The sequence below is a fragment of the Bidens hawaiensis genome, unplaced genomic scaffold (assembly GCF_021521415.1).
Source record: "Bidens hawaiensis isolate Kalapana, Puna unplaced genomic scaffold, B.hawaiensis_p1.1 tig00015447_1, whole genome shotgun sequence".
NCBI classification, from domain to species: domain Eukaryota; kingdom Viridiplantae; phylum Streptophyta; class Magnoliopsida; order Asterales; family Asteraceae; genus Bidens; species Bidens hawaiensis.
Window position 1 is genome coordinate 6796 of NW_027492379.1, and position 71751 is coordinate 78546.

A 71751-nucleotide genomic window follows, 5' to 3' on the forward strand; every position below is an offset into this window, starting at 1 on the left:
TATCTGCTAACTTTATCAACTTCCCATATTCCATATTTATTAGACACATGAAGAAATCTAAGTTCCTTCATCTTTCTAAGACCCTTTATGATAGTTTCTAGATAGAGATCTGAATACACCAGTCTTATACTTCTTGTTTCGTTAGCACCCTGTAAGTACAAGAAAAGGTCATAACAAATAAAAAAAATTTAGTTCCACCATTATATATATAAACTTGAAACTCACTGATTCATTAACCAATATATCTTCAATTTCCTTTTTAATCCATAATCGGCTATGTTCGCTAGGCTCGTTAGGGTGAAAACGTCGAACAATATTCTTGCCCATTTCTTCGATATGGCCATGGAAGCCCAAAGTGTGATAATTAGAAACAATTATCAAAGACTTCTGCTCAAGAATTCTTAAACCAATTTGAGCATGAAATCCACAACTTTCCAGTATTTTGATTGCGTCGTCTTTCTTTTCACCTTTTAGCATGCATACAACATCTAGGAATATTTCTTTCTGATCACTCTCAAGACCATTATAGCTTAGTTCAAGTTTTTCCAAAGTTTCCTTCAACGGAATATGTTCTAGTCTCTTTATAGCATCTACCCATTCACACTTGTTTCTACCATAAAGATGTGAACCCAAAACTTTGATTGTTAAGGGCAGACCAGAAGCATAATGTACAACTTTTACTGAAAGCTCTACATACCCTTAAATTGGAATGTCTCTCCCAAATGCATACCTACTGAAGAGGCGAATTGCTTCCTGATTTGATAACAAATTGACATCATAAATAAAGTTAGCTTTGTGTGCTATTAATACTTGTTCATCTCTTGTTGTGATGATGATTCTACTTCCTGGCTTAAACCAATTAGGATTACCTGCTAATGCCTCAAGTTGTTCTATATGATCCACATCATCTAGCACAACAACAACCTTTCTACCAGACATTATTTTCTTCATCATACTTTTCCCATCATAAACGCTCTTTACATCAACGCTAAGATCATTTAACACGTCTTGGAGGACCTGCTTTTGCAATTGCTTCAAACCAGAGCCTTTTGAACCTTCTCGTACATTCAACAAAGCTTTTGCATTCAAACCAAACGGATATATGATCAAAGACAGATCTTGCTAAAGTCGTCTTTCCACCACCTCCCATCCCTTTGATCCCTATTACATGAACATCATTGGAATCAATTTCTAAAGATGACACTACACTCTTTACTCGGGTTCTCATGCCTACTAAGTTCTCGTCAATATTTAAACCGATGAAATGTAGCTTTGGTGAAATCTCTTTAACAATTGTCTCAACTAGCTTAGCTTCATGCCTTTATTGTATAGAATATTTAGAGGATGTTTGACTGAGCTTATTTATTTTTTTTTTGCTTTTTGAAGGGGTAAAATGTTCAAAATGCTCCTCTAAAAGCACCTAAAAGCATTAAATTGAAGTTTTTTTTGCTTTTTGGAGGGGCATTTTGGACATTTTGCCCCTCAAAAAAAAAAACAACCACCCAGCCAAACACCCTCTTAATCTATTGAGTCAATATCCCACATGTACAGTAAATTCCAAATCTACAACATAATTAGTGGATCCACCTTACAAGGAAGGCTCACTATTATCCTTAAGAGGGGCCCACCTAAATGGAAATAAGACACTCTTGGAGTTTTGTCGGTAATTGATATTAATAATAATAATAATAATAATAATAGAAATAATTTTGAGGGCCTCATGATCGATTAACAGCACGATTAACATGTAAATAACAAGTGACCAAGAACGAATTTGTATCATTATTAATTTTGTATTAAAACGGGATGATTAAAATGGTCAGGGCCGGCTCTAAAAATTCATGCGCCCCACCGAGCATAAAAAAATATGCCCCTTAAATCCTAACATACTGAATAATGTAAACACGTTTTTATACGCCGATTAAAGTTATAACGATAAACATAACGATTAGCAAAATCATGGTATTATGAGTTTATGACATACTAAATAGGCTAATTGAGGATTTGTGAAGCTCTTCTAACATTCTTAATAGCAAATTGGTGAATCAACTTTTCGCAGTTTATGCTATCTAATGTTCCGTTCTTGATAGCTATCATCGCCAACCTGCTAAGTCTTTCTTGGAGCATTGTTGATCGTAAATAAAATTTCAATAACTATAATTTCGAAAAACTTCTTTCTGCATATGCTACCATGACCGTTGGTGTTCGGAGTTGACTTTGTTGTTATCCCACTTAGTCATTCCTTTTATTTATTTAGCTAACATATATTGATTAATTAAAGTACTTGGTCTTTTTCAAATTTTAGTGGGCCTATAAGCCATTGGGTAATCTAAAAATAATAGGTTTAAAATGTGTTTGAGTATTAATAAAATAGTTGGATTATAAATGTTAAGGTATTCTACATATATAACATCGGAAATATTTAAAAAAATTTGTGCCCCTGGAAAAAAAATGTGCCCCGGCTGGGGCGCCCACATTGCACACCCTAAGAGCCGCCCCTGAAAATAGTGGTAGTTGGCATATTTATAGGTCACCGGAAATCTGGTTACTACCGCCGTGACATTCCACAAACGAACGCAACACATTGGTTTATTTCTTACTACTTACAACATTTACTCAAACGTTTAACTAATTACGCTTTGCACTCTAACTTTACTAACTGAACTTTCTAACAAAGTTTAACCATTCTTTAATAAACTAACAGGATCTTTAACGAGATCGGAATTATTTCCAACTTTTTTGTAGTTAATATTAAACTTGTAATCTTATTTATCATCATTTGTTATTTTTTATTTTTTTAACCCGATTCATTCATATTTTACCCGTAAACAAGTGCATAGTGATTACTCATGTTTCAGGTTAAAGTTTTGAGTTGGGATTTGACGATAAAAATGAGATGAAGGATTTAATTACCCATCAGCGGTGCTTTTCAAATCCCACCCAGCTAGACTAGCTGCTCCTTTCATAGCATCTCTCCATCTGCTAGCAGCCTTTTTCTCAACTTGTTTTGCAAAGGCTTCTCCAACTCCCCCACTTTGGTTGCGGTAGGATCCACGTCAAAGAAAACAGGGTAAGCAGTATGATCAGTCATCTTCTGGCACTCCATAATTTTTACGAGCTCGTCTAAGCACCAAGATGAAGATGCATAGTTCTTGAAGAAAATAATGATGTGAAATCTCGAGTCTTCAATGGCTTTGATGAGCTCATCACTCATCCTTTTCCCTTTCCCTATTCTTTCATCATCTTTGTATGTGGTAACGCCTTTCTGCTGAAGAGCATGGTAGAGGTGATCAACAAAGTTTTTACGAGTATCTTCACCCCTAAAACTTAAAAAGACATCATACTTAAAATTTTTTCGAATGGAAGAAGCTGAAGTAGATGCCATTGCTAGAAGGATCAAATAAAATGAAATCCTGATGTGGGGGGAGAGGGGAGGGGGGGGGGGGGGGTTATTTATAAAAATGAGAAATGTTTAGAAAACTTGTATGATGGGTTGGGGATATAATTAAGATTGTTATTTGGCTTATATATAAAAAGACTTATGCCTAACTTTTCTTTAAAATTATCGATTGCGTGTAATTAACGTTATTGTTAAGTTTTAAATCCAAAATAAAAATTATTTAATTATAAATGCCCGGGAGAGAAGAGAGACAGAGACGAAGTCAAAATAGAGAGCATAGAAAAACACGTAAATTTTTAAGAGTAAAGTGCCAAAATCATCCCTAAGGTATGCTTAATAATGCGAATTTCGTCCAAAAAGTTTATTTTGCACATAAAGACCGACGAGGTTTCCCACTTCTGGCTAATTACGTCCAAATCGTTAATTCCGTTCATTTTACATTGTTAAATGAGGGGTATCTTTGTCTTTTTAGTTTATTTCTTATTTTATTCACTTTTAATCATTTATACCCAAATAAATAAAACATAAAAAGAATATTAAAATTATACCCATATACTAAGATCTACATCTTCATCAACATCAACTTTTTTTTCAAAGTTCAAACACCCAAGTCAACACCTTTGAAGAAACGTGGATCGACTCACTGGTAGACGATCTACTTTCCTCGGGTGTGATTATGCTATTTCACCGATGGATCTCTGGGATCTGGATTCTTCCACCTACAAAATGAACAGCACCGTAAACTTACCCCTCAGAAAGGGACAGAGCGGTCCTCTTTGGGGTAACCCTCCGGTGTGAGAATAAGTGTTTGTAGGAGAAGATAATAATATGAGAGTAAGGAAATTGGAGTGTATTGCTTAATATAGCTGAATACTGTGTAATTGGGTGTGTCTCTCCTTGTGGAGTTGATGTGGTATTTATAGTGCTAGGGTTTCCAATGATTGGGCTCAGACCCAATTAGGGCCTTGTTGGCCTCCTCCAATTGCTTTGCGCCACGTGTCCTTGGGGACACCTAGTGCTTTTTCATTGGTTATAATCACGTGGTAGCACATGGGTTATGCTGAGTTGTCCACCTTTCATTGGCAGTTGTCAACATCAGCATATTCTTATTCCTTAAAAAGATACCTTCTGGAAGGTTGTCTGACGTGCACAATCAAGGTTGCCCTAATCCTGATTTGGATAAGGACGAGGTTGATTATGTGCATGTGTGATATGCGCCTATCCTGAGGATGCGCGAGGTCTTCTCTTTATTCTCACGCGCAGATGTTTCATGCGCAGATGTGATATGCACGAGCATGTGATATGCGCCACGCGCGGATGCGTCACGCGCATATGTGATATGCGTGAGCATATGTGATGCGTGAGCATATGTGATGCCTGAGCATCTGTGGTGACTGAGCATATGTGATGCCTGAGCATGTGATGCATGAGCATATGTGATATGCGTGAGCATATGTGATATGCGCCATGCGCATAGGTTTTGGCTTTGTGCCTTCATAATGTCTTGACTTCAAGCCTCTTGTCTATATCTTGTGGGTTGACCCGCCTTGCTCGGTGTTGAGGCGGGTACATACCTCTTCAAGCCCCCCCAGTCTAATGTGTGTCTTGTCTCGCGCGAGCGAGATAAGATAAATATTAGACTTAATAGTTTGCTCTTTTAGCAGGGGTTTGTCTTTTTCTTCTTATTAATCATCGTTGCGCGAAATTCTATCCTTTTGGTTGAAAACGAATCGTCCCTGTACGTGGTTGGTCGTTGCTGACATGCGTCAGTGATGGAGACGTGTCAGACCTTTCGTGTGCTCGAGGTGCTACAGTTGCCTTTCATGTCCCCTCACATAGTGTCAGGAACACGTGTCGCGCTCGCGTTGGTCCGTACCTGCGAGTGGTGGCGCGTGAACTCTGGCAGCACCTGTATCGTTTCTTTTCGTGTCCCCTCACACAGTGTCAGGGACACGTGTCGCGCTCGCGTTGGCTTACACCTGCGAGTGGGGGCGCGTGAAGTTCGATTAGTACCAAATTTTCTCTCTCCTGAGCCTATAAAAGCATGCCCTTAGAGTTTTTATTCTTCATCTTCTTTGTTGTTTATTCGAAGCTTTCCTTTCTTTCATTCTATTCCGATTAGCTGTCTTCTGCTTCCAGATCTCTGTTCTTCAGATCATCCTTTGTTCGTTTTTACAGTTGTATGTCTGATAGTTCAGACAACACAATCTCCCCTATCCATCGCCGTGTTAAATTGTTAGTAATGTCTACGTTGAAGAAGACCGGCAAGGGGAAGAGGGCTGCTGAGGCCTCCTCGGAGGAGGTAGGGAGGACCAAGGCAGTGAAGAAGTGGGATGAGATCCCCTGAAAACTGAGCCAGGCCGATTTTGACAGCCTTATCGCCTCTCAGGGTTTTCTCCCTGAGTATGGCTGCATGCTGTCGGCGGCCGGGCAAACGGCGGCGGACCCGCCTACCGGCTATATATCCCTTTACTGCCATTTTTTCACCCACTGCAACCTTCGTCTCCCGATGACAAGGTTTGTGGGTGCGGTGCTTAGGTTTTATGGGATTCATATATCCCAAGTCCATCCGTTTGGACTCGTGCGCATGACTCATTTTGAGTTCATGTGCAAATCTCAGCGCGAGGAGCCCACCCCTCGGCGCTTTCAGTTTTTTTATAAGCCCAAGATCCAAGATTCTTGGTTCTCATTTATTCCTCGCAGTCAGAAGGTCAAGTGCTGCACTGTTTCATTCAAAAGCCTTCATGACTGGTCCAAGAGATTTTTCTATATCAGGGCTGGTGTGATCCCCATGCGCATGACCATGCGCGCGATCTCTTCTGCGCCTGCGGATGTGGGTGTCTTCAAGAACCCAACTGGCGCCTGGGTTAAAAAGTTGACTGCGGAACCATCCCCCGCCAAGAACATTTGCGAGGAGGCGCTGGTGGGGGTTGGTATGAGCAGGAGGTGGGCCGACAGCGCGACTGAGCCCGTTATCCAAGTTGACGGCTTGTATAAGTTAATCTCATTGCATTACTTCTGCGCGAATATAATTCTTTTTGCTGATATCATTTGACTTGTTTTGTGCAGTCAGCAAGGAGTATGTCCACGCCGCCTATGATGAGCATATGGAGGGTGGCTCTGTCGCGCTGGGCGCTGGGGAGGTTGGCTTCCCCGATCGCTTCGATGACATGTTCATCCCTGTTGATCTGGGATTTCTCTTTGACAGCGATGCGCCTGGTAAGCCCTTGTACTTATGCATTTGCCTTTATAATACCAAATTTTGCTAACACTTCTGTTGCGTGTATTGTAGACGCGCTTGAGAACTATGAGCTGGAGCTCGCGGAAGAGGAGGAGGAAGAGGAGGCGCCCCAACTAAAGCGTAAGGCTAAAGGGAAAACTGGCGCAGGGGCCAGTAAGAAGCAGAAGAAAGATGATGCCCCTGTTGTTCAGGATCCTCCTACTCAGGCGAAGGGACTTGAGAAGACCCAGGTGTTTACCACCAAGTTTTCCTTGTCTTCCCTGCCTCAAAAAGTGGGCAGACCTCCTGTCCACACGAGGTATGGTGCCACTACCTCCTCCCTTCGCGCGGCGGAAAAGGGAAGCGGCGTTGCGCCTGCCGTTTCCTCTCCGACAGGTATACTTTGCTTATCCTTTATGGTTCTATGAGCGCGATTCTGATAGAATTACTAATGAATCCTTGCTCACTTAAATGTTTGTAGAGCCGGCGACCTTGGTGGACCAACCTCAGGCGCAACAAGGTGCCGAGCCTGCGCCGGAGGTCGCTTCGAAGTCCCCTGTTTTACCCTCAAAAAAGGGGAGAATGGACTTCATGGCGATGTTTGCCTCGCGAACGGAGTTGCGCCAAGGTATGTATTGCGCTTTTATTTTCTGACTTTTTTCTTTTAGATTTAGTCATGAACCATTTCTTTTTGTTGATTTTTTCATAGGAGTCATTGCTGGCGCACAAGCTGCTGGCGGCACTCCTGGCGCCGGTGCCAGCGCCGTTGGTTCTGCTCCTGCTCCTGCAAGCACTGAATCTCCCCTCATCGGGATTACTAAGGAGCAGGAGGCCGTTTTACGCGCCGACCTGGCGGCGTCGAGACCTCCCTCACCTCCTCCTGCGCACAGCCCTCCTCGCGAGACTGATTTTGGTTCTAGGTCGCAGGAGAAAAGGCCTGTTTCAGAGGAGGATGAGGAGTTTGAAGTTGAAGACTCCGACGGCGGCCGCGCCAGCCCTGCAGCGCCACGAGATTTTCCGGCGCAGCCTTCTCGTGGGGCTGGCGCTGACTTTTCTGCTTCATCCCCACAGGTATAGGTTCGTTTTTGCTCCGCTGCGCGGACTTCCATATTAGTGTTTTGATGACTTAGATCATTACTTTGTTTTTGCAGGAAGCCGATCACATTTACCGCCCGAGATGGAATATTACTGAGGACAGCTCATTTCAGTCCATGGGTGTGTGTGCGGACTTCTGGGCTCATTCTGTGCCTCCAGCTGAAAGGAGGTTTCAGGAGGACCGCGCTCGCGATGACTTGCTCAACGATCATCTGTTTGCTGGGTCGGCCTTCTTTGCTGCCTCCCAAGAGCTTCGCTATGATTACGTAAAGGTACGTGATGCTCTTGCGGAAGCCAAGCAAGAGGCTAAAGTTTCTGCTTGTCATCTTTCTAATGCTCGAGAGAGAGCTGAGAAACTCCAAGCAGAGCTCAGCGAGAACAGAGCAAGTGCCAACACCGCCTTCGTGAAGCGCGGGCATGAGCTACAGGCTGCGCGGGAGAAGCTACAGGCGGCCGAGGTGGACGCGGCCAAGTACGCGCGTAGAGTGCGCGACTTGGAGTTGGACGCGGAGGCGCGTGACCAAGCTCTTGTTCAGTCTATAACTGACAAATCATCATTGGAGAGTGAGGTTGCGCGCCTGAAGAAGGAGCTGGCGGCCGCGCGGGCCGAGAAAGATGAAGCCTTGGCGACGGCAGCGTCTAGCCAGGAAGCACTCGAGCTTGCGCGAGCGGAAAAGGAAGAATCCTTGGCGGCAGCAGCGTCCGACAAAGAGGAGCTAAAACAGACTAAGGAAACTGTTGAGTTGTTAAACTCTCAGATTCCTGCTCTTGAGACGTCTGTTGCTTCCCTCGTGCAGGATCGCCAATGGCTAATCTCACAGGGTATGACTCGTTGCGCTTACGCGATGAAATACTCAGACGAGTTTCAGGCCCTTGTGATGGATTGCAACGCTGCCGCGCGCTTGGTGGGTCGAGCTGAAGGGTTTAAGGATGGCTATGAATATGGCATGCTGAAGAAGAACCCATCCGACTACCCTTATCAGAGCGACGTTGCCTGCGTGGACATGGCCCAGATGGGGGAGAAGTATTTGAATACTCCCATTCCCATCCTTGCGCAGGTATTTTAACCTTAATGAGATTACCTTGACTTATTTTCCAATGTCTTTTTGTACTCATATTTTTCCTTATGATTTGCAGATATCCGCGCTTGCTGACCAGCCCGATCTCGGCGCGCTAAAGAAATTACTTGACGAGTGCGAAGGGGCTGGTGGCGGCGATGATGGCGCGGGGAATGCTGCCTCTGCTAGCGGCTCTGGCGTGGCCAAAGGATCCGCTCCTGACACTATTGTGATAGAAGACTCCATTCAGGATGAACAACTTGACTATGGTCAGTTTGGAGATGACGAGGAGCGGGCTGTGCCAGATGCTGAGGGCGGTGATGAGGACTATGAAGAGGCTGACGTCGACGTGGAGACTTGAGAAGCCCTTCATGTTTTTTATTTTTATTTGTAGTTTGTATCTCATCATCTTGTAAACTTGTAAATTTCAATGCTTTGGAATGAAATTTTGTTTTTCCCTTCTTCGCATCTTGCGCATTCCCCATTCATCTTTTTATATTGCATGTTTGCTTGTTGAATATAAGATATGCTTGCACGTTGAAATAAGAACAAGGTTGTAAGGAAATTATTATACTTAATCCTTGTCATATTGTAAGTGATTTTGCCATATCTTGATTATGTTGACACGTGCCTTGGCGTTTTCATTATTCCTCTTTTGCGCGACGTTATCTCGCATTTATTATATGGAATTATGAGTTTTTTTAGCCTTTACGTGTCAGTATGTGTTACTCAGATATCCATTACAATTTCATGCGCTACCTCGACCTGAGACCTTAACAACTATGTTTTGGCATTTGCTTTGCCTTAGTTGTGCTTAGGTATTTTTATGGTCAGGCTGCGCAGTATGTAGGATGGATGTTGAGTGATTTGAGCTAAGGCTCACATTATTGGGCTAAGGCCCTGAGCTAAGGCTCATATTATTGGGCTAAGGCCCTGACGTTTTAGAGTTAAGACTCGTTAACGCGTTTGAGCTTGAAGCTCGCGCATGTATGTTTTACTTCGTTTAATTTCGTTTTGATGTCAATACAATGTTATCATATTGCTCAAAATTAATAAAGGGAAGTGTGAAACATGTATGCAAAAGGTAATAGAATCCACATTAAGAGAAGATAGCGCGTATCATTATTCATAATGGCTTAAAAAGCCTTGATTACAAACTTGACAATTTTTACATGAAACATTTTCTAAGCTGTGCCGCGTTCCATGCGCGCGGGATCTTCTTTCCATTCAAATCTTTTAAAGCGTATGCGCCTTTTCCCAATTCTTCCGAGACTTGATAAGGTCCCTCCCAATTGGGGGACATCTTTCCCGGGGGTATCGCGCAGCTAGCTTCATTGTTTCGAAGGACAAAATCATTCTTCTTGAAGTGGCATTCTTTCACGCGCTGATTGTAATATTTTTCCAGTTTTTTCTTGTACTTGGCTTCACTGATGATAGCCGCCTCTCTGCGCCCTTCAAGTAAGTTGAGATCCAACCTCCTTTCGCGCTCGTTATCAATCTTGTTCATCATGAGCACTCTATGGGATGGGCATCCAATTTCTGCTGGAATCATAGCCTCCGTTCCATAGGTTAGGCTAAACGGGGATTCGCCATTGCTGGTTTTGCTTAATGTCCTGTGTGCCCACAGGACATTAGGTAGCTCTTCGACCCAAGAATGGGATTCTCCCTCCAACCTTTTCTTCAGCCCATTTAACAAGCTTTGATTCGCGCGCTCCACTTGGCCATTCCCCTGAGGGTGGTATACCGAAGTGAAGATTTGGTTGATGCGCAATTCCTTGAGCCAGTTGGATATCTTCCTGTCAGTGAATTGTTTGCCATTATCGCTCACAATTTCCATGGGCAAGCCAAAACGGCATATGATGTGGCTCCAGATAAACTGCTTCATCGCTTCGGCTGTGATTTTTGCTAGTGGCTTGGCTTCAACCCATTTTGTAAAATAGTCTACTGCCACTACCAAAAATTTTACTCGCCCTTGCGCTTGCGGTAGGGGACCCACAATATCGATTGCCCATTTGTGGAAAGGCCATGCGGAGGTCACCAGAATCAAGTTGTTCTTTGGCCGCATGGTGTTTGGCGCATAGCTCTGACATGCTTTGCATTTTTGGATCTCTTTTAAAGCGTCCAAGTACATGCCTGGCCAATAGTAACCTGCGCTCATTGCCTTGGTAACAACCATGCGCGGGCCAGCATGTATTCCACAGATTCCTTCGTGTATCTCTCTGATCACATAGCTTGCTTCCTCAGCATCAAGGCATTTCATGAGCGGTCCAAGATAAGAGCGTAGATATAATGTACCATCAAGTAGTTCATAGTTCTGCGACTTGTGTCTTATCTTCCTCGCCTGTGCGCGATCGTCCGGTACTTTTCCCTCCTTCAAGAATTCCATTACTGGAGTTATCCATGATGAAGGGGTTGTATGAGTTACAAGGACAGACTTCGCTCCCACCGACGGGTTGCTCATTACTTCTACCCTGACATCTTTGCCAAAGTGATCGAAGCTGGTTGATGCCATCTTGCTCAGCGCGTCAGCAGATTTGTTTTCACTGCGCGGAATATGAATGATTCTGAAGCAGTCAAATTGCTCGATGAGCTTTTTCGCCTGCTCTAGATACAGAGGCATGGTGTTCTCCTTGGCATCATAAAGGCCATTGACCTGTGCTGCTACCAAGTATGAATCAACATGGGCCTCTAGCTTTTTAACTCCGAATTTGTGCGCGATGCGTAGGCCAGCCAGCAGGGCTTCATACTCAGCTTCATTGTTGGTGCTCTTTAAGTCCAACCTGATGGCGTAAGTATATTCCTGATTCTCTGGATCCACCAGCTTGAGGCCTGCGCCGGATCCTTCGTTGTTTGAAGCTCCGTTAGTGAATAATCTCCAAACATTTTCTTCATCATTGGCTCGCGGAGGGTCTACCTCGCGCTGAGCCTCTTCAATTTTTCCTTCGGGGACTTCTGCAATGAAATCAGCCAAGACTTGTCCCTTTATCGCTGGACGGGGCTTATAGGCGATCGTGTGCTCTCCTAATTCCAGCGCCCACTTTGTCAGCCTTCCTGAGAGCGCGGGACGCCGCAAGACTTGCTGGATGTTGTAACCAGTCAGAACTTCAATGGGATGACCATTGAAATATCTATGAAGCTTGCGCGACGCGTGTGTTAGTGACAAAACTAACTTTTCCATGATGGAGTAGCGCGTCTCAGGATCTGTCAGCACCCGACTCACATAGTATATTGGCGTTTGGATTCCCTTGCGATCCACCAACAATACTGCGCCGATGGCGCGCTCTCCTGCCGATAGGTACAATGTCAAGATTTCACCAGGAAGTGGAGCTGTGAGCGCGGGCAGATTTATCAAACACTCTTTTATCTCACTGAAAGCTTGCTCGGCCTCAGGAGTCCATTTGAATTGGCTTTTCTTTAAGCAATTTCTCAATGTGTTGACAAATGGGGTAGATTTGCTTGCGTGGTTCGCTAGGAACCTGTTGATTGAAACCAATCTACCATTCAGCTTCTGGACTTCTTTCATGGTGGATGGCGAGGGCATGTCAAGTATGGCCTCCACTTTCTCAGGGTTCACCTTGAAACCATCCTTGGTGACCATTACACCTAGAAATTTTCCCTCCTGTACGCCGAAAGTGCATTTGCTCGGATTGAGCTTCATGTTAACTTCCTTTAGGCGCCCAAGGGTTTCTTCGATGTCTTTGAGCATTTGTTTTTCCTCCCTGCTTTTGATCACCAAATCATCCACGTAGACTTCTAAGTTTCTTCCAATTTGCTCGTTGAAAACAGCATCCATAAGTCTTTGGTAGGTGGCTCCCGCATTCTTCAAACCAAAGGGCATTTTTGTGTAACAAAAAACACCCTTGTCGGTTCTGAAGGCGGTCTTGTCCTCGTCTTGTGGTGCCATTTGAATCTGGTGATAGCCCTTGTAGGCATCCAGGAAACATTTGAGCTTGAATGGCGCCACGGAGTCCACCTTTGCGTCGATGTTTGGGAGGGGGTAACAATCTTTTGGACATGCTTTGTTGAGGTCCTTGAAGTCAATGCACATCCTCCACGACCCGTTATTTTCTTTACCATCACAGGATTGGCTACCCATGTCTGGTATCGTATCGGGCGGATGATGTTTGCGCGCAATAGATCCTCATCCTGCTCATTCATGGCCCTCGCCTTCTCATCCCCCATGACTCTCTTCTTTTGAGCAATTGGCTCTACAGACTTGAACGTGTTGAGAGAATGTTGCGCCAGGTCTAGCGGAACCCCAGTCATATCAGAGTGTTGCCACGCGAAGACCGACATATATGCTGTGAGCAATCTTTTCATTCTCAACCTCGTGTCGTCTGATATCGTAGCGCCAATTGTGATTGTTTGCTCCGGGAATTTTGGGTTGAGAATCCATTCCTCTGGCGCGTTGTCTGCCATTGGAAGTTTCATTCTCCCTTCCCGCGGAGTACTTGTCACTGCACACAAATGATCTCGGTATACAAAAGTTACACATGTTGGTGTTGGGAACCCCAACGCGTCGTGCGCTGGCGACGGTATGGCGTTGAATTGGGCAATCGTTCCCCTACCCAAGATCATATTGTGGCATGAAGTGGTGGGCAAGACCAAGAAGTTGACAACTTCGGCTCGCTTGTGTTTTTCATCCCCCATGGTTAGTTCAAATTGTATTTGACCTAGGGGATGAATGATTTCATTTGAAACACCAGAGATTGGTGCATTCACAATTTCAAGCCTTGCTTGGTCTGCCGGATCCAGTTTCCTGAAACATTGCTCATACATGATGTCCGATTCGCTGCCAGTGTCCACCAGGACTTTTGACACTTCATAATGAGCAATGTGTGTAGTGATGACAAGAGGACTGCTGATAGAAGGGCCTCCCCTGATTCTTGGGAAGATTACTTGTTGCTCGCGCCAATCTCCTTGGATTTGCGCGCTTCTCTTTCTTGATATTTGCCCTTGCCTTCCTCCCTCGGCTACACAGATTCTTTTGTACTTTTTGCTGGCTGAGGCTCCTTCTGGTTGTTCATTTTCTGGTCTTGAGTTTTTCACCAGGTGAGCCAGCTTGCCTGATTTCACATCTTTTTCAATTGCATCCTTCAAGTGGTGGCATGCATCAGTGTTGTGTCCTGTGGACTTGTGAAACTCACAGTACTTGCCACTGCTTGATGGTCCCTTGTAGTGTAGTGGCTTGGGGCTTTTGAACTGGACATTCTCAGTGCTTAACACTTGTGAAGGTGTTTTAGTGAGGGGAGTCCATATTCTTGGCAGAGGTCTGTTAGGATCTCTGCCGCCTTCCCTCTTGTCACCCTCCCCGCGATTACGAACGTCTTTTTGGGGCTGGGGTGAGCTTGGTTGCGCCTGCTTTTCTGTGGAAGAAAAACTGGTTGGTTGCAACCTGGACCATACAGAGTTCTGTTTGCCCCTTCTTTCGTTGCTGCGCGGTGTCTCAGCTTGATGCCCTCTTTCTCTTGCCCTATCTTGGGCAATTTGTTTTTCATTTCTCGCGAAGACTCGCGATGCTTCCATTAGCTTGGCCCAAGTGGTTGGCATGCCATCTCTGCTTACGAGAGCTCTGCGGAGTTGATCACTGCGCGCGCCTTGTATAAAGGCCACGCGCAAGAGTTGCTCAGTGATACCTCCGATTGCCAGAGACTCCTGATTGAAACGAGTTATGTAGTCTTCAATCGTTTCATCATTCCTGCGCACGCAGTGCATGATGTCGTCAGGGTCGCGCGTGTGTCTGCGCTGCTGTACGAAGTGGGCTTGGAACTTTTCCAATAGTTCCTCGAACCCATCGATTTGCCCAGTCGGTAAGCTCTCGAACCAGACACGCGCCGCGCCCGTGAGGCAGCGAGCAAACATGTGACACCATGTTGGCATCGTCCAGCTTTCTAGGTTTCCAGTGTTGTAAAAACCTTGTAAGAAATCGTCTGGATCTGTTGTGCCGTCATATTTGCCCAAACCACTTGGCATCTTGGTTTTGTGCTGAATGGGGGCCTTCGCGATGCGCTCAGTGAATTTTGAATGTTTCACTAAGATGGCTGGCTTGTACGGTGTGGTTACGTCCACTTGCCCTCTCACTGGTGGGCTGTACGGTGTGTGCAGATCTAGATCGGCTCTGGGTCCAGGCGCCATGTTCATGTGCGTGCGGAGCTGTGAGCCTCCTGCATGAGTATCTCGCGTCTTCCTCATGCTGTGCACTTCTTCATCACTAAACTCAGCGTTTGCAGTGTGAACAGAATGACCATCTTCCGGCGCGCGCGCCCTTTTTGTTCCATGAACGTTTTGCTTGTCAAACGCTAGCCTTTGTGTTAAGTCGGCTGACTTTTTGTGTTTGACCAGCTCATTGTACTTGTCCATTAGACGCCGTTGCTCGTTTATGAGCTATTCTTTAGGGTCATTGGTTTCATCTTCTGGACCCATTGGTCCTTTTTGTTTCGCGCCGGTAAGATTTTGTAACGTGAGATCGTCTGGAGGAGTTTCAGTCTGGCCATGAGGAGTTGTGATAAAGGGGCGGTTACTGGTGGTGCGCGTAGAATCACGCGGCACCCTCAGAAACTGCTGTCCCTCATTAACATCCTCACGTTCAATATCCTCCAGAACTTGATCGACGTTACGAACACCAGAAACCATGGTGAAAATTTTTTTTTGAGAGATCTGATGAGATTTTGTTGCCGTTGTAACAGGTGATGGCGCCAATGAAGAAACGTGGATCGACTCACTGGTAGACGATCTACTTTCCTCGGGTGTGATTATGCTATTTCACCGATGGATCTCTGGGATCTGGATTCTTCCACCTACAAAATGAACAACACCGTAAACTTACCCCTCAGAAAGGGACAGAGGGGTCCTCTTTGGGGTAACCCTCCGGTGTGAGAATAAGTGTTTGTAGGAGAAGATAATAATATGAGAGTAAGGAAATTGGAGTGTATTGCTTAATATAGCTGAATACTGTGTAATTGGGTGTGTCTCTCCTTGTGGAGTTGATGTGGTATTTATAGTGCTAGGGTTTCCAATGATTGGGCTCAGACCCAATTAGGGCCTTGTTGGCCTCCTCCAATTGCTTTGCGCCACGTGTCCTTGGGGACACCTGGTGCTTTTTCATTGGTTATAATCACGTGGTAGCACATGGGTTATGCTGAGTTGTCCACCTTTCATTGGCAGTTGTCAACATCAGCATATTCTTATTCCTTAAAAAGATACCTTCTGGAAGGTTGTCTGACGTGCACAATCAAGGTTGCCCTAATCCTGATTTGGATAAGGACGAGGTTGATTATGTGCATGTGTGATATGCGCCTATCCTGAGGATGCGCGAGGTCTTCTCTTTATTCTCACGCGCAGATGTTTCATGCGCAGATGTGATATGCACGAGCATGTGATATGCGCCACGCGCATATGTGATATGCTTGAGCATATGTGATGCGTGAGCATATGTGATGCCTGAGCATCTGTGGTGCCTGAGCATATGTGATGCCTGAGCATGTGATGCCTGAGCATGTGATGCATGAGCATATGTGATATGCGTGAGCATATGTGATATGCGCCATGCGCATATGTTTTGGCTTTGTGCCTTCATAATGTCTTGACTTCAAGCCTCTTGTCTATATCTTGTGGGTTGACCCGCCTTGCTCGGTGTTGAGGCGGGTACATACCTCTTCAACCTTCATCAACTCAAATCCTTCACCTTCATCAACCCAAATCCTTCCCTACTTCACCAAAAGCTCTCATATTTCACCTTCATGACTCACCCAATCTCCCTCGGTTAAGCTTCGTCGCCGGAAAAAAATTACACGATTCCAACCATCAAAATCATGCAACTCACTTGATTCAGCTTCGTTGCCGGAAAACCGGCACCACTCTAGCCGCCGATACTACGTGCAACCACAGCCACCAACTTCCGCCTAAACCCCCTACCTTTCAGCCTCGTTGCCCGAAATAATGGCACATCCTACGACGATCGTTGATAAAACACCACCGCCACCGCAACCCTCCCCTTTGATTTCGAAGACCATCAGCCATCCTCATCTTCGCCACTACCAGCCACCGAATAAGAAATAAATGTTTTTGTAGGTTGGTTTGATATCTAATGTGGCATGCTGAGTTGACGGTTTAAAACAAAAACCAGTGTTGTGCATTGGAGATGCTCTAATAGTATACCTTATAGATTCGTAAGATATAAATAATGATAAATAAAATTTTATAATTCATAAATATCTAAAAACCACATTTAATAAAACATTTAAAATTATATTTGTAACTTTGTTAGTAAATATATAAATGGTAATAGTATTGGGTGTAAATTATAGGGGGGGGGGGGGGATGTGATGCAATTTCTCATCACACACCCCACCCAATCAAATTGTGTCACATCACCAACCCCAAATCCATCACATATGATGGATTTTTACTAGGGGTGGTGGTGTGGTGTGACGGTTTATTTTTAATAAATACTAAAATAAATAAAAGAAAACAATATTACATTAATTAAAAAATAAAACAAGATTACAAAGACAACTAAATTAAAAAAACCGACAAAAAAAAAACCTACGGCCCTTCCCAACCCCACTTGTCGCATATCTTGCGTTTGCGTTGAAGTAGGAGCGATTTAAAGGGTTCCTCAAGATGTTCGTGCGGTTGTAGGAGGAAAGTTAGATCGGCGTTTTTTTAGTTTTCATTCAAATGGTTGATATACGTCTCCTCACATTTCATTTTTAAAATATGAGCCTCTTTCATTCGCTCCTTCGTCTCGGCCATTTCCGCCATCTTAGCCGACTTGTATTCGATGAAGTTTTCGGCCACCGCTTCCTTTCCAAGTCTTGACGGTTCCCCACTTTTCTTGCGATTCGGCCGTGTGGGTGTGGGTATGTCTTCGTCGGGATTGTCTTCGGGTTCCTCGTTCAAGTTCATGTTTGGCATGTTGCATGACAAGCCGCCGGTAGACGTTGTGTAGTCCCAGGACTCGGAAGTTTTTGATCTTTTTGAAGAAGATCCTTTCTTCCTTGGAGCCGTTGGTCCGTTCAAATCGACCGAGGGAATCGGTTCCCACTTCGCGTGACGTCTCGCAATCTCCCACGCTTCCAAGTGGGGAAAATCCCTACATTTGTAAAGTCGGACATATTCGGCCAAAGCGTTCCTTATGATAGTCGCCTCGCTCGATCCGCTTTGTGGAGTTCGGGACTACAAAACATTTAGAAAAAATATATATATCAAATTGTAAAAATAAAGTACTAGATTATAAACTAAATAAACTAAAATAGTTACCTCTTGGATGTAACAAGCATTAAATTTTGACATTTTTCTATTCAAATCTCCCCACTTGCCAATCATTTGATCCTTGTTTCGTTCGGTTGTGCCGGGAAGTTGCGAGAAATGTTCTTTAATACGTTTCCATAACGCTTCTTTTCTTTGTTGGTTTGAGTGTTTTTTTTTATTCGGAGCAATGTAAATAAGCCTTGGTCAAGGCGACCTCCTCATCGGCCAACTAATGCCGATTACCTCTTTGATGCGGCTTCTCATCCGCGGATTCATCTTCATCCAAAGTTTGCACTTCGTGACGAAAATCACTTGAAAATTGATGACATCATTGTTTGGTATTGCCAATCGTTTGTCCACTATTCTTCCATTTGAGCTTGACTGATGATGTCATCTTGGGGAAATGTATGATTTGGGTCTTGAGTTGGCATATTTGGGTTGCTGGAGCTTCCTGCACCTATATCATTGAATATGGGTTGAAAGATTTCACATTCATCTAGGCATCTGCCTAGTCGCTCTTCCATTGGTATTGTTGACATAGGTGGTGGTTCAATTGGTTGTGGTTGTTGTTGAGTTGGTTGTTTGACTGTGGTTTTTCCTTTCTTATTTCTTCTCAATCCTCGTTGCCAGTCTTTAAGCCTTCTTCTTCTTTTAGGCTTTGGTTTCTCTAAAGGTAGGGCTTGAAAGATCATGGGTTCGGTTTGTTGTTGACTAGCTTCTCCTTCTTCTATATCCGTGGAGTTAACGGATATGTGTTCAAAAGCATCAACTAGCTCACTCATGTTGTTAATCAAAAATAATAAAACAACGAACTCCAAACGAAAATAGTACTTATTTTCACGTGTGGTAAAATCTTATTTTCTTATTTTACGGTTAACACATAAGTTAATGCATGTATTTCCTAACATAAATTTTTAAGATTAGGTATTATTAAAATACCCATATTGCTTAAACCAGTGGCTCTGATACCACTTCAGCTGTCACAGCCCCCGACCCCTATACCCCGGGATGGGAAGCCGCGAACATTGATTGGTGGTATCGGTGTTTATTAAATTATTTTGCAGCGGAAATTTCATCAGAACCGTAGTTAGGAAAAATGATCAGAGTTATAAAAACACCATGATTATTATTATGATAAAATGGGAACATAATCCCTTTTGATACAAACATAAGTTTTATAGGGTTAAACCCATATTTACAAAACACGTTTCTTTATTCTGGTGACAAGCCACTTATTTAAGCTGGAAGCCCGCAGACATCATTCATTTGTCTCTAACAAGTCACCTGAAACATGTTTAAAATATTTGATCAGCAAGAAATACTGGTAAGTACATTCATTTGTAAATGACACATTTTACAGTTACAGCATTAAGATGTTTTTACACCTGCCTGCTTACAAATTACCGAAAGGTACTTGTCACTCGACCGTATTATGACTGTGGTCATATTACTTATTGGATAACACTTGTCCAATAAGTAACGTGTAATAGCCCAGTAGGACAGGCTGCACTCCATCTTTCTTCCCTTTTTTTTCTTTTTATTTGGAAGACGGGCGTTGCGTTTGGTTCGAAAGGCAAGGTTTTCAGTATGTCCCCAGAATGGCCCCCACTAGTCCGGCTAGCTAGTGAGTGGTTCTTTCGGGCGGGAAGCAGGCCGGGCCCTACGGGCGGGCATCCCCCGCAACGCAAGGAGCATTGTTCGCCACCCCCGAGAAGCAAAAGATTCTAGAGTCAAGCCTTGTATACAAAACCCCACAATACCAGTAGTAACCATCCCGTAAGTCTACAGAGACTTAATCACTGTAATGTATTCAAAATACTTTAAAAATATATTTGAAAGCATTTAGACCATCTGTCATGAGTTTTATAGGTTTTGAAATCATCATGACGGTGTCGGAAAAATAGTTGTCTCACGCAAATGTGAGTTGTATAAAAACTCGAATGTCTCACCTTGCAAGTTTATATATTAAAGAACACCTCCTGGTATTAAGCACCTAGGATAAACACAATGTAGTATCTCTAAATTAGTATAAAACCAATAATCATAACGATAATCACGAGAGTAGAAACTTTACACGATGGCACAATGTCATACCTTAACAGGCAGAGCTTCGGATTCGTGTATATCTCTTTCGATCGGATATCGTTACGATACTCGGGTATTATACCGTTATCTTATACTTATATGTGTGTGTATTCAGAGAGAAAAGAGATTGAGCGAATTCTGAATGTCCCGTCACCTTTCTATTTATAGCAAGTTTCGGACCCCATCGCGCTACGTGATTGCTATAAATAGAAATCCATCGCGTATCGCGAAGTAGCTTGTAGCTATGATGAGTCAGCCCTAGGCCTGCTACGTGGCACGCCACGTGTCCACTGCGTAACCTCCACGCCGCGGTACGCGATGGGTAACCCAAACCCGTCGCGTATCGCGATGGAAGGATTTTTTTTTTATTTTCTTAATTCCCAACAAAAATACTAAGGCAGCCCTTAAGCGGCTCGTGGCGATGCGAGCGTGCGAAGTGCGCCATCAAAGCGCCACATTGCGCCCATCGCACTTCGCCAGAGCCCGAGCCCGAGCCCGTGCGCGTGCGCGTTCGGGAGCTTCGCACCCCCCGCTAGGACCACTGGGTGTGATATGTCTTATAAGAACATTAACATAGAAATTTCCTTTCTTATAAAGAGCTCACTAGTTTGTTAATCTAGCGATGTGGGACAAGAAACTTACAAACCTATTTATACTAAGGTGGGAGCCTCTCCTTTTCTTTCCTCCACCAATGTGGGATGAAATTTCCTTCTTCCATTTTCTTACTTCTTTTTATTTAATGTTTGGTTTGTTATAATATATATATATATATATATATATACATATAGGGAGAGGATCATGAGAGAACTCTTTTTTATGGAGAGAACTAATAATGAAAATTTTTCAATTTAATTAAAAAAAAATATTTTTAAAATTTTTTTTTCATCCTTCTTATATTTTGTTATTCTTCACCACAAAAAATATAAAAATAAAAAAATAAAAAAAATTAACAAGTAATGCATATATGCAATACACCGACTTTTTTTATAATGCATATGTGCAATAGTGTGCATTTTGATATTTGAAATAGTGTTGAATAGCATAGATATAGTTGTTTGTATTGTATATTTGCAATAGTGTTATATTTTATATACAAAAATTATAAAAAAAATCGATAGGGTGCATATGTGCATTAGTGTTGTATTACATATATGCGATAATGTGTTTTGCATACAATTATTAGTGTCGTATTTGCATATATTCAATAGTGTGTATTTAGATAATGTATTTTTGTTGTATTATATGCAATAAAACACTATTTTATATATACAATACACATTAATGCACATACGCATTACATCGACGGTTTTTTATTTTTATTTTTTTAGGAACAATATCATCTTATTAGAAGGAGGAAAGAAAAAAATTCACAAAATAATTTTTATGAAATAGTTAAAAATAATTCCTTACTAGTTCTCTAGTTCTCTCTTTAAAAGGAGTTCTCTCTAAATCCCACCCATATATATATATATATATATGGGATGGTTCAAGATAGAAATGATATTATTGCAAGAAATGTAAGAAATGAATATGGACCACTAGTTTTGTTTTAAGTTTTAAATGCTTAAAGCTAAATAAAGAAACTATTAATTATTGTATTTCTTCAATTAATATAACTAATAAACCATAATACTTATTTATTTAATTAATATAACTAATTAAATTATTATAATTAGAAAATATTAAAAACTCATTTATTTTTATAACCTACTTTTTGTTTATTGAATTTTTATCTTACACAAGTATAATTTATTCATACATTAAAATTTCTTTCTATCCAAAACTAATTTCTTTCAACTCAATATATTAATATCCATCAACACATACCTACATTATGGTGAATAATACCAAAAAACAATTTTACATGTGTTTGCATTAGATATCAACAAAAAACATACAACCTACACAAAAGCGTATAATCTACACTTGTTCTAAGAATAAGACAACATATAACCTACACACGAAAAACATTTAACCTACACACAAAATTCATCATCAATAAAATACACATGCACACAAAAACATATAACCTACACACAAAAACCATATAACCTACACACGAAAATTTTATCTTACACAAATACAATTTATTCATACATTAATTTCTTTTAAAAACCAATTTCTTCAAATTCAACATATCAATATCCATCAACACTTAGTTACATTGTGATGAATAATACAAAAAACTATCTTACACATGGTTGCATTAAATGTCAATAAAAAATATACAACCTACACAAAAACATATAACCTACACTTGTTCTAAGAATAAGAAAACATATAACTTACATACGAAAAACATATGACCTACACATATGTAGGGTATGTGTATCTTGTGTAGTTTATATAATTGTTGATGTCGAATTACATATGTAAGTTATATGTTTTTTGTATGTTGTACGTTTTTATTGCTCAAAACAAGTGTAGGTTATATAACTTTGTGTAGGTTGTTTATTTATTGAACTTAAATACGTTGATATATGCTATATATTGAGTGGAAATTATTTTTTTTATTATAAATAAATAGTATTATATGAATAAATTGTATTTATGTTGAATAAAATGAAGAATGTGTAAACAAAAAATAAAACTAAAGTAGTGTTTTTATCTTTTTAATTATTATAGTTAAATTAGTTAGATATATTAATTAGAGATATCTATTATGGTTATATTAGTTGTATTAATTGGAGAGATAGAGTTCATTTATTGTTGCATTTACATCTTTTTTATTTATTTTTAAATAATTAAAACTTAAAATAAAACTAGTGGCTCATATTCATTTCTCTCATTTCTTGCAATAATTTGATTTCTTTCTTGAACTTAAACCTATATATATATATATATATATATATATATATATATATATATATTCGTTTTTGGTAGCCGTTGAAGAGGAGGGGGCCCACCAACACCACACACCGCGCCGGCTGTTGCAATGACCGGCACCACCACGCCCCACCACCAAGGGCGCCCCTCGGTGGTGTTCCGCGCCCAAGGGCACCCACCAGCTAAGCCAACGGAGCCCCATAGCGATAGGTCTAAGAGACTCAGGATTTGTCTCTTGATTAATATTATCTTCCCGAGCAAACATATTGTTAAAAACTAGATTATTTTTTGCCCGCCAAAGGCTTCAAAGGGTGATCAAAGAAATTCCCGTCATGATTTGTTTCAGACTCGGAGACGAGTAAGAATTGAAAGCAAAATCAAATGTCCAAAGAATAAAGGAGTTTTACACCAAGAGAATATTCGAAGCCAAATGCCTCGAGCTAACCCACATCTAATTAAACAGGATCCGTTGATTCAAACACTCGATTACAGAAAAAACATAAAAGAGAAGAGCAAATAACTCCTCTCTTTCTATCTTTCCAAACAATTATGTGGTTGGAAGCCTGTGAGGTAGAGGAAAAATGACCATTTGTCGTTTGCTTAAGATTACTCCACCTTATTTAGAGCTTTTAAACGATTGCCCCACAGGGGCATCTCGGTATACACAAGTCGTTCATGTTTCCATTCACAAAACCAAGTAGGAAAAGATCCAAGGCGCCAACAACAATCATTCACCATGCATTTTTTGTTACAGTTAACTGAGAAAAGGGATGAGAACAGTGGCGGACATATGGTATAGGCATGGGTAACCCATGTTACCCCTCAACTTCCATTCCGTAGTGTAAAAAAAAATTATTTTCTCGTTTTATATATCGGGTTACCTCTAAACGAAAACTGGGTTACCCCTCAAAGAATTTGATAAGCCCACACATTAGTTAAAAGCCCACACATTAGATAAAATCCCACACAACTTAAATAAAATAATACCAAAGAAATAATATAATAAAAAAATCACCATCGTCTCTGCTCCGCCATATCCAGACCAACCAATCAACCATCAGCCCATCACTCCAGCCACCACCGCCGGCCCCTTCTTCAGCCACCACCGCCGTCCGCCGGCCCTTTCTCCAGTCACCACCGCTGTTCGCCGACCCCTTCTTTAAAGGTATTGTTCTTGTTTGGTTTTTATTTTATTTTAGGGTTTATATAGTTATATGTAAAAGAGATGAAATTGGACTTTAGGTTAGGGTTTGGTTGTTAATTTTAGTTATTGTCTTTTGTTTATAATTATGATTTTAACTCTTACTTTCTTATATAATTAGGCCATTAGGGTATCTGGAACTTTGAAGATGAAACCACATCCTAAGCAAGTTCTTATTGGCAAATTTTTAAAAGAAAATTTCAAGAGTTTGATGACGTTGATGGAAGTCCAAATATTGGTAATGATGTTCAAGAACAAGATGATGATGATGATGATAATATTGGTCTAAACATTCCTTCGACTTCAAGTCCTTCAATTCCACATACAATTGATTTGAATGATCTTCATTCAGATCCCTTTGATAGGCCACCTATTGCTAGATTATTTCCGGAAGTTGTTGACGTGCTTCGTTGTATTAAAAAAGAAGGAGATGTCACTCAACAACGAACCTATGCAAAAGGTATTTTATCATATTTCAAAAAACTTGAATTTGTTTTTTATGCACACTTGATAGAAGATGTTTTAGGCCACACAAATGTCCTTTCAAAACATCTTCAAAAAAAAGTCAAGACTTATTAGATGCGGCTAAGTTGATAAATGGAACAAAACGAACATTGAATGATTTAAGGCAAAACGGGTTTGCTTCAATGTTGGAAAAAGTAACAATTCGTTATTTTCTTATTATTTTCTTAAATATTAACACGATACATTTTAACCAAACATATTATTTTCTTAAATATTAACACGAACATGTTTAGTAAGCAGATTACATGAACATGACACATTTATCACAATTCGTTAAAAAAGATTAAGAAATGAAAAGACATAATTAACATGCTAAAAATGAAAGTTATAAAAAAAATACATGTAATACTTATTTATGATATATTTTATTATTTAATAATCTTTAATAAATGGATCATAGATAAGTTGGGTTAACCTATTAATCTAATTAACACAATAAGTTAAACGTGTTATGCATATTGTAAATAAGCTGAATCTTCTTTGACACGCTTATTATCGTGTCATCAATGTGTTGACCTATTCATGACCCCCAATTTGCAAACACTAACTTATTTAATTTTGTGTCAAGTTATATCGTGTTAATAAGTCATATCATAATTTCTTGGTATGGAAACAAGTTATACCCAGCTGATATATGTTTTCAAATTGCACAAGTCTACCCATTTGAACATATCATCAACATTGTTAAAATTGGTATGCTACTAGTAGAAGATGTTTCGTGTTAATAAGTCATATCATAATTTCTTGGTATGGAAACAAGTTATACCCAGCTGATATATGTTTTCAAATTGCCCAAGTCTACCCATTTGAACATATCATCGACATTGTTAAAATTGGTATGCTACTAGTAGAAGATGTCACAAGGAGACCGTAAGGCAATGTATTTATCATAATGTGATTAGAGTGATAAACATAAACATAGGGCGAGAAAAACCAAAAAATGAGTGGCACGTTTTTAAAAATTTCCTGCCAGATCCGTTTTTTTGTTTTATATTCGTTCTTTTCGGTTTAGATATATTTGAAAAAGAAAAAAACATTTAGTCAAAAACAACCTATGAAACTTATAAATTACAATGAAAGTTCAAATGACCCATATATCCCTTAACCAAGATTATTCAATTTACGTTTTATTTATATACTCCTCACCTAGTCTTAAGAACCAATGTTTGCCCTAAGCATCTCAAGCACTATAAGGCCTTCTCCGAGAATTCTTGAGAATTCCAAGCCTAGACAAGTAAAATAATGGGCTCTAAATCACAACCGAGCCAAGTCAAGCTTAGCTCGAATTTAAACCAAGTTACCAAGCTGAAAAGTATAGTTCGAGGTAGGCTCGTCTACAAACAAAGTCATCTCTACTTGATGTGGCTTGAATTCTTTCATTAAAGGGAATCTCCAAATTTCAACTTTAAAGTTCTTTTCATAGAGAGTGTGAAAGATTGGATTTACGTGAGGAGGAGGAGGAGGAGGAGGAGGAGGAGGAGGAGGAGGAGGAGGAGGAGGAGGAGGAGGAGGAGGAGGAGGAGGAGGAGGAGGAGGAGGAGGAGGAGGAGGAGGAGGAGGAGGAGGAGGAGGAGGAGGAGGAGGAGGAGGAGGAGGAGGAGGAGGAGGAGGAGGAGGAGGAGGAGGAGGAGGAGGAGGAGGAGGAGGAGGAGGAGGAGGAGGAGGAGGAGGAGGAGGAGGAGGAGGAGGAGGAGGAGGAGGAGGAGGAGGAGGAGGAGGAGGAGGAGGAGGAGGAGGAGGAGGAGGAGGAGGAGGAGGAGGAGGAGGAGGAGGAGGAGGAGGAGGAGGAGGAGGAGGAGGAGGAGGAGGAGGAGGAGGAGGAGGAGGAGGAGGAGGAGGAGGAGGAGGAGGAGGAGGAGGAGGAGGAGGAGGAGGAGGAGGAGGAGGAGGAGGAGGAGGAGGAGGAGAGTTGTTGACATTGTTTTTAGATGATTTTTTCCAACTATAGTACCAGATGTTTAATATATAATAGTAACAAATGTTTGATGTATAAACTAAAGATATTAAACAAAACATATAAATTTCTTTATAAAAGAATCCACCCTTTGAGATTGGGCTAAACGATTGTCCACCTTGCCTCCTTACTTGGACCGGCCTTTACACACTATAAAATACCCATGAAGAAAACAATACAACAAACAATCGTTTTATTAAAAAAAAAAAAACATATGACAATAAATAATTCTATGAAGTTCAACATATAACTAAAAGGGGAAGTGAAGTAGCAATATTTATATATGAAAGGTAAAGAAGGAAAAAACAAGAAATTTAAAAATATCCAATTTATACAAACTGGAGGGTTTACTTTAAAGCAATATAATACCCCACCCCAACAAACCTACCATTTCACTTTATTCTTATTCTTCTTTTCATTTTCATTTTCATTTCAGCAGCCATGAACACGACCTCCGTCAAGCCAGACACAAACCCTATAACACCGCCGTCGAGGTTTATCACCGGCGACGGCTGTCGGACCACCGCGTTCCGCCGCTCCTTTCTTCACCTGAATCCCCACCGTCTTCACTCTCGAAATGGTTCTTCAATTTCATGTTCGGCTTCTCCCATCGTGAATGTGGAGCAAACCACCGGTCAAATACCCACCCGAATCGAGTCGTTGGGCCAGGTGTCCGGAGTGTTGGGTTGCCAGTGGGGTGATGAAGGTAAAGGTAAACTCGTTGACATTTTGGCCAAGCACTTTGACCTCGTTGCTCGTTGTCAGGTAATTTTGATTAAATGTTTAAAGTTGTAAAATTGTTTTCATATGCTGATTATGTGGTTTAACAGATAGCTGTTAATTGAATTTGTTACGTTTACAATTTCGAAAGTGTTTTAGGGTTTGGTTAGGGTTTTACGCCAACTGAATAAGGCCTTGTTAATGTGTCCCATGCGTTATTCTGTTAAGCTTTTTACTGGACAAGTGAACGTTCACTAACAACTAACTGAACAGAGTTTGTTATTCCTGTTCGTTCATTTAGGAAATGGACTTGTTCATAAACGGTTCACTGACACAAATGAACACAAACACTGATTTATTTGATCTGGCTAACCGAAAATGGTCATTGTCAACGGTTAGATTCAGTTCGGTTACCAAGTTTGTGTTGGTGTTTTTTAACATTGTTCTTATGTTAATTTTACATATAAAATAATCACATAGTACTCGTATACATTTTTTTTATATTTGATAGTATTGCTTAAATTTGTATGATAAGATTACAAAAGTCATTATAAACCATTAAAGAACAAACATAACCAAAGAAAGTTACAAACATTAACGAACATAAACGCCGTAGATGAACACAATTGAAGGAACCTGGCATTTGTTCGTGTTTATTCATTTAGTTAACCGAATGAAGTTCCATGTTCGTACTTTGTACATTTATTAAACCAACAGACATAAACATACTTCCCGCCGAATAGGTCACAGAATGTTCAGTTTGCTTACAGATCTAGGTTTGGTTATACAGTTTCAACAAATCACTAACTAGTTCTATATGATAATATAAATTAGGGTGGAGCTAATGCTGGACACACTATCTATAACTCAGAAGGAAAGAAGTTTGCTCTTCATCTTGTACCTTCAGGGATACTTAATGAGGACACCATGTGTGTTATTGGAAATGGAGTGGTGGTTCATCTTCCTGGACTGTTCAACGAAATCGATGGCCTTGAATCCAATGGTGTTAACTGTAAGGGAAGGATTCTGGTTTCAGATCGAGCTCATTTATTATTTGATTACCATCAAGAAATAGACGGGCTGCGAGAAGCTGAGCTGGCAAAGTCGTTCATTGGAACCACCAAGAGAGGAATCGGGCCATGTTATTCTAGCAAGGTTATCAGGAACGGCATCCGAGTTGGTGATTTGAGGCATATGGATACCTTCGCTGATAAACTTGATCTGTTGTTATCAGACGCAGCTTCAAGATTCAAGGGTTTTAACTATACCCGTGATATACTTAACAAAGAAGTTGAAGCGTATAAAAGATTTGCGGAGAGATTAGAGCCTTTCATTTGTGACACAGTGTATTACATGAATGAGTCTATATCACAAAAGAAGAAGATTCTAGTTGAAGGCGGTCAAGCAACTATGCTAGATATTGACTTTGGGACTTACCCGTTTGTCACATCTTCAAGTCCGTCTGCTGGTGGAATCTGCACAGGTCTCGGTATTGCTCCCAGAGCTATTGGTGATTTGATTGGAGTGGTGAGTATGATTTATTATCAAATATTAATTGGTCTTAATTTTATATAATATTTAATGCTTTTTATCATTTAGGTTAAGGCATACACTACAAGAGTTGGATCGGGACCTTTTCCTACTGAGTTGTTTGGCGATGCTGGGGAACTTCTTCGGGCAGCTGGGCATGAGTTTGGTACCACCACTGGTCGACCGCGTCGGTGTGGCTGGCTTGATATTGTTGCTCTCAAATATGTTTGTCAGATTAACGGGTTTTCGGGTCTGAATCTTACAAAACTTGATGTTTTGTCGGATCTTGATGAGATTAAACTGGGTGTTTCTTACAACCATACTGATGGTACACCAATGAAGTCGTTCCCTGCTGATTTAGGTGATCTTGAGCAGTCAAAGGCAAGTTTCTTGTTTCTTTTTTTGTTCATTTTTATTAAGTGGATGTTATACTAAGCTGTTGATGTATCATGTTTTAGGTGGAATATGAGACAATGCCAGGGTGGCGGACTGATATTTCAGCAGTAAGAAACTACTCTGATCTCCCGAAGGCTGCATGTGAGTACGTGGAAAGGATAGAACAGCTTGTTGGTGTACCAATCCATTACATCGGTGTTGGGCCAGGTCGTGATGCTCTTATCTACAAATGAAACCGGAATAACATGCTTGAATTTGGTTAAGGATTTTAGTTTGATATGATCTCTCATTTTGTTTTGTCTTGAGAGTGAATTTGGCTTTAAGAACATAGAGAGTGGAGTATGGTACCAGTTAATTGGGTTTTTGACATCTTTTGCTATTGGTTGTCAAATAAAGCAGAAGTACTAGACTTTCTGAATCATATTATCTTCGTCACAAGTGATAACATTCACTGTCTTTTAGATGATATGATCATTTAAAGCAAGATGATGCTTCCAGTGACATCTATGTTACTTTTCTACATTCTATTTTTATTTGTGTTTTTGCATAAGGCAACTATTTCTTTATAGTAAAATGTCAAAAGTAATAAAATATATATAACCTTTTAACAAGTTAAAGAATAGGCTGAGTGGTATTTTACTGTATAATTTTTAATAAGTAACAACCTTACGGTTTGTTACTGTGAAATGTTAATGTTGATTTCTTGGTTTGGTTGATTCATCAATGTGTGTTTGTACTTTGTACTGTTGAGGTTATTTCTATGCTATTAAATATTGAAGTAAAGCTGATAGTTAAAAACTTCTGAAAGCTCAAGTTTGAAGGAAGATCACTGTGCCTTTGTTGTTCTTAGAATTATGATTGCTTGAAGTTCCTCATTTGGTTGATGGCAATTTCAAATGGAGTATTTAATTTTAATGTGTTTTAAAAGCAATAAATAAAATATGGCATATGGACACAAGACACTAGAAATTCACTCTGCTACAAAAGGTTTTGTAGAATAATGCAATACAAATTACAAAATAGAAAATAAACATTGGTTGATTGAGTTAGATTATATCTCTGACTGGGCCAATGTGTCAAACGTTTTAATCAAGTATCGTCCGACATTGGATCTAGAAGAAATGAAAGCACAAAACGCAATTAACGTTAAAAAAACAAATACATTCAAACAAAGATTAATCCAACAAATTGTGTTGAGAAATCTTCATCTTCATTTAAAGAGTTGTTGCGCGTCCCTATTTAGCCCCAATCTTCTACATAATCATTCAAAGCATTCAAACAGCCGTTGCATGTTTTGTTTTCAGGTGACATCTCTATACAAATCACCAGTTCCTTGACGCTTATTCAACTATTTCAGCAGGTTTCCTCATCGACGTAATGAACAGTTCCTTGATGTTTTCTTCATTATAATTAACTTCCGGGGTCATCCTACTTGATGTTTCCATCTACAACAACGTCGAGTTGGGCACTCAAGGCATCTGTCCACGAGCAACAGAAAAAATTAACCACACTAGATATCATACACTCACCTGCTTTTTATAACAAATAATCAAGTTAAAAAATATACACACCTACTCATCTACTTTTTATACAAATACAATTAATTCAGACACACAAAATCAGAAATTAGCCTACCATTCAAGTGTTCAACAAACTAACATGATCACAAATTTATACACAAATTATAGGTAGCACAAGAATACACATAAAGTCACAAATTATTAACTATTGTTAACATGCATTATGAACCTTAGAAAGTATAAACAAACACAAAGTAGCCTACTGTTAACAACTTAGCATGCATTAGATTTTTTTTTCTTTTTTTGGAACGGAACTTTGTTGGGTTCGTAGGCCTTGTGTGGCCCGGTTTATTATTTGAAGTCCAAAGGGCAGACGGGTGTAGGGTGGCCAGACCGAAGCCTGGCCCGGTTTGGCTTTTTTGTTGAATAAGATGCAAACCCTAGATTAATCTCTCTATATATGATTGTTATGTACTTGTAATCGTTGTTACTAAATAAAAGAAATATCTAGTTACCACCCACCCGTGGACGTAGGTCAGTTTAGACCGAACCACGTTAAATCCTCGTGTTTGTTTATTGCTTTTGTGCTTGTGTGTGGTTCCTGTGTGCGTTTAATCCTAACAAACTTAACATGCATTAGATGATGATGATGATGATGTTAATATGTAATCAGTATGCCCTATGAACCATAGTAGAAACAAACACAAATTATATGATGAACTCGAAGTCGAAACTTGAAACTGATGAACTGGAACAGAGTGATGGATGAACTGATGACTCGAAACCAAATTGCGTAGTCCTTAGGAATATGTATTGGGTCGGTTCGGTTTTTTCAATTTTTCAACCATGATAACTGCAATCACTGTCATCCATAAAGAAATATAACAAGAACCAACACTAAAAGCATAAATAAATGAAATTTTATATTAAAATTACATCATCAAAGCAAAGCGTACTTGAACTGTTACAATGCTCGTGCTCAAGTTAACATCAAATCGAACCAGCTTTAGAACTGCCCCCATTGATGTCTACGCGCCCTTCGTTTCCTACCATCATTTTTAGCCTTAACTTTCTCTTTCAAATCCCTCTCACCACGTCTTTTATACATTTTAAAAGTTATATTCCTCTCAGCAGCCATCTGTCTCACCTTTTCTGTAATCTCAGCAGCAATCTGCCTATTATACAGTTTCCTCAAACCCTTCATAAGCTTAGCAAAAGTATCCGGTTGTGGCATTACACCCGCATCCATCATATCCAAACAGTAACCACACGCCTCCTTCACATATCCTTTTGCAAAAAGTGCATGAATCCAAATCGTCCACGCGTAAACATTAACCTCACATCCCTTATTAACAATACAACTCCATACATCTTTACTTAATTCAACTTTATCACCTCTTATTAAAGAATTCAACAAATCCTTTAAAAGCCCATATTGTGGGGTCGAAAAAAGACCTCTTTCAACCATTTCTTTAAAATACTCACAAGCTTCAACAAGACATTCTTGATCAATAAGCCCGTGAATCATATTCACAAAATTATCAAGTCCCGGGCTAAGCCCACTCGCTTCCATCTGGTTCCATACCCGAACCCCTTCTTTAACCTCCCCTAACTTAAATGCTAACCGGATTAACACATTGTAAATGTTAAGATCGGGATAGCAACCGACTTTTTGCATCTCATTCACAAGTTCTAAACATTCTTCTAACTCGTCTTTCTTTTCATGAGAGTTTAAAATATGTAAATACGTTTTTTGATTTGGAGTATGCCCTTTTTGTATCATGTGGTCCAAAAGCTCATAACCCTTTTGTGTTTTGCCTCGTTTACAAAACCCGCTTATTAGCGTGGTGTAAGTAACAACATCAGCCTCACACCCCTGTTTCTCCATGTCATGAAAAACCTGCATCGCGGTTTCCATTTTATCTTGACCACAAAGAGCTTGAATCAAAATAGTAAAAGATGTGGCATTCGGGTCACAACCTTTTTTTCTCATTTCTTGTAAAAGATCAAAAGCATCCACCATCTTCCCGGCTTGTGCATACCCGTTAAGCAAATTGTTGTAAACAACAATATCAGGGTCAAAACCGGCATTTTTCATTTGTACCAATACAAATTTAGCCTCCATTAGCTTACCTTCTTTACACCAACCGTATAACAATGAGGTGAAATGTTTAATCGTTGGTGGAAACCGAACCCTCATGTCTTCAAAAAGCGAAGCAGCGTCTTTAATACTGCCATTTTTACACAACGCGTCTAATAAGCATCCAAACACATACTCATCAGGCTCGCACCCGTACTTAGGCATTTCATCGAGCACCTGGACTGCTTTTGTCACCATCCTCGCAGAAGCAAATCTTCTGATCAACACAACAAACACTTGAGGCGTTATAAGCCGCGGGTTCTCCCTCCTCATTTCTTCAATAAGAGCCCACACCGCACCGAACTGCCTCATCTTTCCTAAACTTTTAATCATCGCTTTATACACATCATGGTTATGACTATAACCAGGCTGTTTACATGCCCAAGCAAAGAACCTGTATCCTAAACTACCGGCATCACCGCAACGGTTCAAGACACGTTCGGTTAACCCCGACCGGACCACGACACCGGATTGTTGTAAAGCAAGTTCTAATTTTGGAACCCTAGAGTGAAACTTCCTTAAAATTCTATAGATTTTTTCAACATCACCTGAAAACTCATCATATGGGTGGCCATTGGGTGTGTTTTCGGGCTCTTTGTCGAGGCGAATGAGCCCGGACCATCGTGTATCCTTGATCATAGATGCATTGTCCACTGTTCCTGCTTCAAAGAATACCTAATTAATGTATCCATTGAATACTCAATTTGCAAAATTAGTGAATAACACAAACCTGCATATGAGAAGGAACATTGATTCGGACTGGATTGGAATCTGGGGATGGGAATCTTACAATTACAACCACCTGTAAAGATTCTCCTCATGTTTTTCTCAGTAGACTCTGCCCGACCCCTGATATTGTGTATTTGCTAATTGCCAATTGATGTTAGCCGCTAGTCGGTTTGGTTTATTCGGTTAGTTTGTTGGTTTCTGATTCGATTAATTTCAGTTAACAATCAAAATGAAACATGGACTAAAAGTTTTGCTTAGAGGCACATGGAATGGATATATAAAAACTAAAACTATATGAAAGTATTTATGCTTCGGTTAATTTTGATTTACCGAGTATACCAAAAAAACTTATAACCATTTTCCGGTTAATTTGGTTTTCGATTTGATTAATAATTCAGTCGATGCTATTAAATAATTGTGAGAGACACATCGGATCAGTGGTTGACGATGATGATACATGATCAAGTGCCAACTGTACCTTACATGTTACGACAACACAAGATAAGTTATTGAACCTTGGATAACGCAGATATGATAAGGCAACCCATGAAACCTCTCGAGAGGACCACTAAAACATCAAGGTCCAATTATAAGTTCACAACACTTTTGTTGTTGCTTATGACACACCATACTCCTTTTATTTTGAGTGGATGTTACCAAATTCCTTTTAACAACAAACGTCTGTATGGAAATAATCAATGCGTTATTTTTAATAATCAATGCGTTATTTTTAAGACGGTAAAGATCACAAGAAATTTTCCTTTTAAGACTCTAGAGATCTCAAGCTCTTTTTGTCTCCAAGATGGCGAAATCATCAAATAGTATTGAATATTTAATGAATGTTTACAATCAAGATCACGTAACGTGTAATATTAAGGTAGTGTTTGGTATACATGAATGACATGGAGAATGGAATGACTCATTGCATAAGAATGAAAAAAATGGTGTTTGGTTGCTCAATGGAATGCAATCGTCCATTACCCATGGAACCACATTACATCAAAATTCAAAACCATTCATTCTCACCCCCTTATTTTTTTTTCATTCCATTGTCAGTTCGAATCCCGAGTCCACCCGGGTTTTCGTCCATCCGTATGTTACGCCAGATAGTTATGCTCTTATAGTGGCACAACGACTGTCAAGTGGCAGCCACCGGTATGGTTTCCCGAGCGAAAGCCCAAGCCAAACTCTGAAGCTAGTGTGAGCCCAGTTAAAACAACATAGTCTAGCCAAAGTGAAACAACGAAGCTCTCTATTTTAAAGAGGGTAGCAGCCTAAGATATAAAAAATTCGTTTAAAAAAATATTTTATACAATTTACCAAACTTAAAAGTGTACTGCTTTTTGTTATTTGTAGACTACATAAATTTGAGTATTCCATTATTCAATTCATATATTTTTTTTACTTTTTTTAATGAAGCATTTACAGAAGATTTGAAACACGTTTTTTTTAGGATTAACCTAAATATACTCATTCTCTTACTTCTTTCTTCACGCTTTCTTTATGTGTTGTCCTTGATTATAATAATAGTAATATTTATTATATTTGTAAACTACATATATAAATAAAAAAAACTATATTAATAACACTTATAATATTAGTACTAATAAAATAAATTAATAACAACAACTTTATAGTCTTTAATATGATATATTTAATTGTGACAATTAAGTGATAAAAGTGTTGTAATGCAAAATGTTCATTTTTATGAAGGACGTGTTTAAAATGTTTGAATGCCATGTTAGATTCAAAGAGGGGTTGACGAGTATTGAAATCTTAGTTAACACTCCCTGTTTCTATAATTTATTTGAACAATTACTCTATGATAAGTTCAAAAATAAACCATTTAAACATGCCTGTATGTTCATAACCAACTTACCAAATCGTCAATTTCTTGTTTCCCCAAATTTGTTTAACCTTAAAAAAAGACCACTAGTCCCCTTGAAGGCATACAAACGAGCGAGCTACAAAGCGGCAATATGCCAACAGCAACCCTACGAGTCCCAAGGCTTCCTAATATGATATTTTGGAATTACCAAATGTGTGATTACAACCTACTCATAATAAATAGAATAAAAATTCAAAAAGCTGTAAAAAGAGAAAGGGTGGTTTTTGTTTTTTATTTATTTAAATTATTTTTATTTGTAATCTAGAATCATTGGTTGTATCTTATTGTGACACTCGTCAATTTCATGTTAACTCCGTTAATTCAAACTCCGTCAATTCAAACTTAAGATCACTTGATCTATAACGTACATCTCATTACATTTAAACTAGGGTTTTAAATGACGCTTGACAATCACTACACATGTAGTCTTTCGGGATTGCACCGAAACCCAAACGAGTTGACTCAAATCATTGGGGAACAAACGACAAACATCAAAACAATAAGTATTTGATAATTATGTGTTAGGTTTATGTATTATTTGATAATTATATGTAGAACATTAATTCAAGATGCAAAAGTCTATTTTATGCAAGAAATTTAATAACTAGAAGTAGAGGGGCCATTGTGTACCATATTATTATTAAATAATAACAAAACCCTACTCTCCCTCCCCCCTCCCAAACCCGATCCCCCCCCCCCCCCTCCTCTCTCTCCCTTGGCTGCCGTCACACTACACACACATACATACAAGGATTTTCAAGTTTGGTTGAAGAATTAAGGTGCTAGGAAGGTATTAACAACTCCCCTATGCGTTCTATATGTTTAATTTTGATATTGAAAATCCAAAACCCTAAGTCACGAAATTGATGATTAAGATGAGTTAGGGTTTAATTATATGCTTGATGATGATTGCTAATGAAATTGATAACTAATTGTGTTATTGTTATTTGATAATCACTTGTTCTTTGATTTAAACTTTCAAGAAAAACCCTAACTATGTGTGTAATGTGATATTGATATGCATGATTGGTAAATATTGTGACTAGAGTGTTATCTGCATGGATTATGGTTCATAGATTGTTGTTATGTTGAGTTTTGATGTAAACTGGTACTGGACAGATTGTTAAGTTTATGTTTAGACGACTGTAACTGAATGTTAATGTGGTAATTGGTCGAAATTCTTAACACTACAGTGTACTAGGTTGAGTCTAGTTTCTATAAAGTCCAAGTTTGTAATTTTTGGACGTGTAAAAGTTAACTTTTATTATTTTACAAAACTGAAGTACAAGTCTGAATTGTGAGGTCTGCTGTTAGGCTGTTTTGTATATATCATATCTCATAAACTACAAGACCAAATGGGTTGGTTCCACTTCTGAAAGCTAACATGTTGAGTTAAGAACATAACCCAATTGGTCTTGCATTAATTGAATTTACCATTTAACGGGAATAACAAATATCATTCTGTTGCGCATGATTTTGACTGCTGTGAGTTTACTGTAATGTTTTGGTTATTGTGAGAAATCTATGTGGAATAAAAATACAATAAAAGTAGTTCTGGAAACCTAACTCATGTTTGCTTTTGTGACGATTTTTGGTAAATTAATTGATATGTTATGATCTGTTGAATTGAGTAATCTTTCCAAGTAGAATTCTGTCTTGATAAAACTAGCTGCTGAACTATGTGAAAATACATGAAACATGTTTGTTGATCGATAATTGCTATGTTTTGACTAAATTGCCCCTTGTGGGGAATAATTTACTTGTAATGTACAATGTTAGTATTTGATGCTTAAGTAGTTGTATACATATGTAACGTGTCACCAATGTGTTTGTCGAGTCACACATAATTCACAAACGAAACACGAAACGTATCTCATGCATAGGTATTATGTGCCGAGTCTAGAGACTCAATAATAGTTCTAACACTTAGAAAATCTCATTCTTGTTTTAGAACGCTAGTGAGGATTTTCTGTGACGCGCATCTCTCGGTTGACTTGTTTTTGAATTCTTCGCAAACAGTGAGTTTCACGTTCCCCTTTTTACTCTTTTTAAACGCTTTTACTTGGGGGAGAATACATACTCCAAAACGCTTTAGATTTTGTTATTAGTTATATATCACTTGTAAGGCTAAGTGGCAAACGAACCAACTAAAGTCCTTCATACAATCGAACCGTTTAGTATTTGTATAATAGCTAGTCACTGTTGAGTAGTACTACCGGGTTTGACAAACCCCACGCAACTCTAAACTCGACTGGAGGTCGAGTGGATGTAATTTTGGCTAACACATTTTCCATGGTCGTGGTAGACATGGTGGCAAGGCAATTGATAAACAGTCGGCTTCGGTGTCGAACACTTAGTAATACATGTTTTACAGGCTAGCTGCCTATCGATATATAATTGACATAACATTATCTGGTAACGCAAACGCAAAACGCAAACACTTAAACGCAAACATTTTCTTTATTTATATATGTGAACTCACCAACCCTGTGTTGACACTTTTAGTATGTTATTCTCAGGTAGCCGAGGCGGGCGCGCGGTATAGGAACATGCATTTCATTGAACTCTATCGTTTTTGCAAACTTGTTTTTAAACTGTTATTAATTGGGTTTTAAGTCGTCTTGCGTGACGCAACACTTGGTTTACGAATTTACGCTTCCGCACTTATTTAAACTTAAATGTTTCGTGGTTTGAAAACTTTATGGTGTTTGATTATAACTAATGATTCCGATCCTGTTAGTTCACACCCTCTGACGGTAAAACTCCGTTAGTGGATTTTGAGGGTGTGACACTTATACTATTTATTATTTAACTAAGTTATTGAGTTGGACTAAAAATGATATGAAAATGAAAAAAAAAATCTTTTGGACTAAAAGTGAGAACATGAGCAAACCTTAAGGACTAAAACCATAACTCTATTTTTTTGTTAATATAAATTTGGAGTGTGTGTTTTAAGAAAAGAGAAGATGTCTAGAAAAGATTTGATTTACCGAATATTATAAAAAACATACTGATTCATTCATTCAGGGGATTAAGATTGAGATGCCAGAAATAATAAGGATCTGGTGCGATGATGACCATACTATTCCTCCTCCGACAACGACGACTGCTTCTTCTGCCGGAACAAGAATAATACGAATAAGAAGATTGGGAGACGATAAAGAAGAAGATTCTGCTGCTAAAAAGGCGGCTGAATGGCAGAGAAAAGTAAAGATTTTGATGTCAATGAGGTAAGTAATTCGTTCAAGATTCATCATCTACTAATGATGAACCTGGAGCCAAAACACGCCACCGTCCGGTACTACTTCCCGGGTCCCAGAGTATGTTACCTCCACGCACTCCGACGACTTAACTCCTGTGGTTAGGGTATGATTGATCATCTTGGCCTCCTACAAGTTTGCCTTTTTTCTTTAAAGGTTTTGTTCTATTTTGGTGTAGACACGAAGCATGTGCTTATGATGGATATTTCTTGGATCTATAAGTGTTTCATGTAATAAAATAGGTCTGCGTTTCGGGCATAGTCGCTTTAAGATGGGTATTTTGATTTGATAGAATGTATAAACAAGGCTGTGTTTTCTTTTGGATGTGGATGGTTATTTTTGTTTGTTTGATTAATATAATCAACTTTAGAGGGTGGTTTGATTTGTGGATTTTATAGCTTGTGTATACATATTTGGTAATATGAATTTGAATATGGGTGTCTTTGAAGATGATGCTGGTGTTGATGGCCATATTAATCAATCAGTAATATGTATTGAAAATGCCTCTAATGAGTAATGTATGCATGCATATGCATATATAGCTACATTAGACAATTAGACACAGGTGTGACAAAAATCTCATGCACTTTCTGAACCATAAGTGTACCGGTGAGTCGTGGCCACAAACTGATTCCACATCAGGGATTGTCACAAGTGCGTTCAGGCTTCAACCTATGCAATCCGCATATGCTCCTTTAGTACTTCAGTGTGATCAAACACCTATTTCTTTTTGCCTCTATGGAAGCAACATTTTGAATGTAAAGTTTTGAGAGCTATGGTAAATGCAATAGGTACATGTAGTCATAGTCAACCTTATAAAAGTGTCAATATCTGATTTCTTTTACATATTATTTTCATTCAAGTACAACCATACACACCAATTTAACTTGTTTTGGTGGGTAGAGAGATTAGTTGTCCAAGTCAAGTCTGCGGCCCGCCATCTTCGATAGCATGGGCATGCAATAGAGGGCTGGTTTCTGTTCGGGTGGATGACGTTTCCATGCACCAAGCACTCCCGTCTTCTTTTGCTTTTCCCCATAGCACAGCATAGAATCCCAAAGATATTATTGTTCCCCCAATAACACTACAATAAATTTGTCACTATTAACAAGTTGGATGCCTAATTGCACAAACAACAATATCAATTCCTTATGTCAACTTCATGATATACCTTCCGAGATGAAGAGAATCACCAAGAAATATGACACCCATCACAACTGCAATCACTATTGAAAATGGCTTAAACATGGCTACATAGACCGGCCCTTTCAACCGTAAAGCCCATATTTGAATCAAACCGCTCAGAAATCCAGTAGAGATGCCCTGTTTAAGGATATTTTAAACCTCTAATGCTACATGTAATCATGTATTCATGCAAATTTTGTTAAACTCTCAAAGTTTCTTACCATGTAAATTATAGAGGCTAGCATCATATCCGGTTTTAGTTTCCAAGCATCTAAATCCCTCACCATAATTAACCCTGCAAATGCAGCTACAATCAACCCACTTAACCCAAACACGAAAACAACCATTAGTACCACTGGATACTGGATCATGATTTGTGCCTGCAGTGTCACTGAAAGTACTTAAACTTTTGTCAAATTTAACCGGATAATATGCAAATTTTGGTACCTGGGAAACCAAAACAAATGAAAGCAGAAAGTTCTGACTTGCAAGCAAAATCCCACCAATAATCCAATACAAGCTTGATGAATCTGATGATAATGTGACCGATGTACCATCATACATGGTCGCCACAAGTGCACCCGATATTGACACTACTGTTCCTACAATCTTTGCTTGACTGGTATAGCTTCTAAAATTCAATCTTTCCATCCTAATAAAAGAATAACAAATACAAAAATACTTGATATTAAGACATTAACATGATGTCAGATTTCTTGTTTTACGAATTCAATGGAGTAAATTGGAAATTTGTTACAAAGCACCTGAAGATGAATGCAAGTATGAAGGTGAAAGCAGGTGCCAGATTGCTCATAACAGAGGAAAGTGTTGGAGAACTGTATTTGATACCAACATATCCAAATATTTGAGAAAGGTACCTGTTATTAACATCATGCAAATCATTAGATCATTGATTACCCAAAGTAACTGAAACCCAACCGAACTGAACCATTAACTGTTAACCGAAACCGAACCAAAAATCATTTATGGTTTTTTTTCTGTACCCTTGGTTAGGGGTGTTCTTCGGGTTTCGGGTTATTCGGATTTCAATGTTTTTAATCTTGACCCGAGACCCTACCCAAATCTATTGCGGTTTTTTCGAGTTCGGGTAATTTGGGTTCAGGTTTTTTCGGGTTGGGTTAATCGGGGTTTAAGTATCCTAGAAAACAAAAACAAAACATAAATAATAATAAAAACTATAATTCTAAAATTAAAGTAACATATTCGTCTTCTTCTTAACGAAAATAACCAAATAATAAACTAACATAAACCGATAAAAAAATTCAAAAAAAAAGAGTAATATTAAAAAAAGTCCAATCATAAAAAAAAAAAACAACATAAGCGTCTTCAATGAGGCGTGACTTTTGTGTTCGATCACGGTTGCTATTAGTGATAAGTAGAAAATATACATAAACAATAAAGATTCAATCCATATTATATCTAACCTTAACGGTTAAGGGTTAGCCTATTATATCTAAAAATATATATGTTTAAAAACAAAGTTTATTCGGGTTGACCCGAAACCCATAAATTAAACCCGAGAACCAACCCAAATTACTTCGGTTTGGGATCGGGCTAGTCCTTTCTCGGGTTCGGTTTTTCGGGTCGGGTTAGTTCGGGTACGGGTTTTCTCGGGTTGGATTTCGGGTAAAAGTGACAGTCCTACCCTTGGTTAACCGAATTAACCAAAACCAAACCGAACCATTCAAAGTTTCTTATATTTCACGCTTTTAACTTCCATTTCATGTATTTCTACGCAAAAAGTTGGTTGTCTCATTATGTAAGTTCAAAATTTTAGCCCAAGTTTGGTTTTAGTCATTTACCGATCAACTAACCTAATGAACCAATAACCAACATAGTTACGATTTATCCAAACCATTTCGGCTATCGGTTTTGATTACAGATTTTCTGAAAACTGATTTATCGGTTTCGGTTATGCATAAGAACCGAACCGAACTGAGCCAATGTTTGGTCATCCCTAGTTACTAGTAATGCCTAGGGTTTCAACAAATTGTAGAGATAATATTGTATTATATTAAGATTAATTTCAACCTAAATTACCCGATCAGACTAAGAAGAAAGAGCTTAACAACAACTGGTAGCTTCAACGCAGGGCCGTTTGATCTTCTGCAATTAATTAATAAATTAAAATTGAGTTCAATTTAATTAGAATGTGGGGAATAAAATAATGAAGCAAGCAATTAGATTAGATTAGGTTATTATACCTGCGGACGATAAATGCACAGGGAATGAGAAAGATGAAGCCGACGATGAAGACGTAAGTGGTGAAGACGTATGAATTGATGTCATGAGAAGTGGCTGACTTGAATAACGTGTTTCCGCCTACTATGATGCACTCCACAGTCACCATTGCTGTAAACGGCAGTACATCTCTGTAGCAGATTCTACCACCCATGGATTGATTAACTTGATCTTTGCAGTAACTGAACAAACGGATATTTGGATCTGGAATTAGATGCTTTGAAGCATTCAAACAACAGTCGGTCAGTGCCAATCAGTGTAGGTCAATGTTATTCAATACTCACTATCTATGTATGTATGTATGTGCTATTTATTAATTAAATATATCAGTTAATACGCCCCAATTATATAACCGATTTTTTTTCTTTTTTTGGTAAAGCAGGTTTACGGTTAATTGTGTTCTAAAAATCTAGGTGTTGTTGACACGTGCCCGCCAAATTTACTTTTGAAGGTGGTCTTTTTTTTTTTTAATTTCAATTGTTAAAGGTCATCGCTAGCTGACCCAATCTAGTCATACGAAGTCCTTAAACGCCTCTAGTTTATCTCTAGTTCTAGGGAAAACCCACCCTCCTGAGTGTTAAAATCCCGGACGCCTTCAGGATCGAACTGATCTCAGTTGTCTTTCATTGAGCCGCCCATATCCCCCAAAGTGTTATAAGTGGGGATTGAACTTAAGTCTCTATTGAAAAACTCAAGCTTCCTACCATTACACCACATTGAAAATGACTACTTTTAAAGGTCTTGAGTTGGGCTCAATTTTTTAATTTTGTGGTTACGAATTTTTTTTAATCTTATTTTGTGAGTGTGACTAGAACTCATTATCATTAGATCAAGTTAGTGATTATGACTTTTTAGGTATAGCCCGTTAAATATGTCTAAAAGAACATACTAGCAGCATTATTCCAAACTTTATTTTATTTTCACTACAAGTTATAATGTTAATATATATTCAAAATGAATAATAAGAAAGTGTCGAGGCAACAAATAATGGACGGGAGAAAGGTTTAATCGTGAGAGGTTGGCCCCTAAAATCGCATGTGCATCTTTGCAACGAGCTGCACTTATGTTGGAAGACGACATTTTACCTCTCACATGTCTTCACGAAAAGACTGGCTATAACTTTAAGCCTAGTGATTTCAGGGTGTTGGAAAAGGCGTTACTCCCTTAGTGGTGAGGGCAAGGCTAGCCTAGAGGACATGTTATGGATCGATGGTAAAACCATTTTCTTTTATCATAATAAATGACTCGGGTTCAATTCACTTTCATATGGTTCGTATATTTTCGCCTGTCATTTTTTGGTTGCCATTTGCCAGTGATTTGCCGCTCAATGTTCTCAACTTATTTCACGAATGTTTGATGTTTATGTTGATCAGGTGTCCACTAGTTCCATATTTTCATGTTTAATTTTTAAACTTTATTATTTTAATATTTAAATTTTATAATAAATATTTAATGTTGATTTTTTTTACTTTTAATCTTTAGGTCACAATTGTCACGGTCTATATTTTGGTCATATGATTTTTTAAACCCACTTCCGTTTTTCTTTTACAACGATGCAACCTTTCATGATTTCCGAATATAATTTCCCGACATGCTTTTTTAACTAAATGGAAGAAGCGAAGAGCAAATGGAAAAGTAACAAAGTCTCTGGTGGGGTCTTAACATTTTCCTAACAAAACCTCAAAAAGGTTCTTCTCAATTATTATCAATCTTTGAATATAAAGATACATCTGAGAACCCATTTTTTTTACTCGCATGGGGCATCCAAAATCGCAAAGACGATTTAGGTGAAGGTTTACCATTAATCTTGTGATGGACAAAATATGTAGATTTAAAAGTAGAATTAGAAATGGGTGTTTGTCGTTCTAAAAAACAGCCAAATTTTTTTAGAAGCACATCCTTCTGATGAAAATTTAACGAAGCACATCCATCTAGCGAAAATTATGAAATGACGTCTTTCCGGCAAAACTTTAACGGAAGGAGACCCCTAAACTGCGAGAATTTCGTATTGATGACATGTATAGATTTACATAAGTAAACAAAAACAAATCTTAGGCTGTTCAGTTGTTCTATGTTCTTTGTTGTACACTTGTACCAAAAGGTTTCAAATTCAATTATTTAGTTTGAATCCATTAAGTTGACATTAGTTATATGTTTATGAATAAATGATTAGATATTAAAAGAATACTGTCAAGTTGTCGGCAACACAATGACACATTCAAGTTCCGCTCTGCTCAACTCATGGGCAGCTCAACATGTTTTGTTGTCTCTTAATAAAAAATAAATATCAATAGGGGAAACTACATAAACAAAAACCAACATACAAAAAAAGGCATATGTGAACTATTAAAATATCATAAACTAATATTTAGAAAAAGACGTGCAATTTTTATAAAGAAATCGGGGTCATTGATTAACATTCATTCATAATAACGGAGACTTTGATGAATCCAATAGGTACATGAATCCAAAATGTCAATGCCTAATTTCTTTAACATATAACTATATCAATTCAAGTACAACTTGAATTGATATACAAACCAACTTAACTTCTTTTGGTGAGTAGAATCTGTCTTTAGCTGTCGAAGTCAAATCTGCGGCCCCCCATCTTCGATAGCATGGGCTTGCAACAGAGAGCTGGTTTCTGTTCGGGTGGATGATGTAACATTCGTCATTTTCGGTCCTTTTTTGTATTTGTATCAAAACCCGACCCGATTTGTAAACCAAATCTTTCACTAATATAAAATCTTGGATTTTTATGTTTCATAATCATCTCTTACTTTTTGGATTTGTTACTAGTTTGTATTATTTAAACCTTTTTTTATATAAAAAAAAGCACATGCAAGTATTGATATAAAACAAGGAAAACAAGTTTGACTCATTCCCTATATAAACAACCTCACCCCCTTCATTTCTTCTTGCTCATTCATCTTCTTTCTCTCTCAAACTAAGAACACTATCTCTAACCTTCAAGGTTCATAATTATCTAACAACAACCTTCTTTAGTTTTTGTTTTGTTACTTACTAATTCGTATCTTGTGGTACAACATATATATAATATGCACCTATTGTTTCCTTCGACTTTCATCTTCTTGGGGAGGTGATATGCTACAAGGCAAGGCTTCATGGAGAACTCTTTGTAGTTCTTGATTATACTATTTTCCTTTAATGATTTACTAGTCTTGTTTATATTGTAAGTAGTTTAGTTTTAATTCATGTTTAAAGAGTTTCATGGTCTTGGGTATGAAGTCACTAGTCTCGGTTTTATCCCGAGATTAGACCCGAATCAAGACCGATCCAAGACCGAACTCTTGTTTACTAGCTTTTGTTTTAAATAGTTTTGTTTACTAGTTTTGTTTAAAATAGTTAAATAAACATGTTTATGAAAGATTTGAACCTTGTAACTTCTAAAACCATTTTGATAGTTCTATGGTATTTGGGTATGTGGCAACCATCCTCGGTATCATTCCGAGTCAAGGACCGAACTAAACCGAGTTCACTTGCCTAAGACACACAAGTGTGTTTTTGGCCATCGAAACTCATCTTTTCTTCAAGAATGTATTTTAAACTAATTTTAAGTATTTTATCAACTTACTTGGTGTGTCGGAATCCAACTTGATCTTATAACAAGCTTGGACCGGTGAAACCAAATACTCACTTAACGGATGTTAAGGTTCTTCATAATAGAACTATATACTTGGTTAAGTCTTTCGATTTTATTGAGTTATCTCAAAACATTTTGGAAAGTTAACTTTGAGTTTAGTTAATTATCTAGACCCAAGTTAACAAAATCCGAACACTCAATTAAAACCTTGTTTTGGTGTTCATATACCCAAAGGGTCTTGTATTAATGCATTATAACCCATATAAGTTACTTAACATAGGTTGAGTAATAATTATGAATGAAATACCAAGACCCGGTTTCGAGTAAACTTACTTTTTTTTACATGTCTTTAATTTCCCAACTATGTATATATTTAAACAATGAACTTCATTATTTACTTTACTTGTCATATTTTACTTTAAACCCTTCCAAGACTACCTACTAACTTAAGACCCATTTAATCTAGGTCTTGCTCGCTAAACCCGATCTCCGATTATTCACGAATCAATCTTTCAAGTTATTTAGTTAACGTGAGTACATTTCATCCCCCGTTTTCACTTTTATCTTTTGGGGGTAACATGCATACTTATTCAACAAAAATGATTTATATTATACTCATTTCTCAAACCATAAACTTTAGGATGTATGATGCTAGAATACTTGCTCTATTGTGTGTTATATGTCTCATATGCTTTACTTGTGCGAGTGTTTATTTTTATGTTGTTATTGAGCCTCATTAAGTATGATCATACGCTCCCCTAACTACTTAGCCTTGTGCTAGTAGAATAGGGCCTCATTATCCGAGTATGTCGGTTGTTACCGAGTAGAAAGGATCCTCATTTACATATGTTTTATATGCCACGATTGATGCTTTTATTTATAGTCTCATATACGTTTGTGGATTTCGCTCATATTATATATACTCAAAACTATGAAATTGTTCACCAACATACGTGTTGACAAATGTTATTTTATGCATTGTTACATGTTTGATTATTTCTTGAGTTGGAGTGCGAAGACGTCATTCTATTTGATACCGCTAGGTTATTAGAAGAATGAACAATATCTATCTTTTATATTTTGGTGTTTATTTGTATGAACAATATGTGTCACTTTGATGTTTGAATGAAATTAATGAGTTGATTAAATATTGTCACTTTAATAGTGTCTTGTATATTTATCCAATCACGTTGCACCCCGGCATGTTCCGCCGCCTTTAATCGGGGTGTTACAGATGACGTTTCCATGCACCGAACACTCCCATCTTCTTTTGCTTTTCCCCATAACACAGCATAGAATCCTAAAGATATTATAGTTCATCCAACAACACTACAATCAATGTGACATCTGCCCTAATCCGACTCGACCCAGGTACCCGTTTCTCTTATCCGATCTCTTTCTGTTATGATTTAATATTTATTTATACTTATATTTTTACTTTTAATAATAATATATATTTTCCTTCCCGCCTCTTTCTCTCTCTTTCTTTCCGCCGTCCCATCCCTCTTCTTCTCTCTTTCCGCCTTCTTTTCCCTCTTGTCGCCGTCCCGCCCTTACGCCTTGTTTCCCTCTTTTTCTTCTAACTCTTTGCTTGTCCTTTGTTCCTTCCCGCCTAAGGTTGTCTGCGCAGCTCCACGCGCCAGACTCCCTTACAAGGAATCCTGCGTGAAGACCACCTGTACAGCGATTCGCGAGACGAACTCTTCTCGCAGCGCGCTAAGAATTGTAATTCTTCTCGCAACGCGCTAAGAACGGTAGTTCTTCCCGCGACGCGCTAAGGATTTGTAGTTCTTCTCGCAGCGCGCTAAGAATCGTAGTTCATCCCTCGACGCGCGAAGAATTTTAGTTCTTCCCGCGGCGCGCTAGGAATTTTAGTTCCTCCCGCGGCGCGCTAAGAAATGTGATTCTTCCCGCGACGCGTTAAGGTTGGTTCTGTCTGCCTTCGCGCTCGCGCACTTTTGCCTTCGCGCTCCAGCCTTCTCGCGCTAAACCCTTTGAGTTTTCTTCTGTTTAATCTAGCCTTTTGCTTTTGTGTTGTCTTATCTTTTGTGCTGTTGACCTAATCTGCTTTATGTCTGAAAAGTTACTTTCGGCGCAGCATGCGCACCAACCCCATTGGTTGGCAGAAAAAGTGACTGACATTATCTTTTGAAATCTGCTTTTTCCATGCTTTGACCAGTACCTTTTTCTGAACCGCCCATGCCTTTTTACTGTTCCCTGTCAGCCTTTTTCTCTTTTTCCCTGCTGCCATATCTTTTGATATCTTTTGCTTTTGGAATCTTTTGCTTTTTGAGATCTTTTTCCCCTTTTTCTAGGGATTGTGTTCCCTAGGGTTTCTCTATAAATAATAGTATTATTTTTTCCTAACACTACACACACAAAACACTTAATCTCTCCTGTTCTCCTTGCTCTCTCTGCCGCCTCCCTCTCTGCCTCCGTCTTCCTCCCTGTTCTGTCCTGCTCTTCCGGTAATATATATATATTATATATAATAATTTACTTATTAATTATGCTAACTTATAATCAAGACTTAAAACAGATCGTTAAAACAATAATCTTTAATTATAGGTTAACTTGTGCTTGTTTAAAGTTGGTTCTTGCTTTATCTTACACCGCATCGTTTATCAAGTGAGTAATCTCGTACCTAATCCCTTTTTGTTTTTAATGTTTTGGGATGTTCATGTGTTCATACAAACTTAGAGTCTTAAACTTGTTTATGAACTTTAGTCGCGCAGTATCCCATGTGTTGAGGACGTTTACTTGGCTGTTTATTTGTATGTGTGTATCATTAACCGCTTTGTTCGGCCTATTCCGCAGTTTTCATGGATCCATTAGATGAACACGGGAGACCTATCGTTTACGGTTTTCTTTGTTTACACTTGCACAGATGTTTTCTCGTTTTTGTGCTCAATTGGGAGCACGGATTGAACTATGAACTATGAGCTATGATCTATTTAGGCTTGATCACAATCTGATTGCACCCTTGTTAAACACCAGACATACACGTGTTGCGCGCAGATTTATTGTTATCTATGTATTGTATTAAACTTGATTTCTCACCAACACGCAAGTGATTGACGTTTTATTTTAACACATGTTCAGGTTTGCTGTAGCTACATTTGGAGCTTGTGGACACGTAGGACGTTTTTTTTACTTTTGGACCTAGATTAAAATGTATCAAGACAAGTTATTGTTGTTCGAATATTTTGCCTTATAATATATTGATTTATGTTGATTTATGTTATCTTGTGCGCGTGCGTGAATGAATATATTTATTAAATATTGACACCCAATAGTGTTACGAGTAATGAAACAATATGTGGCGCCCCGATGTATAATCCGCCTTTGGTCGGGGTGTTACAATCAACATTGTCACTAACAAGTTATATACTAGTTACATACAAATAGTATCAATTTATAATGTCAAATTCAAGTAAGAAGAAACACCTTCCAAGATGGAGAGAAACCAAGAAATACGACACCCATCACAACTGCAATCACTATTGAAAATGGCTTAAACATGGCTACATAAACGGGACCTTTCAACCGCAGAACCCATATTTGTATCAAACCATTTAAAAATCCAGTAGAGATGCCCGGTTTAAGGCTATTTTAAAACTCTAATGCTACATGTAATCATGTATTCATGCAAATTTTGTTAAACTCTCAAGTTTCTTACCATGTAAATTATAGAGGCTAGCATCATATCAGGTTTTAGTTTCCAAGCATCTAAATCTCTCACCATAATTAACCCTGCAAATGCAGCTACAATCAACCCACTTAACCCAGATACGAAAACAACCATTAGTACCACTGGATACTGGATCATGATCACTGCCTGCAGTATATATGCTACTATTTGACAAATTTGAACCGGATAATATGTAGTTTTTGGCACCTGAGAAACCACAACAAATGAAAGTAGAAAGTTTTGACTTGCAAGAAAAATCCCACCAATAATCCAATATAAGCTTGATGAATCTGATGATAATGTGACTGATGCACCATCATACAGGGTTGCCACAAGTGCACCTGATATTGACACTACTGTTCCCACAATTTTTGCTTGACTGGTATAGCTGCTAAAACTCAGTCTTTCCATCCTATAAAATATTGGACAGGAAGTTGAATACAAAAACATTATGTCAGATTCCTTGATTTACAAATTCAATGAAGTATTAGTAAAGTATAAATTTGTTAAAGAGTACCTGAAGATGAATGCAAGTATGAAGGTGAAAGCAGGTGCCAGATTGTTCATAACAGAGGAAAGTGTTGGAGAACTGTATTTGATACCAGCATATGCAAATATTTGGCAAAGGTACCTGTTATTAACAGCATGTGAATCATTACATCATTGATTGAGAAGTTAATAATAGAATTAAGGGTGTCAAGTGTCAACGACCCGAGCCGAGCCTGAGCTCAAGCCATGGCGGATCCAGAAATTTTTGTCAGTGGTTGCCAGAAATGGTCAACCTAGAACAGGTCAGGTCAAACTAAAACGGGTCAAATCAAAATGGGTCGAGTTAAAAGAACTTAAATTAAATAAACCACAATAAACAAAAATACATATTGAAATAACCTTTCCATAATTGTTATAGCTCAAAGCTCTTATGTACAAATAAAAAAATTAACAAAGTTAAATAGTGTAGAATTTAAAAAAGAAATGATACTCTAAATACTATCATATTTGGTCTAAATTTTATAACGGTCCAATTAAAATCAAGAATTTATCACTACATTAACGACTAATTGATGAAGCGGTTATCCAATTAAATCTTAATTATTATTTTGTGAAAGCATATTTAAACTTGCATTTGAAAAGTTGGGTTCAGAAAGTTAGCTTTGGGGCACTAAAAAAACATGGATAGGACACTTTGGGTATTTGAACCTAATATATTATAAGTTTATAGAAGAAAATACAAATTGGAGGGGATTCCTACGCTCCCACTGGCTCAACACTGAATCCGCCCCTGACTCGAGCTAGGCTCGTTTCGAGCTCTATTTCTAGAGCTCGAGCTTGGCTTGCTTAATACATAATTAATTAACCGATATACGTTTTTATTTATTTTTATCTATTTTGAGAAAAACCTTGAACAACCCTAAGCTTGGCTCGAGCTCGTATAGTACCTTAAACGAGCTGAAGCTTGGGTTTGATTTTAGGTTTTGTTATATTCTAGGTATGGAAATGGAAGAACTAGGTATGATCTATTATGTTGTTTTCTAGAATCTTAGATTTGGCGTGCTCTCTGTTCATTGGCTGATGCAAACTGTACTGTTTACTCCTTCCGTCCTTTGCTTAAGTCATCGTCTTCATCTTCTTTCAAACTGGATTAATTCTACAAACATCAAGTCATCGTCTTCTATTTATTGTTATTTTTTATGTTTTCACTTTTTAATGACGATACTTCTGATGATGGACTTTTTTCTATAGCCAAAAATTCAAAAATATCCGTACTCTATATTTAACATGGTGATCTATATTTTGTCATGACACAACATGGATCATTATAGGCTTTTTTTTTTTTTTTTATAATTTCGTTGTATTAGTTTTTTTTTTAAGTTGTATAAGTGTCACTGATCATACTTTTTGCAAACGTCATTAGGTTAGCTTTTCTCTTTTCCGAACACTTGCTTGTTTTATAACATATTTATCATTTAGTTGCATCAAAAAATTCTTCGAATGAAGATATTGCTTAAGTGTTGAATAGCTAAGAATAAACGAAGCATAAGTATAATATAAGTCAAAAGTCACATAGTAGTTTATTATTATTATTATTATTATTATTCAACTATTTATATTTTGGTTGCGTATTTATGTAGGCTTTGGAAGCATGATTTTGGTGGAGCTATCATTGAACTTAGCTGCTGCAAGTTTACGCCAAGTTTACAGGGCTACTCTACGTGCATCAGGAGAGGATGTTGCTATTAAGGTTAGACAGGCTAATGAATCTCACTCTTTGTGTTGTTTTTGTTTATAATTGTAGTTGGAATTGCAACAGAGCATAACTGTTGTTTTTGCAGGTTCAAAGGCCTGAAATAGAGCCTATAATATACAGGGATCTTTTCCTTTTTAGAACACTAGCTTCATTTTTAAATGGAATCAGTCTACAAAAGCTGGGTTGCAATGCAGAGCTTATTGTTGATGAATTTGGTGAGAAGCTTCTGGAGGAGCTTGAATAAACAACGGTACTATTCAGATTATAGTATTTCATTTCTGGAAGAGGTATAAACGAGACAGTATTAATTACTTAATAACTTGAGTCTTTTTGTTTTGTAATTATCAGGAAGCTCGCAATATTGAAGATTTTCTCGAAAACTTCAAGGGTGATCCAACCGTTAAAATTCCCAGGGCCTCCAGACAGCTATCTGGTTCACGTGTTCTGGTTATGGAATGGCTTGATGGAATCCGGTGCACTGATCCACAGGTAATATGATTCACATATAAGTTTTTCAGAAAGTATAAACCATTAGATCACGCTTGATGCTATTGATTTCTTTTTTCATTTATCTCAGGCCATTAAGGAGGCTGGTATAGATGTAAAAGGATTTTTGACTGTCGGTGTTAGTGCTGCTTTGAGATAGTTGCTAGAATTTGGATTGTTTCATGGTGATCCTTACCCTGGAAATATTTTTGCCATGCGTGATGGGCGTATTGCTTATGTGGACTTTGGGAATGTTGCTCAGCTAAGTCAAGTAATGTTTACACTACACTATTTTCACTGCTATAAGAATCTAATGTTGCCATGATTGCCGTTTTAAAACTAATTTGTTGTTTTCTGTCTGTGTTCAGCAAAACAAACAGATTTTGATTGATGCTGTTGTGCATGCCGTAAATGAAGATTATGCTGAAATGGCAAATGATTTCACAAGACTTGGATTCCTTGTAAAAGGAACGGATGCCGCACCCATAATTCCAGCATTGGAAGCAATTTGGCAGAATTCGGCTGGAAAAGGACTAGCTGATTTTTATTTTAGAAGTGTTACAGGTAAACTTTATATTTTGATTATATATATATATATATGTATGTATAAGTGGCCACTCATTTAGTGTATATCATATAATTAACAATCTTTGATGAAATTCATTTTGATGCAAGAAAATTTAATCAGCATTCGGATCCCTGAAAGAATCCCTTTAGTCATTCGTTTGTTATTGACTCAAGAAGGCATCTGTTTTACACTGAAACCAGATTTTAAATTTCTCGAGGTAAAACTACTCTTAAATGTCACATAGTGTATCCTTTTGAGGAATGTTATTGAAAGTAATTATTCATTTTTTTGTAAAATAGTTTTTATCGCATTACATATTAATAGCATAACACTTTACCAGGTTGCATATCCATATGTTGCAAAGCGCCTTTTGACAGACCCAAACCCTGCTCTTCGAGAACGCCTCATACAGGTCAGTTATTTGCTATTTCACAGTTTCTTTAAATCTTAAATTCTTGAAAGTCATGTATCTATTTTTTTCTTACTTTAAGCGATTTCATTTATATGTTAGGTTCTTTTCAAAGATGGTGTTTTTCAATGGAAGCGACTTGATTACTTAATTGTGCTGGCAAAGGAGAATGTGGCAAAGATGAGCAGTAATCCTGCACTTCAAGGAAATAACATGTGCGTATTTAAATTATACAAACATGTGTGAATATGTATCTCTTTTATCCCTTTCCCCCTAAAATGAAAACAAACAAATTAATTATGAATCTAAAGTATAATATTTTTACTTATGATCAGAGAAAGCTCAGAGAGTTGAAGGTTCAAAAGAAATTGGATCTGACAGACACCATTAAAGACCGAAAAACTTTAGTCAAAGCGAAATCTTTTAACCAAAAAAATCGAAATTGAACCAAAGCGAAACTAAAACCTGAAACCGACCCGGGTTCAAAAACCGAATATATTGAAACCAAACTGAAATGAAACAACTGAATCCGAATTGAAAACCAAAAAAACAGAAATAAAAAACTAAAAAACCTTTAATCAAGTGAAACAAAAAATCGGAAAAAAAAAAACCGAAACGAAACTAAAACCAAAAATACATATAAGGAGGACAAAATGGTCTTTTCACCAAAACTCTTAAAAATAAAGTGTGTAAGCAAAATGTACAACTTCTAACGCATATATTTATTAGACCCAATTACAAATTTTGTCCTTTAAAAAAAGCCAAATTACGGTTCGTGTCCTTTCCTTGCAGGCGGTGTCCTTTAAACTTTTTTTTTCTACACGTTATGTCCTTTACGCTAACTGGGTTAGAAAAACTCAGTTAAATGCCCTCACGTGAGACGCATGTGAGGGCATTTTTGTCTTTTCACCACCTGCAACTTCTTCCTCTTTCTTCTTCATTTTTCTTCTTTATTATTATTTTTCTTCATTTTTCTTCTTCATTTTTCTTCTTTATTCATCCACTCCCACAATAACCACCACCAAACGCCGATTCACATCTCTTCCGACTCCCACATACTCCCAAACACCAATTCCCACCATGGATTCCGGTCTTCCCGCCGCCGTAGACGCCAGATCCGGCGGTAAAATATCAAAACGGAAACCAATTTCCGCCAGAACCACTCCGTACGACCGACCGGAACCCTCCAATTGGCGTAACGGCCTTCTTTTTCCGGCCAAAATCGTCGCCGGCGGTGCAAGTAAACTTATTTCGTCGATTTGGAGCCCTAAAACTTGGGGCTCAAATGGGTTGTCTTCAGAAACTGATTCCGATTCAGGTTTGTGTTCAAATTTGGGGCATTTTTGTGTTCAAACCCTCCACGTCATCCTTCCCAATAACCCACACCAAACCCTTAATCACCATCCGCCACCCAACCCCTAATTCATGAACGGCTCTGATTCAATACACGCACATCCACCAACGGCTCCATAGATTGATATATAAAAATTAGGGCTTGCAACTACAATGCAGATAATTGAGAATCAATAAGGGATTTGGGTTTGCAAACAGTGAAATGATTTAGGGTTTGGGTTTGGATCTTTAGTGGCCTCCCAAATCTCTATTCAATTTCAACCTTCTGCTGCCGGTGGAAATTAGTGGTCGCAACAGCAGGTGATGGGTGGTGATGGCGGTGGTGGCATGTGGTGGCTGGTTGGTGATGGTGGTAGTTCTGAATCTTATGAATGTTATAGAGAGAGAGAGAGAGTGAGTGAAGAAGATGAATGTTATAAGAGTGTGTTGGTAGGATGAAAGAAGAAAAATGAAGAAGAAAGAGGAAGAAGTTGCAGGTGGTGAAAAGACAAAAATGCCCTCACATGCGTCTCACGTGAGGGCATTTAACTGAGTTTTTCTAACCCAGTTAGCGTAAAGGACATAACGTGTAGAAAAAAAAAGTTTAAAGGACACCGCCTGCAAGGAAACTTAGAAAAGGACACGAACCGGTTTTTGGCTTTTTTTAAAGGACAAAATTTGTAATTCTGTCTATTTATTAACACCCTTCATTTTTTGATTGCCGCTCATCTTCAAAGCATACAGCAAATCTAAAAATTTGAAATTCAAATCACCTCCATCTTGCAATTGTAAAAATCTAGAATATTCTTCTCCTCCTATCCAAAACCCGTGGTCCTCCATCCGAGCTCCAACGCCTGTCATCAACACTCGATTCTTTTGGTTCTCTGGTCCATCCGCATGTCTACACTCGATTGGTTTATAAAGGTTTTCTAATCCTGTGTGAATTTTATCTTTTCTTTTTATTTTGTTCTCTTTTAGAAAATCTAAGTCATCTTGTGTTGCTTTGATGATGAATCATGGTTCCTGCAGTGCGGTTGATTGTTAAAAACTACAATATACTTTTTTGCCCAAATTTGACAGATTCAAGGTTTTTATGTATTTAGATGACCAATTTGGTGTTTTAAATGAACGCTGTTATTTATTTACTTACCTAAATGATAGATGTTTTATAAGTTAACAAACTGATTTATTCAATTGTGTGGTTAAAGATATATCCTTGTGAGAATGTTGGCATATTGCACAGATCTCATCATGTACTTGGCTTCTAAAAGTTACAACAATTGATTTTGTTTTTACTGACATGAATTTGTACTTAAGTTGATCAAGAAAGTATCTTTTTGGTTATAGGATATGCATACACACCAAAGACATTGTTTTATCTTCCCTAGCTTTGGTTTTAAATTGATAAAGATTTTTTTTTTCCGATTGGATCATATGTTTCAATTTCTAATCTCTGATCATCTGCGATACAAAGATGGTTGGAGCCCGTTAAGCTGTTTGTTGATGAAGCAATATGAATTTTAAAGAGAAAGATATGAAATACGTCGTAAGTTTTGGTATACTGGTACTGCTAAAGTAGCTGCAACCGAGTTGTCACATCAATATATAAGGTATTTAATATTCATATGATTGTGTGTGTGTGTGTGTATGTCATGTTTTCACAAAAATGTGATTTATTTGTGCCATTTTTTCAATGTTTGATGAGCTTTATCACTGGTCGGGTTCTGAAGTGCAGATATGAAGAAATTAGGTTTGGCAAATTATTGACCTAATACTGAAGCCCTAGAGGTATGCATCTTTCTTAGATATATTTAGATATTGATGCAGAAGATAAACTAGATGTTACTTGAAAAGTAGTTAAGATAGCATAGTTGTCTAAGTGAATCTGAGTTCTGTTGATAAAAAATCACATTATTGAAGATGTTTTTTGTTCAAAATTACATTATTGAAAGATGTTTTTGGTTCTATAAACATGCAATATCACATAAACTTACCAAACTATACAAGTCCAAAATCCAAATACGACTGAATTGGGTGGGAGTTACAAAATAACAAAGCGAGGGTGGAATAACATGAAAGGAAAGGAATGCCTACAGTCTACTCAACTACATCAGAGTTTTAACACAAATTTACAAATGTAGACATCTTATTTACCTAATTTTACAAATGTACGCATTTTTTAAGTGTGAATGTTCCCAAAAGACATGTTAAAGTGGTAAACTTGTAGTACTTGTGCACAATCATGGTTTTCTATTCGTAAGCCCTGATTTTTTGTTTGTAGTTAGAAAAGATATGAGTTTTGTTATAGTAGTGCAGATCATTCTAGATGTGTTTCTATTTTTTATAAATTATTGATTATTTCTGCATCCATTATATGTAGTATGCCAGTATATTATTTTAGTGTGGTTGTAAAAGTCTATTACAACCACACACAAATTATTTAATATGCAAATATGTTCTGATTTATAACGTCATGTTCACAGGGCTCAAGTTGACCAAACAAAGTTAATGGAGGTCAAAGCCAATTTGACAAGCAATTGCAGCCAGCTGGAATCCTTGATGAATTGGGTTTGCAATTTGCACAACTGGGTCAAGATGCATCTGCATAAAGGTAAGTATGTGTACACTATTAAATATTTTCTGTTTGTTAACAGTTTGTTAACAAAATGAATGCGTCCGCGTTTGTTTATGTTCATTCGTTAACAGTACAAACGGATGGTTCATGATAGAAGATAGCTAAGATAAGATATTCAAAAGTAAAAAAGAACAGAGAGAAGCGAACGAACTCGAACGGAGCATGATCATGTATTATTTGTTTAACTTCAATCGAACAAAGGATTGAACACAAACATTTTATGAGCAGTGTAATTTTACATAATATATAATTTTTAGTTATATTTATCATAATTTTACATATAATAATTGTTATATAAATATACATTTGATATATTAAATTAAAGTTATTCAAGTAATAAGCCCGTTTTGGCTTGTGAGCTAGCTTAGGCTCGGTAAATAAAGCTGATGCTCGGGCTTGTTTATTAAACAAGCTTATTTTTAAGGCTCAAGCTACGGGCTGTTTTTATATATTCTATTATGATTGGAAAAACACAACCACCATAGGGTGTTGTCATATTGTTGTGTACGTGCACATTGTTAAATATTTTTCTGTTTATTAACAACATGAACGTGTTCGCGTTTGTTTATGTTCGTTCATTAACAATACAAAGTAACGAACGGTTCATGAATGAACATAATGGAGTTAAGATTATTTAAAAATTAAAAGTAAACAAAGCGAATGAACTCGAACGGAGCATGTTCGTATTAGTGTGTTTAACTTTAATCGAACAAAGGAACACAAACAATTTACCGAACAATGTAATTTTACATAATATATATTTTATAGTTATATTTATTGTAATTTTACATATAACTGTTATATAAATATATATTCAATATATTAAATTAAAGTTATTCAAGTAATAAACATGTTTCGGCTCGTGTGACAGCCGTTCGCCGACCATTGTCGTTCGCCGACCACCGCCGCTGCCTGCTGCTTTTCCGGCCGACCACACAGCTCCTGCCTTGAGCCTTCTACTCTTCCTCGAAGCTCGAATCCTCCCACTTTGAAGGTAAGTATTACATTTATTTGTTAAATGTTAAGTGTTGTTAATTGTTTTTGATGTTGTTAATTGTTAAGTTATTTGTTAAATTTAGTTTTAATTTGTTAGTTTGTTAGTTTTTGTATTTATATTATGTGTTTTTTAATTTCTAATGACTGTCTCTTTTATTATTTTATCGTATTTTGATTGTGTAATGAACTTTGTCCGCACCACTGAAACCGACCCGGAATTTTAAAAGTAGTGCACCACCTGAAAAAAATTTCTGGATCCGCCACTGGCCGCCGCATCGCGCGGGCTTTTACTAGTTTTCTATAATCTATATAAGGTTAGAGGTACTATTTGTGAAGTTAATAATATATCGGGCCAAGCTGTGAATAAAATATGTGTAAATAAATTGAACTTCAGATTTAGAAAGGTGAAAGCGTTAGGACAACTCCCTTCAAACTCTATGTTGCATAAAACTAAAAAAAAGGCCATTGATATAAAGAGTAAAGTGTCGACTGAGAAAAATAACAGCTACTTATGTTGATTTAGAATTTAGCGTTATCATTTATAAAATATCAAATAGTATCATGTCAGCGGCACATGTGAAAATTGCTAAACAAAGTGACTTTCTTGCAAATAATTTCAGCCACCTATGGAAAGAAATTGAAAGAGGATTAAAGTACTTAAGAAATTATTTTTAGGGACAATTTTATATATACCCTTACAAATATTGAAATATCATATATACCCATGTAAAACTAAAAGTATCGTATATGCCCTTACAAAATTATTAATATATCATATATATCCAACTCATTAAAAAATGACCATATTACTTTAGTTTGATTATATGCGATAACATGTTCTACAGCGTAGACCATTCGATATCTTCGAATGGTTTGCAATTTTGAAGAGGTGACAAGAGACGATTTGGTTGTCGTTAAAGGTGAGAAACGTTAATTATTATTAAAATAATAACATAGAGTATAAACACATTATGTAATAGAAAGGGGTAGAATGGTCTATTCGTTAAAATAGGCATATATAAAAGTTAATTTTTTGAAAAATAACGATAAAATGGTTATTTATTAAATTATTTAAATTCATAGGGGTATTTATGATACTTTAATTGTGTTTATAATGACATATATGATATTTTAGTTGCTTTGTAAGGGTATATATGATTTTTCAAATTTTGCTTGGGTATATATAATATTTGTAATGTTGTAAGGGTGGGTATATATAAAATTAATCTTTTTTTATGTATATCTTATTTACTTATTTTATTTTATGATATTCAATGTTTTAAATCTTAACTTTATCTTTGATTAGAAGATTTATCTTTTAATTCATATTATTATTTTATTTTTTAGAAACAAAAATAAATAAAAAGAAACTCGCCATAGGCTTTGCTCACTTGAGCCACAAAAGGTTCCGATGGCTTCAGTAGAGGCTTTATTCGGTGCTCAATTAGCATCCAGTCAGCATCAAGTAGAACAATAATATACGATAAATCCATGTGCTAGAGCTTGAGCCACAAAACATGGTCTAAAGATCAAATAGTAGCAAAAATTTCAACAAATATCCATCTGGGTATATGGATTACCCTGGATACATCAAATCTTGTCTCTCATTCTTGTTCTGATTCGCACAGAAAAACAACCCATATCTGGTGTGGATTGAAGAGATTAGACGAATGAATCAATCAGAAGCATTTTCCCTCAACTATGCAACAACGTAAATGAACCAAATCCCTTCTGGGGCAAATCAATTTGAGACATTTTCATGAAATTAGAAAAACCTAAAATTAGTGTTAAGTCTTATGATCGTCCCCATGAAAAAAAATTATCGGTCTGCCATGTAGAATTAAAAGTACGATTTAAGGGGTGAATGCCATTTGAAACAACCACATTTTCACGGAAGCACGTATTCATCTAGTGAAAATTTACCGAAGCACATTCATCTAGTAAAAATTTTACGAAATGACTTCTTTCCAGTAAAACTTTAACGAAAGGATCCCATAAACCACAAGAATTCCGTATGGATGTCATGTGTTATAGATACACATTATAAGTAAACAATAACAAATCTTAGTGTGTTCTAGGTTTCTTCTTTGTTGATCCAAAAGAATTTATGTTCAACAATTAGTTTAGATCCGTCAAACGAGTTATATGTTTATGAATAAATAATTAATATTCATTTTATTATAATTTCAATTTAATACATATAAGTTGAAATAACAAAATAAAATTAGGCAAGTTCCTAGAAATTCATCCATACAGACAAGTAGACAACAGTACACTGACTAGTGAGTACCTCTCACGAATCTTAGCAAGAAAATAAAGTGAAAAGACTGAAAACTTTCCTAACTTTTTCTTAGCCTATGTGTAGTGAAGGTCTATAAATTAGGGCGAATTGCGACACGTGATGCCCAGTCAGCAAATTATGGGAATTTGTTTTTTGGGTGTAATGGTGTAGTGCTACAAATATATATATATATATATATATATAACACTACTAATATAATAATAATAAAATCAATCTCCTCCCCAACGACAAATACCCCAAGCCCCCGCCCATTTCGCCCAGGGGGGCGGTGTTCCACCCCAATATCGCCCCTCAAATTCGCCCAGTACACATGCCTTATATAAACATGTTTTTTATATTATTTATTTCGCAATAACATTTTTCTTCTGAAGAAAACCTCTGATATAAGGATTAGCTAACTCTTTTCAATAACTTTCATATTAATTTTTCAACTTTATAGTATTTATTTAGTCTTAACTATTATTATTTGTTCCTCTATTTTGAGTTCTTATATATATATATATGTGTGTGTGTGTGTGTGTGTGTGTGTTTAGATTGTATTTTTGACTTCTACAGCAAACATCAAAGATGATCGCTCCAATGACAACTATACAAATTGATCCGTTTTGTAACTGTGAAGGATGCATAGACAAGGCCAAAGTGACACTTCGCAAACTGGATCATGATGTTACATTTGCTGCAATGGATCCTGAGAAAGGGAAGCTTAGTTTCTTAACTACTAAACAGCCTGAAGCAATACAAAATGCTCTTAAGCGCAAATTTCCTAATAGAAGTATCGACGTGTCACAAAAAATCAACGACTCAAATCCACTGCCGCTACCACAACCACAAACTTATATCGAGCTGTCTGCTCCACCTATTCCAAATCAGTTTCACTGGTACCCCTAGGGTTCTATGCACCACCTTTTCCCACAACTCCAGATCAGGTTTATTGGTAATGATCTCTCATGAGTGATCACTTGATTATAATTTACTTACGATTTTAAATATAGTTACATCATGTTTTTATCCATTATCCATATTGATTGTTTTGAGCTATATATTTTGTGTGTGTGTGTGTTTGAATGTTTGATATAGTATACTTGTATTAGGATCTTTTTGGTATGAGCTATTTGGGTGTTTAGGCTTGTTAACCCCAATAATGAGTGTTTGATATGTCGATTTAATCATTTTTAATATTTGAAGTGTTTGCCTTTTGAGTTGTTTTAATGTGTTTGTCACTCTAACTAGCTCGATTAGTTTTATCAACGACATTAATCTTTTAGCAGGGTTGTTAAGTTTCAATCCCGCTGCGAAGTATGGATTGAAACCCGCTAATTAGATATTAAAAGACTATGTACGGTGTTTATTCATTCTATTTTTCTCAATTACACATCCATTTGTTAGAATTTGGAGTGAAATGAGTTTTTCTCTAAAATTTTCTATAGTTATTCATGAGTTTGTGTCCTATAATGTGAGACCATCACAAGAAACCAAACGTGCAAACGACGTCTTAAATAGAGCTGAGATAAATGAGATATTGATGTTCGGGATTGTGGTGATTGGAACAACCACATGTTCGAATTTGCGGTACTACTACTCTTGCTCAAGTTACTATAATGCATGAACCATTCTGGTCGATGGTCTTCATTTAGTGTTGGACCAAGTCAACGGTCTTAAACAATTATCGTTATGTAAATGATGTTTTTGTTGGACCATGCTGAAAAGTACTATTTATTTCACATTAAGCTATGTGATTATTAATTCATTAAACAATATATGGGAAAAATGCTTCAACTTTCTTTCAACTATGCTAGAGTATAAATGAGCACTAAGGCTCATTATTAATTTATCATACACATGCACCAAGAACATACTCAACAAATTTAAAAACTTTCATGTATGAGAGATGAGAACTCCCTAATTGGTTTCACCGTTATCTTCTTCTATTTTTCTTTCCACCAAAATCAAAAACACCATCTTACCCGACGATTCCTCGGATGCGTAGCCATCTCCGGTAGTACATACTATTAAGGTTGTTGTACCCTGGGAGTAGGAGTGGCAAATGTGACACATGGGTTGATTGAGTTGTACTAAAATGTATATAATGTGTCAGAATATGTCAAACTAAAAAAAATGATTGAAACTGGTCAAAATGGGCTGACATTTCTCGCGGTTTTTTTTTTGTTTTTTATATGGAACAAGAAAAACGGAGAAAACCTTTTAGTATTTTTACATTTTTATTTTTTTTATTTATATTTCAAGTTATAATTTTTAATGACGGGTTTTTGAAATCTCAACTCATTTTGACCAATTTCAAACCCCCCCTCATTTTGACCATTTCATCCCCTCGTCTTTCAAATGACATGAGGACCTGATGCTCCTTGACTGAAAGAGAGAGGAGATAGATCTCTTCGAGTTTGGTGATTTTGCCGTTTTTCACGAGACAAACGAGCTTGGTTACCGGAACCCATTTCTCTTATTTGGTGTCACGGTGGCCACATTCGCGGTCACCTCCACGACCTTTTTTCCTTTGTATCCACCACGTGCTCCGCCTCTCTCAGCTAGGGATGGGCAAATTCGGGACTGGTACCGGTATCGGTACTGAAAGCGGTACCGATTTGGTACCGTCGGTACCGAATCAGTACCAAAGTTTTAAGTTTCGGTACCGGTACCGGTATGGTACGAGACCGGTATTTCCCGTAATTTTACCTTAAATACCGGTCCCGTACCGGTACCGAACCGAATATTTCAGTACCAGTACCAAGAATCCGCGATTTTCGGGACCGGGACCGGTCGGTACCGGTACGCTCCCAATCTCATCCCTACTCTCAGCCATGGTTTTGGTTTATGATGTTGATGAATGAGTGAGGTGAGATTGAACGGCTGACGGTGGAGTGGTAAGGGAGAAATCTGGTGTTCCATGAAACCCATGTTCGATTTCTGCCCCCACCATTTTTGTTTCGGTAGCATAAGGTGATGATGGGAGACTAGACGAGTAGGCGACTATCAATAGTTTGATCCTAGAACTGAACAAATTTTATCTCACCATACTGTCGTGACTTCAGACGTTTTTTTTCCTGATTCAGAGGCGAGTGTGTCCCGATATGATGAATTATTCCAGTAGCCATATAAAGTATTCTTTTGTTAGTTTAATATTCTAAAATGAAAAAATGATGTTCATTTTTTTTAGGAAAATTGGATTTTAATAATCTCAACTTAATGCAGTTGGCCGATAATAATCTGAACTTTGAAAATAGCTGTCACTTGTCCCAACTTTCACACTATTTGTTTTCATTGAACCTCCGTTAAAAAAACTTAATGACGTTAAGTTTTTTTTTCAAATTTCAAACTAATATTTTAGGGCTTTTGATCAGAATGAGAATACAAGTTAATTGATGTAAAACTTACCTTCAAACAGTGATCCAACGACTAAAGGATGCTTTAATTTTGATGTTTAAACTATTAATTAAAAAAAATCAAGTTGTTTGAAGCGCCGTTTCAAGTTAAGTTTTACAACAATCGATTCGTATTCTCATTCCGATCAAAAGCCCTAATACATCAATTTAAAATTTGAAAAAAAACTTAACGTCGTTAATTTTTTTAACGATGGTCTAATGAAAACAAATAGTGTGAAAGTTGGGACTAGTGATAGCTATTTTCAAAGTTGGAATTATTATCGGCCAACTGCATTAAGTTGAGATTATTAAAATCTAATTTTTCTTTTTTTTAAATCTACAAAAATTTCTATGAACTTTTTATAACCAGAAATTAAATAATAAATGTTAAATCACTTAAGTTTAGACGTGGATTATTTTTAGGCCAGTTATAGGGCTATCAAATTCAAGGGTATGAATTGGAGCCATAGCAAGAATCATTTGAAATTAACTTGGGAAAAGCGATCGTCCGGCGACGTAGTATCCAATCAATTGTAAGCCCATTCTCCTTCTCTGTAAATAAAAACCACCCTTGTTGGAATATTAGTAGCCATTTTTATTCGATAGGATAGCAAGCCTTTGATTGATTTTGAACACAAATGTGTGTTTCGTAGGTAAACCCCCCCCCAATTTTATGTATCTTTTATTAGGGTTTATTTCTGGATCGAATATGCTGCTGGTTTAACTTACTTTTTTTTTTTTTTCCATGTATGACATTGTTAGTTAGTAGTTACGTATGCTACCCAATTATGTTCATTAAACAATGCATTAATTAATATCCTTTTTCTGCTTCTCATTTTAGTGATAAACAAGAAAACTAGTTTATGCGCGATTGTCATCAGTAATTGTGTCACATGCTCATCCAATTACGGTTATTTTCTTTTTACCACTTTTTATCATTTTTATAATCGTATCTAAACTCTAAACGTTATTTTATTCGTCACAGAAACTACACTATTCCTTCCTTAGCTTTGTCACAAACCAAATTCATTAACAGAATGCATACCAGAGCGATGTCTGTCAAAGCTGAAATCACATCTTCAGACCATAGCCCAAAGCCCGAACCAGGTACCCGTGTTTTCGTTAGAAGAAAGAGATTAAATAATCCCGAAGTCATTACAGAAAATGTTGTAAAAGTAGAGCCACAAGACCAGAAGTTAAGTAGCCTACCCGACATTGAAGAATTTGCATTTAAAAAGCCAAATGTTACTTCACCTAAGAGAAAATTTAAACCCGTCTCGAATATTAACAATAAAGCCGAGGTCAACCCGCCGGCCAATTGGGTCAAAGTTCTAGAAGGAATTCGTGAAATGAGGTCGTTGGAAAATGCTCCGGTCGACTCTATGGGATGTGAGAAAGCTGGTAATTCACTTCCTCCTAAAGAAAGAAGATTTGCGGTTTTAATATCCTCACTTTTATCAAGCCAAACAAAAGATAATGTCACACATGGAGCCATACAACGTCTGCTCGACAATAAGCTTCTCACACCGGAAACGATCGACAATGCTGATGAATCAACTATTAAAGACTTGATTTACCCGGTTGGATTTTACACAAGAAAAGCCACTAATATGAAGAAAATTGCAAAAATATCCCTGTTAAAATATAATGGAGATATTCCAGACACTCTCGAGGCGTTGCTGTCACTTCCGGGTCAGTTGACTTTTGACTTGTTTTCTTTTAAAACAAATTTTCAAATTTAATTCGTAATCTGAATGGGCCCATTTCTAAAAAAATTTGTGAATGAGTTAAAATTGTTAATAATATCTATTTTCAGGTATTGGTCCCAAGATGGCTCATTTGGTGATGAATGTAGCATGGGATAATGTTCAAGGGATATGTGTGGATACTCATGTGCACCGCATTTGTAATCGTCTTGGTTGGGTCCCACAGACCAAGACACCAGAGGGTACACGAGAGGCGTTGCAAATGTGGCTTCCGAAAGAAGAGTGGATCCCGATTAATCCTCTTTTGGTGGGCTTTGGACAAACTATATGTACGCCTCTTCGGCCTTCTTGCAGTTTATGTAGTGTCAGTGGGCTCTGCCCGTCTGCATTTAAAGAGGCTACACCCAAGAAAATGCCACGCGTGAAAACAAAAGTTAGTGAATCATGACTCACGAGGTTTGTTAGTGAATCATGCTTTTGTTAAACCATTACCTGTGCAGTGTTCTTGATCGTTTTAAGTATAGCTTGCTGATTGGCTTATGAACTGATGGACGGGTTTTATTAAGTTGGTGATAGTGGGTTCTAAGTATCAGTTTCTTGTGTATTAAACTTTTCAGAAAAGAACGTATTAGATATTATTGTACGTGTATGTTCATTTGGTAGATGTGCAACTTAGTTCTATGTTGTCCTTTATGAGTTGATGTTGGTTACTTTGTGCAAAGGTGGTAAAATGGGTCACAACAAACCTGGTTCATTTCTAAAAACCTCGTGTCAAGAAAAATTTCATGCAAGTCATTATGTTTAACACAAGTGGGATTAGTGTTTTGATTGTCAACACGTGCTAAAATATTTGAATGTTGATTTGATTTTAATGCATATGACTTGAGTTTCCATTCTAGCGTAATGTTAATTGATGTGTACAAATCGGTATTTTCAGGAACCGGTTACAGGTATAATCGGGTTTTTGGTCGGTTTTGCTAGGATGATTTTATCAGGCCTACGTCCGGGTTTTGATTGTGTAGAGGTAGAGGTGTACAAAACCAGTTTTTTTTGTCAAACCAAACCGGTTTAGGAGCATGAAAAGTCGAACGGATCCAAATCGATTATGTTAAGAACCGGAGGGTTGGGTCGGTTTGATTGAAACCGGTTTTTTTGTACATCTCTAGGTAGAGGTGGTACAGGTTCCAACGGGTCCGAGTATGATTTTCTTAAGAATACGTACCCACGGGTTGGGTCCGGTATCGTTTTGTATGCCCACCTCTCAAGTCTCAACAATATCAACTTAATGAGGCCCAGCCATATATGGGCCTGGCATTCAATCTTTTAGGGCCAACTCTCAAATCGCTATAACCTGAACTAGGGTTTCATCAGAAGATCAAGCAAGCAGCTGTATCTTGCCAATTTGCAGGTTCTTACATAGTTTCATATTTATAAAATGTACGATTACGTCACTCTCAGTTTGTTCCCTTTGTAATTTACCAATTTTCAGATCCGCAAATTGTTTTTGACTTTGTGTAAAATGATTATTGACGTGGGTAAACTTTTAACCAACTAGACGTAGTTATAGTCGGTCATTTTATTGTTTAATGTGATCTGTACGTATGAGAGCTCAATTGCTGCTTTTGTATGCTAATTATTTTCCGTCCGTACTGATAATTATGTGATAAAACCACCAGCATTAATGTGTCACAGGAAATTGTTTTTTAATTTTTGTGTTTCATGTCCGACTGTTAAAAAACTGATAATGCCATAGAATCAGTACGTAAGATAACATGGTTGTAGTGTATTTGCTGCTGGTTCATAGTTAAGAACTAAAAGATGACATTTTGAGTTTTGACTTGCTGAGTGTGTCAAGAATTAAACATATGTAACAGTAACAAAAATTTATTGTTTATAATTTTATTATTATACAGAAGTGAAAATGGCGTATGCTGCAATGAAGCCGACAAAGCCTGGGCTGGAAGAGTCCCAAGAACAGATTCACAAGATTAGAATCACTCTTTCCTCCAAGAGTGTTAAGAACCTTTATTATTATTATTATTATTATTATTATTATTATTATTATTATTATTTCTAGCAAACCTTCAATTCTAAACTGTCTATTGTAATTGCTAATTTATATTGAAATGCTGTTATCCAAATCGATAGCATGATGATGAGTCCTAGATATTATACGATGTAGGTTTGCTTTTAATGTCAGTATTGTTTTCAGTATTCTAATCATTTGCTTTATATGTTCTAAATGACAGTTTGTTCGGATTTGATTCGTGGTGCGAAAGATAAGAAACTAAGAGTTAAAGGACCCGTTAGAATGCCAACAAAGGTTCTTAACATCACAACGAGGAAGTCTCCTTGTGGTGAAGGTACTTAGCTTTAATCCCTTCTTGTAGATGACAATCATATTGTACTTTCTATGCTTCAAATATCTAGTGTGTGCTGCATTATTTCTTTTCGTGTTTATAGGAACAAACACATGGGACAGATTTGAGCTTCGTGTGCACAAACGTGTTATTGATCTTTTCAGCTCACCAGATGTTGTGAAGCAAATCACCTCAATCACCATTGATCCTGGTGTTGAGGTTGAAGTCACCATTGCTGATCCTTAGATGAGCTGTTCTTTTTTTAGTCTTTGCTCGGTCTTAAGGTCTCGTGGTTAATTTTTTTATTTACGTGAAGGATTACAATCTTAGAAACCAATTATCTTGGAGAACTGATTCATGAGAAACATGTTCTTTGTTTGTTCGATCTCGCTTTCTTTGGTTGCTATAATTGCTTGAAGAATTGATCACATGTTTCTCTTGATGTTACACATGTTTCTCTTTTATATTTAAAGAGCAATCTAGTCTGATTCTCACGCCGGAGGGTGGTCACAAGGAGGAACCCCCCCCTTCTCAGTGACGAGCTCACGGTGTCTGTTTTGCAGGTTATCAGAAGAACCATCTTCCAAGGGTCTAACCCCTCGTGGGAAACAGCTATCCAACCCCCGGGTTACCAGTAATCTGCCCGGGGTCCGGTTAGTGTTTCTTTATTGGCGCCATCCGTGCATAAAGCTAGATCTTTATTTTTCTCCAGTTTTTTCAAACTTTCTACAAAAGATGGTTAGAGTAATCCCGGTAACCACAACCCCAGCTACTGGGATGAATACCGGTAACACAGTTTTTACAAACACTACCCCGGTTACCCAAGCCGGGACAAGTGAAGTAAATTTTACGAACACTACCCCAGTTACTCAAGTTGGGGCAGGTGCAGTAAATGATCGACTACTGGGATCCACCGATACCCAGTTTGAGAAACGAAGACTCCCCCGCCAGACTCTCGATGAAGTTAAGGCATGGGCGGAGACACGACAAAAGGAATTCCAGGCCGAGTTGAACGAACGCTTGCGTTCCGTACAACAGGCCGACGAATTCGAATACTGGGAGGATGACTCGGAGGAATCCGACTCCGACGCGAACCCTCGCCATAGGGCAAAAGGGAAGCGTAAGGAAATGGAATCCCAACCGAAAAGGCATTTTGGACAAGCCTTCAAACCAAAAAGCACAGGTGGAAGTCCACGAGACTTCTCCAAAACGTTCAGACCAAACGTTGCAAATGCAGGAACGTCCAAGTTTGCAAGGGACATTGCAGAAGCAATCGCCCCAAAGAGTGCCAAACAAATGCCTAACATAGGCACATATGACGGTATATCTGATCCAGACGATCATTTGAACAGATTCATAGCGGGGGCAACCGTCAGCAATTGGACGGAACCCACGTGGTGCTACATGTTCCAAATGACGCTTGTTGGGGCTGCGAGAGCTTGGTTTGATCGTCTACCGGTCAACCACATCTACGACTGGGCAGACTTCCAGCAGAAGTTTAGCCAACACTTCAGCCAGCAACGGAAGTATACCGAGGAGCAATGGACAATCCTCAAATGCATACGAGAAGAAGATGAATCTCTGCCAAACTTTATCACTCGCTTCAACTCAAAGAAGCTAAGTTTGGGCAATATCAGCGAAGATCTTGTTCGCGCTGCCTTCATCCAGGGCGCGCACGACCCAGAGCTCATCCGCACCCTAACGGGTAAAGATGGCATGCCATCCACATGGGATGCCATCATGACAGCAGCAAAACGCTATGCGGAAACGGAGAAGCAACTGGGTAGAGATCTCCCACAGAGCACAAACCTCTACACTCAGAAGACGAGAGAAGACAACGTCCTCACCGCCCGACTAAATAAAAAACGGAAGCAAGGCATTTGGCAGTCAAGGGTAAACTTTGACACCTCATCCGGCTTGCAACATCGATTGGGCGGAAGGGATAATGCACAGCCGCACCGGAACTCCAGATGGACGCCACTCAGCAAAAGCGTCACTGAGATATTCGCCACTGAAGAGCTCCCGTGGCCAAAGCCTCCAATAATCCGACATCGTCACGATGCTGATCGGAGCAAATACTGTGACTTTCACAAGACTAAAGGCCACAACACTGAAGAATGCACAGACGTAAAAGACATGGTCGAAGCATTTGTCAGAGATGGGACGCTCGCGCACCTCGTGGCGCAATAAAGGCTGAGCAGGCGGGTGCGTGTAGAACCCCAGCTGGGGAAAACACGAATCAATTCCAGCTTCAATATCGAGACTACATGCTGCGTAAAGAACGAGATCCCGAACCAGGTGCGTATCTGCTCGATGGCACTCCCATCCCAACATGGAAGGGAGCTCATTTACACAGTTTGCATGTAAATCAATTCCAATTTGTAAAGAAAAGGCCAAGAGCCACTTCTAATGGAAATGATTCTCTTTAAGAACATCGAAGCTGATGATTTTACATTTATACTTTTCTGAACACTAATATGCCGGTTTTCACCGCATAATTACGTGAAGTCATTGCATGGGAAGGCGGTCCTACCCGCACGAACCTAATAATGTGAAAAAACCTTCACGCAGGTCAGTTGAAGGGGAAAGGTTCAGCACCCAAAAATGAAAGTGCCGGTCTATCCGCACGAATCATAATGAGGAAACTGAACAATAACCTATCAACAACCGCGCGTCGAACGGTTAAACTATGCAACACTGGTAACGGCATTCACATTACGTGAAGTCGTTGCGTGGGAAGGCGGTCCTACCCGCACAAACCCAATAACAGGAAAAAACCTTCACGCATGTCAGTTAAAGGGGAAGAGTTCAATTATCCCATTAAATGAAAGTGCCGGTCTATCCGCATGAATCATGAAAGGAAACTGAACACTAACCTATTGACAACCGCGCGTCGAACGGTTCAAAACAAAATTCTTAAAAGGATGAGGAAAACCTACACGCAGGTCAGATAAGGGTAAAGTTTCGCCATCCTACTAAGTGCAAGTGACGGTACTACCCGCACAATCACGAAAGAGGAAGCAAAACTTCACACCTATTATCAACCACGTTCAAAGGTTAACTTATCCTCAAAAGATGAGGAAAACCTACACGCAGGTCAGATAAGGGTAAAGTTTTGCCATCCTACTAAGTGCAAGTGACGGTTCTACCCGCACAATCACGAAAGAGGAAGCAAAACTTCACACCTATTATCAACCACGTTCAAAGGTTAACTTATCCTCAAAAGGATGAGGAAAACCTACACGCAGGTCAGATAAGGGTAAAGTTTTGCCATCTTACTAAGTGCAAGTGACGGTTCTACCCGCACAGTCACGAAAGAGGAAGCAAAACTTCACACCTATTATCAACCACGTTCAAAGGTTAACTTATCCTCAAAAAGATGAGGAAAACCTACACGCAGGTCAGATGAAGGTTAAAGTTTAGCCATCCCACTAAGTGCAAGTGACGGTTCTACCCGCACAATCACGAAAGAGGAAGCAAAACTTTAACCCATTATCAACCACGTTTAACAGGTTAACTTATTGTAAACACTTGGAAAATTGCTAATTTAAACTAAGTATGCAAGTCATAAGTTTATAAAGCAAGGAACCCAAAGAAGGAAATAACAATCTTATACGCAAAAAGATTTATATTTCACAAATTAATTATTACAAGAATGGCCGGGTAACTACCCGCCTACGAAAAGAAAAATACATCTGTACAAGACTATCCTAGCAATGGGAAGGGATCTTCAGGATCAAGCCTCAGGGCCGCCTCCACTTGGACCCGCTCCATCAGAACGGGGCGGTTCGAGG

General features: G+C 38.1%; 5 protein-coding genes and 4 pseudogenes across 7 annotated transcripts in view; 4 read left to right on the forward strand and 5 right to left on the reverse strand.

The window, feature by feature from the left end:
* The window catches only part of LOC143549178 (TMV resistance protein N-like), a gene marked incomplete at its 3' end in the record, with an annotated part of 1620 nt that extends 392 nt beyond the window's left edge, over positions 1-1228 (reverse strand). The window contains exons 1-5 of the mRNA XM_077040146.1: positions 1144-1228; positions 811-1055; positions 731-753; positions 226-610; positions 12-149 (exon numbers count right to left, since the gene is read on the reverse strand). Of these exons, the coding sequence (XP_076896261.1) occupies positions 12-149; positions 226-610; positions 731-753; positions 811-1055; positions 1144-1228 (876 nt within the window). The remainder of the gene's footprint in view (positions 1-11; positions 150-225; positions 611-730; positions 754-810; positions 1056-1143) is intronic.
* A 1734-nt stretch (positions 1229-2962) lies between these two features.
* LOC143549179 (toll/interleukin-1 receptor-like protein pseudogene) lies at positions 2963-3385 on the reverse strand (annotated as a pseudogene).
* Positions 3386-27046: 23661 nt separating this feature from the next.
* On the forward strand, positions 27047-29743 carry LOC143549186 (adenylosuccinate synthetase 2, chloroplastic-like). The gene is made up of 4 exons (XM_077040152.1): positions 27047-27381; positions 28171-28863; positions 28936-29247; positions 29325-29743. The coding sequence occupies exons 1-4, from the start codon at positions 27058-27060 to the stop codon at positions 29493-29495; spliced, it is 1500 nt and encodes a 499-aa protein (XP_076896267.1). The 5' UTR covers positions 27047-27057; the 3' UTR covers positions 29496-29743.
* A 1705-nt stretch (positions 29744-31448) lies between these two features.
* Positions 31449-33739, reverse strand: LOC143549187 (putative pentatricopeptide repeat-containing protein At5g65820; annotated as a pseudogene). Its single transcript, XR_013138098.1, has 2 exons — positions 33653-33739; positions 31449-33581 (listed from the first exon to the last, which is right to left on the reverse strand). The product of XR_013138098.1 is annotated as a putative pentatricopeptide repeat-containing protein At5g65820 (transcript).
* A 5737-nt stretch (positions 33740-39476) lies between these two features.
* On the reverse strand, positions 39477-42403 carry LOC143549167 (WAT1-related protein At5g40230-like). Its single transcript, XM_077040139.1, has 7 exons — positions 42210-42403; positions 42046-42111; positions 40749-40862; positions 40432-40636; positions 40206-40364; positions 39971-40122; positions 39477-39883 (listed from the first exon to the last, which is right to left on the reverse strand). The coding sequence occupies exons 1-7, from the start codon at positions 42398-42400 to the stop codon at positions 39721-39723; spliced, it is 1050 nt and encodes a 349-aa protein (XP_076896254.1). The 5' UTR covers positions 42401-42403; the 3' UTR covers positions 39477-39720.
* A 2431-nt stretch (positions 42404-44834) lies between these two features.
* On the reverse strand, positions 44835-50437 carry LOC143549180 (WAT1-related protein At5g40230-like; annotated as a pseudogene).
* A 717-nt stretch (positions 50438-51154) lies between these two features.
* Positions 51155-53464, forward strand: LOC143549168 (protein ACTIVITY OF BC1 COMPLEX KINASE 1, chloroplastic-like; annotated as a pseudogene). The gene is made up of 8 exons (XR_013138096.1): positions 51155-51780; positions 51872-52036; positions 52135-52275; positions 52364-52543; positions 52641-52836; positions 52979-53057; positions 53181-53252; positions 53352-53464. The product of XR_013138096.1 is annotated as a protein ACTIVITY OF BC1 COMPLEX KINASE 1, chloroplastic-like (transcript).
* An 11261-nt stretch (positions 53465-64725) lies between these two features.
* LOC143549169 (endonuclease III homolog 1, chloroplastic-like) lies at positions 64726-66178 on the forward strand. The gene is made up of 3 exons (XM_077040140.1): positions 64726-64801; positions 64877-65583; positions 65708-66178. The coding sequence occupies exons 1-3, from the start codon at positions 64785-64787 to the stop codon at positions 66043-66045; spliced, it is 1062 nt and encodes a 353-aa protein (XP_076896255.1). The 5' UTR covers positions 64726-64784; the 3' UTR covers positions 66046-66178.
* Positions 66179-67796: 1618 nt separating this feature from the next.
* Positions 67797-68329, forward strand: LOC143549170 (small ribosomal subunit protein uS10y-like). Its single transcript, XM_077040141.1, has 2 exons — positions 67797-67960; positions 68061-68329. Exons 1-2 carry the CDS (start codon positions 67840-67842, stop codon positions 68201-68203), a joined length of 264 nt encoding a protein of 87 aa, XP_076896256.1. The 5' UTR covers positions 67797-67839; the 3' UTR covers positions 68204-68329.
* Positions 68330-71751: the final 3422 nt, after the last annotated feature.

Bases quoted from the DNA above. Each gene is read 5' to 3' on its own strand.
- LOC143549186 (XM_077040152.1), top strand. From the start codon at position 27,058: ATGAACACGACCTCCGTCAAGCCAGACACAAACCCTATAACACCGCCG. The intron at 27,382-28,170 runs GTAATTTTGATT...AATATAAATTAG, and splicing joins ACCTCGTTGCTCGTTGTCAG to GGTGGAGCTAATGCTGGACA. The intron at 28,864-28,935 runs GTGAGTATGATT...TTTATCATTTAG, and splicing joins TTGGTGATTTGATTGGAGTG to GTTAAGGCATACACTACAAG.
- LOC143549167 (XM_077040139.1), bottom strand. From the start codon at position 42,400: ATGGGTGGTAGAATCTGCTACAGAGATGTACTGCCGTTTACAGCAATG. The intron at 40,123-40,205 runs GTAAGAAACTTT...ATCCTTAAACAG, and splicing joins TAGCCTCTATAATTTACATG to GGCATCTCTACTGGATTTCT. The intron at 39,884-39,970 runs GTATATCATGAA...AATTTATTGTAG, and splicing joins GATTCTCTTCATCTCGGAAG to TGTTATTGGGGGAACAATAA.
- LOC143549169 (XM_077040140.1), top strand. The intron at 65,584-65,707 runs GTCAGTTGACTT...ATCTATTTTCAG, and splicing joins GGCGTTGCTGTCACTTCCGG to GTATTGGTCCCAAGATGGCT.
- LOC143549170 (XM_077040141.1), top strand. From the start codon at position 67,840: ATGACAGTTTGTTCGGATTTGATTCGTGGTGCGAAAGATAAGAAACTA. The intron at 67,961-68,060 runs GTACTTAGCTTT...TCGTGTTTATAG, and splicing joins GAAGTCTCCTTGTGGTGAAG to GAACAAACACATGGGACAGA.